The 72,089-nt window shown below is 38.0% G+C and overlaps 6 pseudogenes; all 6 read right to left on the minus strand.

The window, feature by feature from the left end:
- Window positions 1-3,889: 3,889 nt before the first annotated feature.
- Window positions 3,890-4,783, minus strand: LOC148777532 (olfactory receptor 5W2-like; annotated as a pseudogene).
- An 8,714-nt stretch (window positions 4,784-13,497) lies between these two features.
- Window positions 13,498-16,186, minus strand: LOC148777533 (olfactory receptor 5W2-like; annotated as a pseudogene).
- Window positions 16,187-20,407: 4,221 nt separating this feature from the next.
- Window positions 20,408-21,337, minus strand: LOC129544156 (olfactory receptor 5I1-like; annotated as a pseudogene).
- A 5,426-nt stretch (window positions 21,338-26,763) lies between these two features.
- Window positions 26,764-33,347, minus strand: LOC129557236 (olfactory receptor 10AG1-like; annotated as a pseudogene).
- Window positions 33,348-38,177: 4,830 nt separating this feature from the next.
- Window positions 38,178-46,094, minus strand: LOC148777534 (olfactory receptor 10AG1-like; annotated as a pseudogene).
- A 5,659-nt stretch (window positions 46,095-51,753) lies between these two features.
- Window positions 51,754-58,820, minus strand: LOC129538939 (olfactory receptor 10AG1-like; annotated as a pseudogene).
- Between the last annotated feature and the right edge of the window lie 13,269 nt (window positions 58,821-72,089).

A 72,089-nucleotide genomic window follows, 5' to 3' on the forward strand; every position in this document is an offset into this window, starting at 1 on the left:
ACTCTCAAGAGTCTTCTCCAGCAAAGTTCAACCAAAACTAATTGCTAATGTTTTCCCAGGAAAATCAAGAAATTGATTCATTTATGTTTCAGAAGAATTCTACTATCATCCACTTCTCTGTTACATATATAGTGTATGTGAACTGTTCTTGGTCACCTAATTATGGTGGTGAGTCACTCAGTTGTGTCTGACTCTTTGCTACCCTGTAGACTCTATTTGCCAGGCTCATCTGTCCATGGGATTCTCCAGGCAAGAATAATGGAGTGGGTTGTCATTCCCTTCTCCAGGGGATCTTCCTGACTCAGGGATCAAACCTGGGTCTCCTGTATTACAGGAAAATTCTTTACTGTCTGAGCCACCAAGGAAGCTCTAACTATTTTTCCCTCAGGAATCCCTGTCTTCTGGGATGCAACTATTTGCTGCAACAACTATTTTGTTCAGCCAGAACCCAGCTTAGCTTTTTAACAGGGCGGCTCCTCAAACACATGTAGATTAACATCCTTTCAATATTCCCCCACCTAAAAATTTAACTGAGTGTGAGTAACTACATTGTTTTTACAAGCTGGGTAACCTAAGGGGGAAAAAAATCTTCCAATGGGATTTGTGTTTCATTAAAAATGGAGATCTTAAATAACTGTAAAACATCTCTTAAAGAGAAATTGTATTCCGCACATTAAGCAAGTGAGAGAAAGGATATACATTTAGAGTTTTCTTGGTGCTTCGCAGACACTAAAACAATTTTAGGCAGACACATACTACCCAGACACTCTTCTTCAAAATACTGTTGTCTGTTCTTCAAGCCTATTATGACATGGATTTCATTGTGTGGTATGGTACTGAAGCATTTTATAGCCCCAGGTGCTGTGAAAATGAAGGGAGAGCCAGTGGGTGGATAAAGACAGTGTTGTTCTACAAGCAAGGAGGCACTTTTAGTTAAATAGATTAATAATGTACTGAGATACTCTAGAACGTATGCACTATATCCATTACATAAACATAGAATAAATCCTTTACAAGAAACTTTTAGAATTAAAAATAAAAATTAATAGTTTCTACAATCTCATAGTGAAGGTATTGTGTTTATGGAATGCCATTTTAGATTATAATATACACATAGAAAATTTTAATCTAAATCAGTGCTATTTTTGGAATTCCATTTAATGGGCTTAAAATTCCCTTCTCTTTATATCATTTCCACTAGATCTGATAAAATGAGCCAATATTTACAATGCAATCTTTAGTTGCTGAAATAAATATATATCATAAGCATGAAGAATGATTAATTAATGTGTTCATTAACTCTTAATTAATGGCAATCCATCAACTCCCTATTTTGTTTGATTTTAATATATTCCAGTCAATGTTTTATGCCATGTTTCTCCCCATAAGCAACAATTCAAAAGACATTTGGCTGAACTGATAAAATATACCAGGAGTAGAAAATGTCAACCTTTTATATTATACAGTTATTCTAAGGTGTTTCCACCATGAGAACTCTTTTAAACATGCTATAGTGTTTCACAAATACCACTCTGAATAACAAAGGAATTTTGTAGGCTTTATATTTCCATTCTGAAATATTTTCACATATGGATATTTTACAATGACATCTAAAAAATTTAAGACTATCAGAGGTCTTTTAACCTTACACCTTTAATGGATAACTAAGTGTTCTTCAGTACTTTATGGTATTTCAAATATATGTTTGTATCCTCACTTTCTGTGCTTTAGTCTTCAGGAAACCAGATTCAAGGTATATGAAGCAACAAATATCAAGAATTTATAATTTCTTATATCTAGTGCAATTAATAAATATGTATGTCTTCATAAAAGTCTGTTAACTTTTTGTCCACAACCATTTCTGCACCTTCCCCAAACTGTTGTTATATGCATACAATAGTTATACTATATTGTGAAATATAGGGCTTCCCTGGGGGCTCAGCTGGTAAAGAATCCACCTGCATATTGTGATATATATCTTTATTTTTTAAGACACTTAGCAAGCTCTCAGTTAATTTTGTGTTTCTGAGATATAAGTAATAGCCAAAAAAGGTTGTCTAGTGTTTTTAGGTTAATATATATTTGCTTATTTTATGCTTCAGGCAACTTTCAGTGCTTTGGTTAACAAGGATGGAATGCTTTGTTCTTTACCAAAGAATGAGCACAAACAGTGTGATATAAAACAATGCTTTAGGTAAGTGGATGTTTGTGAACCACAAAGAGACAAAAAAGGGGCACTTATGGCTGAAAGTGAGAGAGAAGGAAGGAAAGTCAACTTGGAGGAAGTGCAGAAGAATTGATAGTTGATAACAAAAACACAATATTGCATCTTAACAAGTCTCTTTCTATACCTTCCATAGGGCTTTATAATCTAATCTTTAGACTTCTTTCCTTCTCATTTTTAAATGTAGCTACCTCAAATATAATTGATAGATACCACATATAGTTACAAGGTATACAATGTGATGAAGTGGTATATGTATACTTTGTGAAATGATTATCACAATAAGGTTAATTAATACATGCATAACCTCACATAGTTACCATTTTGAGTGTGTATATGGTGAGGACAGTTAAAATCTACTCTTTTAGCAAATTTCAGGTTTATAATCCATTATTGTTAACTGGAGTCATCATGTAGATTAAATCCCCTAAACTTGTTCAATAAATAATAGAAAATTTGTGCACTGTGACCAACATCACCCTTTTCTCCTATCTTTCAGTCCTTAGCAACAACCAATCTACTCTCCACTTCTGTGAAATTTATTTATTTACTTTGGCTGCACCACAATGCTTACAAGGATCTTAGTTCGCTGACCAGGGATCAAACCCAGGCCTGGGCATTGAAAGCACCAAGTCCTATTCACTGGACTGCCAGGGAGATGTTCTGTTTTACCTTTTAGACTCTTATCTATATGTAAGATCAGGCAGTACTTATCTTCCTCTCTATGGATTATTTCACTTAGTATGTTGCCTTCACGGTTCTTCTATGTTATAGCAAATATGACTTTTTCTAATAAACATGGGCTTGTATATTTCACAACCTGAATAACTGCCAAATCCTCTATGTACTATCCTTTCACTTCTCAAATTGAGTCTTATTTAGATTTGACTGAATATCTCTATTCAAAGATTATTTTATTTTGGACTATATTTAGATATTTTTGCTTTGGAATTATAGCTCTGTATGTATTATTTCATGATGAATTTGAGGTTATAATGAGATACTTGACCACTTAGTTAATATGTTATTTGTTTTAGCTTATTTTTAGTAGTATTTAAACTGCAGAATGCACTATAGTATATAAAGAATCTACATGCTCAAAGATCACTGAGTAAATGCACAATAAGTCTCAGCATAATTGAAACAATGTTTGAATAAAAACTAAACAAAAATTAGCATAATGGAAAAATCAGAAATGTTTTTCTTTTAAACTAAATGCCATGTACAAATTCTGGAAAGATAATTAAACATGACATGTGAGAGGAACAGTAATAGATTTAAGATTGAGATTAAGTGTAATACTACTTTAAGAAATTGAAAAATTATGTTTGTCATGTATTCTACCATATAATTTTAATAAACCATCTGTCACTTTATCTGTGTGGATGCATGTTTATTCACATACACCTAACATAAATATTTTGGAGAAGGCAATGGCACCCCACTCCAGTACTCTTGCCTGGAAACTCCCATGGATGGGGGAGCTCGGTAGCCTGCAGTCCATGGGGTCGCTAAAGAGTCAAGACACGACTGAGCGACTTCACTTTGACTTTTCACCTTCCTGCATTGGAGAAGGAAATGGCAATCCACTTCAGTGTTCTTGCCTGGAGAATCCCATGGATGGGGGAGCGCCTGGTGGGCTGCTGTCTATGGGGTCGCACAGAGTCAGACACGACTGAAGCGACTTAGCAGCAGCAGCAGCAGCAGCAACATGAGAATCACAAGGGTGTAAAACAGCGAGGTTATTTTGTCTTGATCTGGAGAACAGGAAGAACTTGGTCTGAAATACATGAAGAGCATAGTTCCCTGGAAAACTGACACAGCAGTTAGGTGGCAGGTGCAGGTAGAGAAAGCTTTGAACCTCCCCTCAGCTGAGTGTATCTTCAAGACTGATAGGATAATATAACAATAAGAGACAAGGACTCCTGAAATAGTATTCAGTTCAATGAAGCCAAAATTCGTGAATATCACTAACTCATTGACCTGTGTGTCTGAGCAAGATAGCAATAGGAGAGGAGGAACATCACAAAAAGTGGTTAATCTCATTTGACCCACAGAAGCATAAGTGGAATGCCAATGTTGTGTGTATCAGAGCATCTGCCATTCCCACCAGGTAAACCCTGGCCACAAGCAGGGGGAACACCCTGCTGGACATGCTGACCGCATAGAGCAAGGGGCTGCTGACAGCCTTGTACCGATCATAGTCCATCAAGGCCAGCAGGAGACACTCACAGTCTATGAATGTATACAGCACCAAGACTTGCAGAGCACAGCCACAGAAAGAGACTGACTTGTTCTTGGCAAATGGCCCACCAGCATCTTAGGGCCGATGGCTGTGGAATAGCAGAGGTCACGAAAGGAGAGGCGGCTGAGGAAAAGGTACATGGGTGTGTGCAGCTGGGGGTCCATCCTAAACAGGGTTATCATTCCAAGGTTTGCCAGAAGATTGATGAGATAAACAAGGAGAACCATGGTAAATAGGGTCACTTTTTTCACAATGTAATTAGTAATTCCCAAGAAAATGAATTCAGTCCCAGAGGAGCAATTCTCTCCTTCCATTCTTTTTAGATCTTGTATAAACTCTTGAGAAATTGATCAAAAAAATAAATGGCACATTCATGTGTAACGCTTCTGCTGCTGCTGTTAAGTCACTTCAGTCATGTCTGACTCTGTGCAACCCCATAGATGGCAGCCCACTAGGCTCCCCCATCCCTGGGATTCTCCAGGCAAGAACACTGGAGTGGGTTGCCATTTCCTTCTCCAATGCATGAAAGTGAAAAGTGAAAGTGAAGTCGCTCAGTCGTGTCCAACCCTCAGCGACCCCATGGACTGCAGCCCTCCAGGCTCCTCCGTCCAGGCCAGAGTACTGAAGTGGACTGCCATGCACTTCTATACATCTGTAAAAAATCATAAGGCAGAACATATTTTTTTCTTCTGCAATTGTGTTTTTATATTCAGAAAAAATGCAGTCATGCACACAAATTAAAGAGGCATAGCCCTCTATTCTTCAAGAATAAAATGAATTTGAGAAAAACACTTTTGAAAGATTGATGTAAATCTAGATGCCATCCACAAGGTTTGTCATTTTCTACCAGCTCTTTCCTGAGTCTTACTTTTTTTTTTTTAACCTCAGGGAGTAGATCTGTAGTAACATAACTTTTTTCACCTCTTGAAAACCATATGGAAGAGACTCCAATGATAGAGAGGCTAGTCTCTAACACTTAGAATTAAGTATTTTCGATGCTTGAAAACATTCACTTGGGTAAATTTCTATTTCTAGCCATTAGATGAAGATTTTAGTGAGTAACCAAGCATAAAATGCTTCAATTACACAGTTTTTTTCCCTGTTTTAATCAAAAAGTTAAGTCTTTTCTCTTACATTTCTTAAGATAGGATCTAGGAACTTACCTGAAATAAGCAGATTTTGGTTTGCTGAACAATAGGCAGATGGCTTTTCATTTAACCAGATTCATTGGGATTTAAATCCCTGTGCTACTGTCCTTTGGCTTTGATGTTATTCAAACATTTCCTTAACTACATTTCTGCTTCTGTATATCCCCACATGAGTTCAGGAACAAATTAACAAAGGCTAAGTTTTTTTTGCTTCACTATTTTCGGCAAAATGATTCATGGTAGAATGAAAACTGCAAATTTTCTTTGTGTTGTGCTTCACAGTTAGCCTGAAACTATCTCCTTCTCTAGTCAAAGAGGAAACCTAATCAAAAATAAAAAAGTTCTCCCTCCATCATTTCCAGCTCCTTTTGATTGGTCGTTTTGCTTCTGAAACACTATCCTTTACTGTCTCATTTTGGAGTATTATTATACTTTGCATTACCTTTTTTATTAAATTATAAGGCATATAAAATAAAGTTCACTTCTTTAATGTATACTGTTCTTTAGCTTTTAGTATATTTTCAAGACTGTTCAGTTATCACCTACTTCAGAATATTTTCATCACTCCAATAAGAAACAACAAGCTTATTAGCTGTCATTCCACTTTCTTCCCTCCCTGAGCCCTGGAAACCACTCCTTTCTGATATGGCATGGTTTCCTATTCTTGGCCTTGCATATAAACAGAATCATGTAGTATGTGTTTTTATTCTGTCAGGCTTCTTGAGTATACTGTTTTCAATGTTCATCTATATTCTTGAACATATAAGTTTGTTTCATTAAGTGACACAATAGTAATTCATTTTCAGGCTATAACACATTTTATTGGTCCATTGTTCATTTAGATGATCGTTGGGTTATTTCTATTTAGCTATAAACATTCCTGCCAGTGCTATCTTTTAAGGCAGCCCTCATCACCAAATATCATCTTATTCCCATCCTCGAACCACATATCATCCAGGGATATTTCATTGATTTTTGTGACTCTCTCACATTCTCTAAATTGTGCACTTTTTTTGAATTATGTTTATTTTGTTCATTTGAGAATGTCTCTACTACAATTAAGGCCTCAGAAATATGATCAATGCTTATTTTGCATTTCCTAAGCTCCCTGGTACAAGAAGATGAAAAGTAGGGCTTTCTAAACAATTATTATTAAGTATTTCTTGTTATCAGTGATATAAAATAAATAAAACATAACTGTTAGGGGAATTTTAATATAGATATGGCTCATATGTCCAAAGAAGACCTATTTAGAAAATTGCACAGGTATGATTACTTTTCTAAATCATCAGAGTTCCATTTTATTCCTAAACTACTGTGTTTCCTGGGAGCTCAGATGGTAAAGAATCTAAAATTTGGTCTCACAACTTGGTATCTCTGATGTGACTGGACTATTTCCCAGCATCCCAGAACTAGTTTTCCTTTCACAATGACCTGAATGACCAAAGGGTCAGTCACTCTCCTTCTATATGTGTGCTGCTTAAGAAGTGCTTCATAAAGGCACTTTGTTTGCATATATGAACAACAAAACTAAGAAGTGACTGCACACTTGCTCACAGATTTAATAACAATAACATAAAAAAAACTATTAATAAGCAAATCAGTACTTAGAAATTCCACAGGACTGGAAAAGGTCAGTCTTCATTCCAATCCCAAAGAAACGCAATGCCAAAGAATGCTCAAACTACTGCACAGTTGCACTCATTTCACATGCTAGTACAGTCATGCTCACAATTCTCCAAGCAAGGCTTCAGCAATATGTGAACCGTGAACTTCCAGATGTTCAAGCAGGTTTTAGAAAAGGCAGAGGAACCAGAGATCAAATTGCCAACATCTGCTGGATAATGGAGAAAGCAAGAGACTTCCAGAAAAACATCTGTTTCTGCATCATTGACTATGTCAAAGCCTTTGACTGTGTGGATCACAATAAACTGTGGAAAATTCTGAAAGAGATGGGAATACCAGACCACCTGACCTGCCTCTTGAGAAACCCGTATGCAGGTCAGCAGGAAGCAACCGTTAGAACTGGACATGGAAGAGCAGACTGGTTCCAAATAGGAAAAGGAGTATGTTAAGGCTGTATATTGTCACCCTGCTTATTTAGCTTATATGCAGAGTACATCATGAGGAACGCTGGGCTGGAAGAAACACAAGCTGGAATCAAAATTGCTGGGAAAAATATCAATCACTTCAGATATGCAGATGACACCACCCTTATGGCAGAAAGTGAAGAGGAACTAAAGAGACTCTTGATGAAAGTGAAAGAGGAGAATGAAAAGGTTGGCTTGAAGTTCTGCATTCAGAAAACAAAGATCATGGCATCTGGTGCCATTACTTCATGGGAAATAGATGGGGAAACAATAGAAACAGTGACAGACTTTATTTTTTTGGGCTCCAAAATCACTGCGGATGATGACTGCAGGCAGTAAATTAAAAGACGCTTACTCCTTGGAAAGAAAATTATGACCAACCTAGATAGCATATTAAAAAGCAGAGACATTACTTTGCCAACAAAGGTCTGTCTAGTCAAGGCTATAGTTTTTCCAGTGGTTATGTATGTATGTTAGAGTTCGACTGTGAAGAAAGCTGATCGCCAAAGAATTGATGCTTTTGAACTGTGGTGCTGGAGAAGACTTTTGAGAGTCCCTTGGACTGCAAGGAAATCCAACCAGTCCATTCTAAAGGAGATCAATCCTGGGGGTTCATTGGAAGGACTGATGCTAAAGCTGAAATTCCAATACTTTGGCCACCTCATGCGACTAGTTGACTCACTGGAAAAGTGTCTGATGCTGGGAGGGATTGGGGGTGGGAGGAGAAGGGGAGGACAGAAAATGAGATGCCTGGATGGCATCACCGACTCGATGGACATGAGTTTGTGTGAACTCCGGGAGCTGGTGATGGACAGGGAGGCCTGGCATGCTGTGATTCATGGTGTTGCAAAGAGTCGGATATGACTGAGCGACTGAACTGAACTGAACTTAGAAGTTAACAAAGTTCTACAATGAGCTCATTGATAGATTGGGAAGAATAAAGCAAATTGTACACTTTTCACATATTTTCCTTAGATATACAGTACCTCTTTATCTTTCTTTTGAATTTTTGCCATACTTTACCTGCTCTAATGAACAAAAATGGTCAGAAATATTGTAAGTCACTTCTGAGTCTAGCCTTTAAGAAGACAATATCTAAAAGTCATGACCTACAGTAAAGAAAGTCTGACAAATCTTCTGAATAACAGATTTGACAAATTCTGAGATAACATGGACTGGGAAGAGGAGAATTTGTGTCTATCTTGCTAGTCATTTACATCCTGTGCAGTAATGAAAGACCTTGCAGTCTAACTATCTTTCCATGAATATTTCATGTATCCTCAGTTAACATGAGGAAAAAAAAAAAAAACAAGATAATGAGTCAGTGGTCATTCTTTTAAGTTATTTAGGTTTGAAATACAGTTTTATGTAGTAAGAGATAACAGGAACCGTGTGGGGAAATAAATCAGAGAAACAAATTTTAAGTGTGCTGTGCTTAGTCACTCAGTCATGTCTGACTCTCTGTGACCTCATGGACTGTAGCCCACCAGGCTCCTCTGTCCATGGAATTCTCCAGGTAAGAATATGGGAGTGGTTAGTCAATCCCTTCTCCAGGGGATCTTCTCACCCAGGAATTGAATCAGGGTCTCCTGCAGTGCAGGCAGATTCTTTACCATCTGAGCTACCAGGGAAATTGCATATATATATATAAAGATTGAAGAAAGTCTTTGAAAACCATCTATTTATCTGACAGAGAGAGAATGCCTTTTGCAGCATAGGTCCACAAATGGATCCAGAGATTTTCATATTGAGAGAAGTAAGTCAGACAGAGAAAGATACATATCATAAGATAGCACTTATATGTGAAATCTAGAATATGGTACAAGCAACATTTTTACAAAACAGAAACAGAGTCACAGATGTTTGTGTTCCTTTTCTGATTGCTTCTTTTATTTGTTTCTTGCTCTCATCTACATTATTTTCTCTAAAACTACGAAATTCAGCAGGTTAAAGTTCATTTAATAGTCCATTTTTAATTTTGGGGAAAAGATACCTAGTGAAAAATTATGTTGCTTATTTAATTGTTATTCCCATTCTTGGTATAATAATCCCAAATGTTGTTTATTATTTTAGTCATTATGTCATGTCTGAGTCTTTCATGACCCCATGGACTGTAGCTCACCAGGCTCCTCTGTCCTTGGGATTTCTCAAGCTAGAATACTGAAGTGGATTGCCTTTTTCTTCTCCAGGGAATCTTCTCCCAGGGATCAAACCTGTGTCTCATGTATTAGCAGGCAGATTCATTACCACTGAGCCACTAGGGAAGTCAAATCACATCAATACTAAGGTATCAAGTACAGTACTCTATGGAGATATTTTGAAGGCAAAGATCAAACCACATAACTGTTAATAATTTCTCACTAAAATCAAGAAACTGATGCATTTGTCTTACAAAAGAGTTTTATTATCATTATTTACTTCACTGTCACACATATGGTATATACAGAATTGTTTTAGTCATCTCATTCTACTATGCATTTTAGTTTTCCCCTCAACTACATTCTTATCTTCTGGGAAAAATCCCTTTTGTTGCATTTCATTCATCCAGAACCCAGCTTTAGCTTTTTAACAGTGCTGTTATCAAGACCATGTTGACTACAACTTTTCAATCTACTCTCACCCAACAAATTAAACCCGAGTTTGGGTAGATAAATTATTATTTTAAATTGGGTAACATAAAGTATCTCCCAATGGGATTTGTGTTTCATTAAAAATGGAGATCTTAAATAATTGAAAAACATGTCTTTAGAAGAAAATGTCTTCCTCATATATAAGCAAGTGGGAAAAAAATCTCTAGGATTTTCCTGGTACCCCTGGTAACATTAAGACAAGTTCTCTATTGGCAAATGTGTACTGAGGAGAAAATTACTTTTTTCAGAATGTAGTTTCTGTTCCTCAAACCTGGAGTACTATGACACAGTTCATTGGATGATGCAGTACTAAATACATTATGTCTCACTGCAGCTAAGAGAATGACTGGGAGAGCCAGTGTGTGAATAAAGACAGTGTTTTTCTGTAAGCAAGGCAGCATTTATAATAACATAAAAATGAATACTGCACTGAGATACTCAGTGGAATTATACATTACACTAAAATCACATATGTACACTGAACATTCATTTTGTACAATAGGCCTTTCGATTAAAAAATACAAATAAGATTTCTTACCATTTCTCATTGCATCTACTTTGCTTAATGAAAATCAGTCTAATATACATATAGAAATTTTCACCTAAAAAAGTACACTGCAAGTACATTTTCAGAAATGAAACTATAATCAGACCCCCCAAAAAATTAATTTGTTGCTTCTTGGCAATTTTATCCACACCCATCACAAATTAATGTTCAATACAATATACCACTTAGCTTGTTTATTTTTGAGGTATATACCAGGGAAATCATATTGCCTTTACACTGCTATGTCTGGCTTCTTTCGCTCAGTATTATGTTTGTGAAATTTCTCCACATGTTGTTGTATGCAGAGGCAGTTCATTCATCTACATTGCAGTCTACTGTTTCAAGATACAAAACTACCATAAAGTTATTTACCTAATCCAGAGCAGGAGTCAGTACATTTTACCTAAGCTGAGACATACCATTTATAAGTGAATACAGATGGTTGCTTTCGGGATATAGCAAAAATACTGTTTAGGTGTGGCTAAGATTTTATGGCCTACAAACCCTAAAATATACTTTAAAGAAAAGCTTGTCAAGTCCTATACTAATGTACTGGGGAAAAATTTAGTTATTTTCAGTGTTATAGTATTTCAAATACTACTATGGTGAATATTTCTGTACATGTCTTTTAGTGAAGATACTCATTCTTCCCTCCTGGGCATAATTCCAGGCATGGTATTTTTGGTCCTAGGACATTTGTACAGCCAGCATTAGAAGACTCAGCTATGGAGTTTTACCAAGTGCAGCAGCAATTTTCCATCTACTATCAATGTGTGAAGTCCATGGTGCTTCACAACTTCAGGAGTAGTTGATATTTCAATTGCTTATATTCTGCCATTCTGTAGATGATACAGTATAACTTTACTTTTTGTTTCAGTTTTATTTACCTGAACACTAGTAAGTTTGAATATCTACTTTTATGAGGAATCTATGAGATTCTGAATTTGAATAACAGGCCACACAATTCTTTGTGTGAACATGAAGTGCTGAAGTGACTCATTTTTCTTCCATTTTTCAAGTCTGTTCCAATAATAGGGATGGCTTTACATAGAAATAGAGTCATGTTTTATAGAGGCAGATTGTATCATCTGGAAAGGACCTTACAGGTAATCTGGCTGAAGTCCCCATTTTACACAGGGGGATCCGAAGGATAGAAAGGAAGAGTGATGAGTTCCATTTAGAGTGGCATCGCTACCTGGTCCAGAGCATGTTTCTAACTAGGGAGAGAGATTTCCAGTGAGGTTAAACATCACTCCCTCCAGCTTAAACAGAAACCCTCTTATGTATTGGTTTATTGAATATTACTACTGCTCTCTTCCTATCAAGTGTGGTTCTACAGCCTATGACCACTATGCATCTCCCTCTTCTCTGTGTTGTATAGGTAACCTAGTCTATCATCATGCCACATTTACCATTAAGAATTTAAATTCAAGGATGAAGAAAGGGACTATAGAATGGAAACTTGACTATAATATTGTCACATTATCCACTGTCACTGATAATACTGCACTTGAACAAACATATTTTCCATCAAGATCGGTGATACATCAGAAGTAGAAAAGGAAAGATAGTGATGAAGACTGAAGTAGACTGGCTAGAATACATCAGAGCCTTTTAATATGTTGCTCCCTTTTTCTGTAAAATTTCATTATAGGAGAGTCTTTACACACCATGTCCAAACTTCTACTTGAGTTATGAATTCCTTAAAAAAATATTCCCATAATTTCTTCTTTAACCTCTGTAATTCCAGACATGAAAGCCAGATATTATGTAGATGTTGTTTGCTGCAATTCTATTTTTGGCTATCAATTGATGGGCTCAAATTTTCTTTCGTTTTCATATCACTTACATTAGATCCAATAAAATGGACCAATGTGCAAGTCATATCAGTCTTTAGATAATGTAACAAATATCTGTCATATGAATGAAGATGGATTAATTAGATAATGTTACATCACAATCCATTGATGCCCTATTTTTTTTAGACTTTAATTTTCAGACAGTGCTTTGATCAAGCTGCTTTTTATAGGCAACAGTTCCAAAAGAGTTTGATAAAATGATAAAATATGCTAGGATTAGAAACCTATAAGTCTTTTATCTAAAATAAGAATTCTTTGCAGTATTTTTCCACCATGAGAATTTTTCCTAATATGCCATACATGTATGTGAGCTCAGTCATGTTTGACTCTTTGCAACGCTATAGACTATAGCCTGCCAGACTCCTCTTTTCATGGGATTCTCCAAGAAAAAAATATTGGAGAGGGTTATGATTTCTTCCTCCGGGGTGGAATTCCTGACCCAAGGATCAAACCCATGTCTCCTGCATCTCCTACATCGGCAGGCAGATTCTTTACAACTGAGACATCTGGGAAGCCCAATATGCCATAAAGTCTCACAAACAACATTTTGAATAACAGAGTAAGTTCTTTGACTTTACTTCCATTCTGAAATACATTCCCATAAGGATATTTTAGAATGGCAACTAGAAAATTTAAGACAATCATTGGCTTTTAGCTTTTAAAATTTTAAAGGATAATCAACAGTCTTTCCGTAGCTTATGGTCCTTCAAATATATGGCCATATCTTCACTTTCTCAACAAACTGATTCAGTGTTTAACCTTCAGGAAACAAGAACAAAGGTAAATGTCAATAACTTATAGCTGTTTATTTCTAATGTAATTATTATGCATGTCTTTATGGATCCATTATTATTGTCCACAACTAATTCACATACATTCCCCCCTGCAAATACTGTTGTATACATGTGTAAACAATATGTATATTCAATTATGCTTTAAATATATATGTGTATGCATGAACGTACATGTATTAACATAGGCTTCCTAGGTGGCACTAGTGGTAAAGAACCCACCTGCCAATGCAGGAAACATGAGACATGGAGTTTGATTACTGGATTGAGAAGATGCCATAGAGGAGGGCATGGCAACCCACTTCAGTATTCTTGCTTGGAGAATCCCATGGACAGAAGAGCCTGGATGTCTACAGTCCACTGTGTTGCAAAGAATCAGACATAAGTGAAACAGAAGTAACAACATACAAACATGCACACAAATATTAACATACATATATATATATGATTTATGAGCATTCTTTACTAAAGGATTGAGAATCCCATCTCTGTTATCCAAACACTGATTATTGTCTGGTGACATAAAATTGTAAAATAAGCAAATATGTAATAAATCAAAACTAGCAAACAACATTTTAAGTGTTTGTTAGTGCTAATTATATCACAGTTACACAAAATTAACTGAGGGTTTAGTATATACCATATATATTTGTGTATATATATATGCACAACTATATGCATATGGGCTTCCCTGGTATCTCAGCTGGTAAAGAATCTGCCTGCAACGCGGGAGACCCTGGTTTGATTCCTGCGTCAGGAAGTTCCCCTGGAGTGGCGATAGGCTACCCCTCCCCCCCCCACCTGAGTATTCTTGTGCTTCCCTGGAGGCTCAGATGGTAAAGAATCTGCCTGCAATGTGGGAAACCTGGGTTTGATCCTAGGTTGGGAAGATTCCCTAGAGGAGGGCATGGCAATCCACTCCAGTATTCTTGACTGGAGAATCCCCATGGGCAGAGGAGCCTGGTGAGCTACAGTCCATGGGGTAGCAAAGAATCAGGCACAACACAGCGCACATGTGTATACACATACATATAGATGTGTGTGTGTATATATATATATATCTTTTGCAATAGTTCTAGACATTTTGCTTTTGGATTTACAGCCCTCAATTTTTATTTCATGATGATTTTAAGTCTTATTATGATTTACTTGACTTTGTTTCCTTAATGTTTAATATTAACACTAACAACTTTTAGTACAGAATCTACAAGATGTACTATAACATATAAAGGAAATAAGTGTTGAAAATGCTCAGTAAATGCACAATAAGTCTTAGGGAAATTGAAATAACATTTGAATGAAAAAGTGAAACAAAAATTAACTTAATTAGTAAAGTTCAAAGTTTTTTAAAAACAGTGGCACATTTAAATTCTGGACACACACTAAGCAGACTTATGAGGGGAACTGTAATATATTTTAGGATTGAGGTTTAATCTAAATACTTCTTTATTTAGGAATCTGAGAAATTTATGTTTCTCATGTGTTATGTCATATACTTTTTAAATTAAACAAGTACTATATATGTGTGTGGGTGTGTGCACATGCATGTGATATAGATATTTAAAAATGCAAAAAGGACAAAAGGACATTTTGTCTTGATCTAGAGAGTAGGAAGAACTTGGCCTGAAACACATGAAGAGCTGAAATACATTCCAGAGTTCCCTGGAAGATTGCCACAGCAGTTAGGTGAACGGTGCAGGTGGAAAAAGCTTTGAATTTCCTCTCAGCAGAGTGGATCTTCAAGAATGAAAGGATGATATAACAATAAGAGACAAGGACTCCCGAAATGGTACTCAGTTCAGTGAAGCCAAAAACGGTGAATATCACTAATTCATTGATATCTGAACAAGATAGAAATAGGAGAGGAGGAACATCACACAAAAAATGTTTAATCACAATTGACCCACAGAAACATAAGCGGAATGATAATGTCGTGTGTATCAGAGCATCTGCCATTCCCACCAGCTAAACCCCAGCCTTGGGGCACACCCCGCTGGACATGCTGACAGCATACAGCGAGGGGCTGCTGATGGCCTTGTACCGGTCATAGGCCATCACGGCCAGCAGGAGACACTCAGAATCTGCAAAGGTACAGAATACCAAGAACTGCAGATCACAGCCATAGGAGGGAATTACTTTGTTCTTGGAAAATAGGTCCACGATCATCTTGGGGTAAATTGCAGTGGAATAGTAGAGGACACAGAAGGAGAGGTGACCGAGGCAAAAGTACACGGGTGTGTGCAGCTGAGGATCCATCTTAATCAGGAATGTCATCCCAAGATTTGCCAAGTGGCCACTGAGATAAACAATTAGAACCATGGTAAATATGGTCACTTTGTCCTTGGTGTTATCAGTAATTCCCAAGAAAATGAATCCAGTCATGGAGGAGCAACTCCATCCATTTTTCTTTGTTCTTGTCTAAGCTTTCAGAAAATGATCAAGAAAAGGACAAAGGGATGTGTAACACTTCTGCACATCTGCAATATATCGTAAGATAGAACACAATTCTACCTGCAATTGTCTTCATATTCAGAAAATTATACATTCATGCACCCACTCTTGAAAAAGGCATAACTGTTATTGCTCAATAAAAACAAATACCTGGTGTAGAACGTTGAGAAACTGAACATCTAAATGTAATTTGTGAGGCATGTTACTTTCTACAATCTTGTCTCTGAACCTTCCTTTCTTTACTTCAGAGAATACATTTGATTAATTTACCTGTCTTCTCCTCTTCAAAGTAATATGGATGAGACTCTAATGTTAGAGATGCCTGGCTGTAAGCATCAGGACTAAGCGTTTTCTATGAATATTCATGTGGATACATACGGGGAGCCGGACTGAACAAGGCCCCAAATATTGGCCCTGGGAATGCCTTGTAAGTGCTGTTCCCTGTCCCACCACCCCTTAAGAGAGTCATAAAACGTTTACCAGGCCTTATTTGTTATTCCTTGAGAAAAATAGAGCAAATAATCCTTTGCTAGGTTTCTTGTTTATTCCCCCAGATTTATGTAGGTTTGTTTTCCTTATCTCTTAAAATAGATGAAGAACGTACCCCCTAATCTTTATGGCATGCTGACTAGTTTTTCTTATCTCGTGAGCATTAGTCTAAATGCCAAGCTTGTCTTAGAAAGCAAACAAGCCTTTGTAATCTTCTATAGATGCAATAACTAACCTGGTAAATGACTTGGTATTTTTATGTACCCTGTTCCCTGTCTCACTTTGTATAAAAACCCTGGCGCTTTTCAATAAAGTCGCTGATTTGCCTCACGAGCATTCAGTCCTCTCGACCCCATTCTTTACTCCTTAATTATTTTCTCAGGCTTCTATGTCATTGCGGTCCGGACCTGTTCTCTTTGCCGGCTGGCACCAGCAGATACAAACCAAGATAACAATTTTAATATTTCTCAAAACCATGATTGTTTTAAGAGTATCTGTATCAGTTCCAGAAATAATGAGCATATCATGGATTGATCATAATAAAATAATTATGTTTCTGGTTTTGGTTTATGTTATGTTCAGTATTTGGTGAGACATTAAACAAGTATTAATGAACAGTTCTCTAGATGTGTTTTGTCATAATATTAATTACCCTTCTGTGGGAATTGTCTGGTGCCAAAGAAAGAATCTCTTTACTCATGGAAGGGAAACATTTCTATGAACTTATTTAACACATATATTTTTATCTCTTGAGCTACCCTTAGCTCAGCTGGTAAAGAATCAGCCTGCAATACAGGAGACCCTGGTTCGATTCCTATACCAGGAAGATCCCTGAAGAATGGGTAGGCTACCCACTCCAATATTCTTGCACTTCCCTGGTGGCTCATATGGTAAAGAATCTACCTGTAATGTGGGAGATCTGAGTTCAGTCCCTGAGTTGGGAAGACCCCATGAAGAAAAGAACAGCTACCCACTCCTGTGAAATATAAAAAAGACTTTTTCTTTATAAAATGGAAGTGAGATGAGTGATAATAAATGCTGTGGCCTTCCCTCGTAGCTCAGATGGTAAAGAATCTGCCTGCAATGAGGGAGACCTGGGTTTGATCCCTGGGTTGGGAATGATCTCTTGGAGAAGGAACTAGCTATCCACTCCAGTATTCTAGCCTGGAGAATTCCATGGACTGTATAGTTCATGGGATCACAAAGAGTCAGACATGACTGAGTGACTTTCACTTTCAATTGTTTCTGAAATATATAGACTTATCTCCATTATGTTTGCATGCATTTATAATGTGTGTCATGGGGCAGATTCATGTCAATGTATGGCAAAACCAATACAATAATGTGCCTCCAATTAAAAATATATATATATGTGTGTCACATGTTTCCATGTGTGTGTGTCTTGGGTAATATGTGAAAATTGGAATATGAGTGATATGTATATTTTTTAGACCTAAAAAATATGGCATATTGTTTATATGAAGTTCAGTTTTTCATAGGTTGTTACTTGTAAGATGGAACCTCAACTACTTTTGAAATAAAGCAACCTTCAAACTAATGTTTATACTTGGTTGTTGTTGTTGTTTTGAGACCCCCCCTGGACTGTAGCCCACCAGGCTCCTCTCTCCATAGGATGCTGTATGGTACAATACTGTCTGACCATGGTCAGTATGAAGAATAACAGAATACAGCCCAGTTATTTAACCTGTGCCATTCTGAGACAGTGGTTATAGAGCAAATGAAAGCTTTAGCAGTGTGAATAGAATATAAGCGGAGGAGAAAATGTGTTGTTGATTATTAATTATTCCCGTTATAATTTTATGAAATCATTTTTAATGTTTTATATTTTTATGTAATGCTATGTATTATTATGTAATATAGATCAATGTTAGATTTATAGATGAAGTGAAGAAAATATTTGCAAAACATTTTTGCAACAAAGAATTTGTAGCTAAACTATACAAAAATGTTTATAAATAATAAAAACACAACCTAATTAAAAATAGGGACAGGATTTGAACAGATACCTCACCAACAGATATATAAATGGCAATTAAATAATGATATAATAAATAATAATGATGAAAATGATAATAAACAGAAAAAACATAAGTTATAGAAATATATTTTGCAATTATACATGTCCTTTTATGTCCAGGCTTCAAGTGCATGTTCTCTGTAGTGCTTCCCAAAGTCACGTCAGTTGACTGGCCATTGAAGACACAGGTTATACGCTTAGTAGCTCATTGTGTTTCTGATACCAGAGAAGGATGCTCCATACTTTCAGTAGTACTTTCACACATAAAAATAAAAGATAGGGAGGAAAACAAATACTTTGCTTGCAATTAACCTTTAGTCTACAAGATGTCACTTGGAAAATGTTTTCAAATTAATTTGGATTAGCTTGGGTATAGAAGGTTCTTGACTTGCTATTGGACAGCACTTAAGAAAAGGTATTTGATTTGGTATTATTGCTTTCCTGGCTCCCCTGTCTCATACTATCTGGTTGTACTTTATGTATTTTAATTTATTAAAGAAATAGATGTATTTAAGATCTATCAAGTGTTTAAAATGATTCAGGCATGATTCTCAGTATTTAGTCAAACATGTAGCAGTCATTGATGTAGGTATTATACTCTCCTCATTATACTCTCCTCTCAGACAATTGAGACGAAAAAATAACTTGATCAAACTGCAGTTGGCTAGTTGGGTATAAGAGATAGCACAGAAACCAAAGGAATCTGGCTTCCTCCCTAATCCAGTAATTTCATAAATGCAATCTTGTTAATGAGATATTCTACACATGAGAACACACACAGACACAATCTCTGAAGTTCTTACTATATCTTTTAAGACAACTTAATACAATCTGTTCTAGAATTAACTCCCAGCTCCTAATGATTGGAAGTGACAGACTTTATTTTCTTGGGCTCCAAAATGACTGCAGAAGGTGACTGCAGCCATGAAATTAAAAGAAGCTTCCTCCATGGAAGAAAAGGTATGACAAACCTAGACAGCATATTAAAAAGCAGAGACATTACTTTAGCAACAAAGGTCTATCGAGTCAAAGCTATAGTTTTTCCAGTGGTCATGTGTGGATATGAAATATAAACCATAAATAAAGCTGAGTGCCAAAGAACTGATGCTTTTGAACTGTCATGTTGGAGAAGACTCTTGAGAATCCCTTGGCATGTAAGAAGATCAAACCAGTAAATAATAAAAGAATATTCATTGGAAAGACTGATGCTGAAGCTGAAGCTCCAATACTTTGGTCACCTGATACGAAGAACTGACTCATTGGAAGAGACCCCATAGCTGGGAAAGATTGAAGGCAGGAGAAAGAGACGACAGAGGATGAGATGGTTGAATGGCACCATCAACTCGATGGACATGAGTTTGAACAAGCTCCAGGAGTTGGTGATGGACAGGGAAGCCTGGCATGCTGTAGTCCATGGGGTTGCAAAGAGTCAGGCACAACTGAGTGACTAAACTGAACTGAATAGTTGGAAAGTTTTCCAACTATTAGTTTGCAGCAATTTTGAAACTTTTAAATGTTTCTTTTATCTGGGGGCTATGAAATGTATTTGGCTCTGTGAAAACAAGTGTTTGATAAAATGCTTGTGTGAAAAATGTGTATGCGCTGGCAAGGTTGTTGCACGTTCTTAGCTACAGTTTGTCCCAGGCATTGCAGGGGGAAAGAATCCGTCTGTCAATGCAGGATGAGCAAGAGATACAGGTTCCATCTCTGGGTGGGGAAGATTCACTGGAGGAGGAAATGGCAACCCATTCCAGTATTCTTGTCTGGATAATTCCAAGGACAAAAGCACCTGGTGGGCTATAATCCACGGGGTCGCAAAGAGTTGGACACGACTGAGCATACACACAGCTGGACTTTGTAATCAGGGATTTAGATGAATCCTGTAACCTTATATCTCAGGAGGAATTTATCTTTGGTTTTAAGAGTTTTTTAGCAGCGTCTTTTACATCTTTGTTTCTCAAACTATAAATCAAGGGATTCAGCACTGGGATGATGATGGTGTAGAACACTCAGATGATTTTATCAGTGTTGGGAGAATACAGGTAGCTGGGTCGTGAGTAAATGAAGAGCAGATTTTTCTGGTAGATGGCCACGGATGTCAGGAGAGAAGCAGATGTAGAGAAGGTCTTCTTCCTCCCACTGGAAGAATGGATCTTTAAGACTGAGAGGAGAATGTAAAAGTAGGAGATGATGATGATGATGATGAACCTGATCATTTCCACTGAGCTGCCGTATGTGGAGAGAAGCCACTCATTAAGTGACGTGTCTTTGCACGATAACTTAAGCAGGGGAGGGAGGTCACAGAAAAAATGATTAATGACATTTTTATCACAGTATTTCAGAATAAACACAAAGGATGTGTGCACCAGGGAACTCATATTTCCTCCAAAGTATGACAAGACGATCAACCATATACAGATGCCCCGAGACATTACACCCATGTACAGTAAAGGGTTACAGATGGCAACATAGTGGTCATATGCCATGGCAGCCAAGATCTGTGAAAGTATAGAAGAAATAAAACTGCAAGGCTCAGCCATGATAGGAAATTGACTTGTTCTGAGAGAGGAAGTTGACAAGCATTTTGGGAACGATGACTGAATAGCAAAGGTCTACAAAGGATATGTTACTAAGGAAAAAATACATGGGTGTTTGAAGGTGCATATCAACCTTGATTAGCATCATCAATCCAATGTTCCCCATTAAAATCATAGAGTACAAAGTCAGAAACAGGGGAACAGGACAATCTGCAGTTCAGGGCGAGCTGGAAACCCTAACAGAATAAACTCAGTCACCAAGGAATAGCTTCCATCTAAGAAGTCCATATTCTGTGCTGTTTTCTTCTTAGGAGAATTCTAACATCCTAAGATGCTATGTTGATACAGCAAAAAATTAGATATAATTATAAGGTTATTTTATTATTTCAACAAACAAACAAGCTATCAAGTCAAGAGTCCCAGACCAAATCTTCCAAATATAAATTCTGAGAAACATATTTCAAAATTTAGTAGCTTTATCTCATGGTTGATAGTTTTATTTTATTTGTTTGATTAATAGCTAGTTCTTCCACTGGACAGATATGTGCAGATAACATCTCATATTTCTTACTTTTTTAATTTTCAAGTACAGTACTATAGCTAATACAGAGGATAAATGAATAATGAAGCAATAAATGAAATGATGATAAGAGGAAAAATATATCTGTTATTAAAAGTGTGATAACTTGAGTACATCTTGCAATTATAACTCTAGAACAATGTACTCCTTCTGTCCAGTATTTAATAGATAGTAGTGTGTTGTACTCTTGACTGTGATCAGTGATGCAATGAAATGTACTTCAGCTATATAAAAATTAAAAACAAAAATGATACTAGTGAAATGAAAGCAAATGTTAATAAACATCAGCTGAGAGCATGTTTTAGACAGGGACAAGTTTAAGTCAAGTCCTTAAATCCTGTCAAGATACTAAATCAAGGAGATTAAAGTAATTAACTGCTTTTCTCTTTGGCATTCTTTATCATTCTTGGCTTCTTTAAGCACAGCATAAATATTAGATGACTGAGTAAAGTGGGCAAAAAATGAGTATTAACTTCTCATCTTTAAAAATCACTCTATATAGCCTCCTCACTAATTATATATGTGAGCAAACACAAATAGCTGCGTTTAATTTTTATCCTAGTATAATTTAGGCTGTTGAGGCTAAGAATTTTGTCAATTTTTGTTTCTGTAATTTCAGAAATTTTCTGGAAGCAAGGAGAATTTGAACATGATTTTGAAATATAATTCTTCTTATTGTAACCTTGAAGGATTACTTCAGTTCAGTTCAGTTCAGTTCAGTCGCTCAGTCGTGTATGACTTTTTGCGACCCTATGAATCACAGCAGGCTAGGCCTCCCTGTCAATAACCAACTACCAGAGTTCACTCAAACACATGTCCATCGAGTTGATGATGCCATCCAGCCATCTCATTCTCTGTCATCCTCGTCTCCTCCCGTCCCTAATCCCTCCCAGCATCAGAGTCTTTTCCAGTAAGTCAATTCATCGCATGAGGTGGCCAAAGTATTGGAGTTTCAGCTTTAGCATCAGTCCTTCCAATGAACACCCAGGACTGATCTCCTTTAGAATGGACTGGTTGGATCTCCTTGCAGTCCAAGGGACTCTCAAGACCCTTCTCCAACACCACAGTTCAAAAGCATCAATTCTTCGGCGCTCAGCTTTCTTCACAGTCCAACTCTCACATCCATACATGACCACTGGAAAAACCATAGCCTTGACTAGACGGACCTTTGTTGGCAAAGTAATGTCTCTGCTTTTTAATATACTATCTAGGCTGGTCATAACTTTCCTTCCAAGGAGTAAGTGTCTTTTAATTTCATGGCTGCAGTCAGCATCCTCAGTGATTTTGGATCCCAAAAAAATAAAGTCTGTCACTGTTTCCACTGTTTCCCCATCTATTTCCCATGAAGTGATGGGACCAGATGCCATGATTTTTGTTTTCCGAATGTTGAGCTTCAAACCAACATTTTCATTCTCCTCTTTCAGTTTCATCAAGAGGCTTTTGTGTTCCTCTTCACTTTCTGCCATAAGGGTGGTGTCATCTGTATATCTGAGGTGACTGATATTTCTCCCAGCAATCTTGATTCCAGCTTGTGCTTCTTCCAGCCCAGCATTCCTCATGATGTACTCTCATATAAGTTAAATAAACAGGTTGACAGTATACAACCTTAACGTTCTCCTTTTCCTATTTGGAACCAGTCTGTTTTTCCATGTCCAGTTCTAACTGTTGCTTCCTGACCTGCATACAGGTTTCTCAAGAGGCAGGTCAGGTGGTCTGGTATTCACATCTCTTTCAGAATTTTCCACAGTTCGGTGTGATCCACACAGTTAAAGGCTTTATCATAGTCAATGAAGCAGAAATAGATGTTTTTCTGGAACTGTCTTGCTTTCTCCATGATCCAGTGGATGTTGGCAATTTGATCTCTGGTGCCTCTGCCTTTTCTAAAACCTGCTTGAACATCTGGGAGTTCACGGTTCACATATTGCTGAAGCCTGGCTTGGAGAATTTTGAGCATGACTTTACTAGCGTGTGAGATGAGTGCAATTGTGTGGTAGTTTGAGCATTCTTTGGCATTGCCTTTCTTTGGGATTGGAATGAAGACTGACCTTTTCCAGTTACAGTACATGTTGCCAAAACCTAAAGAATCAGTTTTCTATTGAATGAAGTTTATCGCTCTTAATAGCATCAGAAAAATAATTGAAGCTTCATTGATTGATTTGAGAAATCCTGTAGAACATATTTGTAGTCTGTATGGCATGTAATAAACAAATTACTAAGCATGATAACAGGAAAGATTTCATGCCCATACAAGAGGGAAAGTGCCAAAAGCAAACACACATTGAACCAAAATTGGAGTTGGCCAGCAAGAATTTTAAAATAATTCTAAAAACATCCTAAAGAAAATTGTCCAAAAACAATGAAAATGACAAAAGTTGGGAGACATTCAGCAAATGATTGGAAACCTTAGAAAATAAGTTAGAATTGAAAAATGCATATAAATTAGCAACTTATTGAATGGATTTATTGATGCATTGAATTTTTAAAAGCAAAGAATTGGATGAAAAGTGACAAGGTCAAAAGGGTTTGAATTAAGGATCTTTGGTTTGGAACTTGCAACTAATATGGTAAAGGAGGTCATTAGGAAAATATATGCTCAGTTCAGTTCAGTTCAGTCAGTCAGTCGTGTCCGACTTTTTGTGACCCCATGAATCACAGCACACCAGGCCTCCCTGTCCATCACCAACACCCGGAGTTCACTCAAACTCATGTTCATCGAGTCGATGACACCATCCAGCCATCTCATCCTCTGCCGTCCCCTTCTCCTTCTGCCCCCAATGCCTGCCAGCATCAGAGTCTTTTCCAGTGAGTCAACTTGAAATATATGCGGCTGCTGCTAATTCACTTCAGTCGTGTCCGACTCTGTGCGACCCCATAGACGGAAGCCCACCAGGCTCCCCCGTCCCTGGGATTCTCCAGGCAAGAACACTGGAGTTGGTTGCCATTTCCTTCTCCAATGTGTGAAAGTGAAAAGTGGAAGTGAAGTCGCTCAGTCGTGTCCGACCCTTAGCGACCCCACGGACTACAGCCTACCAAGCTCCTCCATCCATTGGATTTTCTAGGCAAGAGTACTGGAGTGGCTTGCCAGTGCCTTCTCTGGAAATATATGCTACTTTCACTCAAATATTTAAATGCTCTCCATGAACCAGCCTTAAGAAAACAGACTTTCCTAGCTAATACTCTTTCACATTGGCACTGCTTGAGAGGAATGAGCTTAAAAAAGTGTTTTCCATGTAGCATAGAACCTAGAATTCTTCCATCTTTCAGACAATAGATGGCACCAGAGACAACTATCTAAACTAGTTAGTATGCCTCTAAGTCAGTCCTGAAAAATAAACTCTCAGTGTTCATAGAGATTTTTGTGTAGTTGAGATTTCCAAGTATGTTAGTACTCTGTTTCTCACTGTGTATATACATTTTCTTTCAGAAATTTAAATTTTCTTTTAAGAAATTCTCCCACTACTTGGTAAATTGATAACACTCCTCTCTGTGCAGGAAACTGTGACTCTCAGGTTCTAGTAAGCCATCATCAAACAAAAAGTCCTGATTCTTCTCATCCTTGGTGTCAATACCCAAATATTCTTGTTGTTTAGTCTCTAAGTCATGTCTGACTCTTTGCAACCCCATGGACTCTAACCCACCAGGCTCCTCTTTCCATAGAATTCTCTAGGCAAGAATACTGGAATGGGTTGCCATTTCCTCCTCCAGGGGATCTTCCTGGCCCAGTGATCAAATCTGGCTCTCCTGTACTGTAGGTAAATTCTTTATCACTGAACCACTGGGGAAGCTCTTGTACTCCAATAGGTTGAATTAATTTTGCAGCAGGTCAGTAAAATACAATTGAATTAAAGTTGAACTCTTTCTAGAATCAGCATCAAACTATGGCTTATAGTCTCACATATAGGGCTTTTCATGGGAAACTGTGAGACAAGTGGATCTCAATACCCACCAGTCAGAAATTCAAATATTTATATAGAGGTCTTAACAAACTTCAAGCATGTACACTGTCCAGGTGGTCTCAACAGCAAGTTGCTCTCTCAAGACCTCTTGTGACTTTGACAATATCTCTCACTGTAGGAATGCTGGACAGAATGTACATTCTAAAGACAAAGGAGAGGTTGAGGAGCACCCAGGTCCAGTTTGCCAGTCAACCAGATGTCACCTTCCCCAGATGACCTCCTCCCATGGTCCTAAATGAATCTGTCAAATTAATCCCTTTATGTGCATGAGTCCTAAGTTGCTTCAGTCCTGTCTGACTCTTTGTGACCTTCTGGACTGCAGCTCACCAGATTCCTCTGTCTATGGGACTCTGTAGGAAAGAACATTGGAGTGGATTGCTATACTCTCTCCCAGGAGATCTTCCTGACCCAGGGACTGAACCGACATCTCCTGCAGCTCAGCAGGCAGACTCTTTACTGCCGAGTCACTAGAGAAGCCTGAATCCATTTATACACAATGTCATATCCATGTTTCCAGAAAGAGTTGAATGCAGTTAATATCTTGAAAAAATTGTATGAGATGGCCGAGCTACTGAGATACCCTATGAGTAGTCAAGTAGAGTATCTTGTGTCCCTTTAGAGGTGAAAGCAAACTTCCTCTGAGAGGCAGTCAAAATAGGCACCGAACAGAGTATATTAGCTAAATCTATGGCTGCAAAACATTTGATACTTGCTAATGGAATGAAGTTGGTAATTTCATTGTTATTGCCTATGGAGCCTTCATAACTGGGGCTATGGCATTAAGGTTGTGATCATATGGTGTCATTCATTATTTTCATTTTATGGACCGGCCTAACTGGGTTGTAAAATGGAGAAATGTTTGGAGGTAATCCCCGCCCCCCCATTCCTGAATCAACTTGATCTGGAGAAAGGGGATGGATGAAGGTGGAAGACAAAGCAGGGACACAAACCAAGGGCCCCAGGGCATCGTGCGGCTCCTCGCTGCCGGGTGGGTGGATGGGTGGGTGGGGGGATGAGTCCTTTGTCCCTATTCCCTGCAGATTGTTCCCTGGGACTGGGAAGACGGCCTCTGGACCAGCCTATACTCTCTGAGCCCAGACTGCCTGAGCAGAGGCAAAGCAATGGTCCTTCTGCCTTCCTGGGGAGGCCAGGACTGCTAGGGCCCCCATCATCTCCGACTATAGGAGGATCCAGCTTATGGCCATTCTCTCCCAGATGATCCCCAGCTTGAAGCTGGGGCTGTGCAAGGCCAGCCCCCAGGAGGGGGTGTGCAGGGAGCCTGAGGGCGGACAGGTCTGCGCAGGCTCGCCGAGGCCTTGACACCACAAGTTGCCAGGAGAGTCTGCTCCCCAGGGTCGGGCTGCGGAGGCTGGTGCAGATACAGAAGGAAGGGGAAGGAGAGAAGAGGAAGGAGCTTTCTGGCCCCAATTACTTAAAAAAAAAAAAAAACAATTCCCCTTCTCTTTCAAATGGTTCTTGTATAATGAGTTTAAGTCTTAGAGGATCCCATTTTATTTTACACTGGGCCATTTCAACTGTTTTAACTGTGTGCTTTAAAAGCTGTCCGCAGTCAAACATCAAATATGGAGTCAGACTCCATGTTACAAGTCTCTTTTCATGAAACATAGCATACATGTGCAGCTGAGCAGTTCTATCAGCTTAATTCCTGCCAGTAAAATATTTGGATAATGGCTTTCTTTCATTTTGTAATCTGTTAATGAATATTGTTGTTGTTGTTTAGTCCCTAAGTCATGTCTGACTCTTTTGCAACCTCATTTGCAACCTCATGGACTATAGCCCACCAGGCTCCTCTGTCCATGGGATTTCCCAGGCAAGAATACTGGAGTGGATGGCCATTTCTTTCTCCAGGGGATCGTTCCCACCCAAGGATTGAACCCTTATATCCTGCTTAGCAGGTGGATTCTTTACCACTGAGCTTTCAAGGAAACTTTTCAGTGAATATAAACATATATGAATACATATACACTGCATATATACTTTTTATATTTACATATAAATATATAAAAATCTTAAAACTCCATAATAAAGAAATCAACAGCACAAGTAAAATGTTAGAAAACAATTTGAACAGATAATTCATCAAAGAAGATATAGAGATGACAAATTACACCATGAAAAACTCAGTGTGAAATTACTGAGTTTGATTAGGAAAATCAAAATTAAAAAATGAAGTATCACTAGACACATTATAGTTGAAAAAAATCTAATAAAAACAAAACAACAACAAAAAACAATGCACAAATAATATTTAATGCTGGTGATGATTTAGAACAAGTGAACTTCTGTGCATTTCTCGTAGGAATGGAAAATTGAGACAGCTTCTCTGAAGGCTGGTGGTTTAGTATAAAGTTAATTGCACACTTACAAAATACATTTATCCAGAAGTCCCACTTTATAGAGAAATGGAAACTTGTATTTACACAAAAATCTATTACCAAACATTCAGGGCAGCTATAACAGTGAAGTTCTGGAAACGGCCACGTGTTCTTCACCCAAGGAATGAGTAAACAAACTCTGGTATATTACATAGTGTGAGACACTACAGAGAAATATAAATAAACAAACTATATTGATGCAGGCAGCAATATGCTAAATGCTCTATGCAAAGTGAAAATTCAGACTTAAAAGGCTTTATGATTCCATTTATATGACATTTTCAAAAAGGCATATGGAGAGAGGACTGGTCAGTTCAGTTCAGTTCAGTTCAGTCGCTCAGTCATGTCCGACTCTCTGTGACCCCATGCTGGTAGTAAATTGGTGGAGTATTAACTAGAGAAATAAAAAATGAGAATTTTGGAGATTTATCAAGCTGTTATGTATTTTGACCATGTTTTTGGTAACATAACTCTGGATTTGTCAGACTTCTCAAAAAGTTTACAACAGAAAAGTGCATTTTAATTTGCATGCAAATTTAAAATATTATAGAATATATTTTTAAATGCTATCAATTAATGAAAACATCTCTGTGGTATTATACATGGCCATTCCCCTGAACCTTTTATCCTCATTTAACAATCAATTACCTTTGACAACTAGACTGCCATGGTCAGCCTATGGGTTGAGAAATAATCTCAGTTAGATGCTGGCAGGAGGTCTTTGTCGTTCCTGAGTCACTGTTTTGTCACAGACACTCTCATACACCTAATTGATACAGTTTGCAGACAGGGACACACAGAGGATGACAGTAAATTTTAATGTTAAAACAAAACATGTCTGTATGTCACTGTTGTTTAAATGATACATGCACAATATTGTTTAAATCGTTGTATATTTCAAATACCAGAAAGTGATTCTTTCCAGACTAGAGAACAACCCATTCTTCCTGAAAGGCTATTTATAAATATTTAACTATTTAATCTTAATGATAAAATTTTAGTCATAGGAACTTATTATCATATTTGGTTGAACATTCAAAGGAAAGATAGATTGAAACATAACCATAGGTCAGTAACAATATAGGTATTGTTAATTAGAAGCATAGCATATCAAGTAAAGGTGGCGAGAATACACAGAAGAACTAAACAAAGAGATTTTCATGACCCAGATAACCACGATGGTGTGATCACTCACCTAGAACCAGACATCCTGGAATGCGAAGTCAAATGGGCCTTAGGAAGCATCACTATGAACAAAGCTAGTGGAGGTGATGGAATTCCAATTGAGCTATTTCAAATGCTAAAAGATGATGCTGTGAAAGTGCTGCACTCAATACGCCAGCAAATTTGGAAAACTCATCAGTGGCCACAGGACTGAAAAAGGTCAGTTTTCATTCCGATCCCAAAGAAAGGCAATGCCAAAGATTGTTCAAATTACCGTACAATTGCACTCATCTAACATGCTAGCAAAGTAATCATCAACATTCTCCAAGCCAGGCTTCAGGAGTACATGAGCCATAAGCTTCCAGATGTTCAAAACTGGATTTAGAAAAGGCAGAGGAACCAGAGATAAAATTGGTAAAAGTTGGATTATTGAAAAAGTAAGAGAGTTCCAGAAAAAATCAACTTCTGCTTTATTGACTACACCAAAGCCTTTGACTGTGTAGATCAAAACACACTGTGGAACATTCTTAAAGAGATGGGAATACCAGACAACCTGACCTGCCTCCCGAGAAATTTATCCAGGACAAAAAGCAACAGTTAGACCTGGGCATGGAACAACAGACTGGTTCCAAATTGGGAAAGGGGCATGTCAAGCCTATATATTGTTACCATGCTTATTTAATTTATATGCGGAGTACATCATGAGAAATGCTGGGCTGGATGAAGCACAAGCTGGAATCAAGATTGCTGAGAGAAATATCAATAACTTCAGATACTCAGGTGACACCACTCTTATGGCAGAAAGCAAAGAAAAACTGAAGGGCCTCTTGATGAAAATGAAAGAGGAGAGTGAAAAAGTTGGCTTAAAGCTTAAAATTCAGAAAACTAAGATCATGGCATCCAATCCCATCACTTCATGGCAAATAGATGGGGAAACAATAGAAACAGTGACAGACTTTATTTTGAGGGTCTCCAAAATCACTGCAGATGGTGACTGCAGCCATGAAATTAAAAGATGCTTGCTCCTTGGATGAAAAGCTATGACCAACCTAGACACCATATTAAAAAGCAGAGACATTACTTTGCCAACAAAGTTCCTTCTAGTCAAGGCTATGGTTTTTCCAGTGGTCATGTATGGATGTGAGAGTTGGACTATAAAGAAAGTTGAACCTCAAAGAATTGATGCTTTTGACCTGTGGTGTTGGAGAAGACTCTTGAGAGTCCCTTGGACTGCAAGGAGATCCAACCAGTGAATCCTAAAGGAAATCAGTCCTGAATATTCATTGGAAGAACTGATGCTGAAGGTGAAACTCCAATACTTTGGCCACCTGATGGTAAGAGCTGATTCATTTGAAAAGACCCTGATGCTGGGAAAGATTTAAGGCAGGAGGAGACGAGGATGATAGAGGATGAGATGGTTGGATGGCATCACTGACTTGATGGACCTGAGTTTGAATAAGCTCTGGAGGTTGGTGATGGACAGAGGAGTCTGGCGTGCTGCAGTCCATGGGGTCACAAAGAGTTGGACACAACTGAGCGACTGAACTGAATTGAACTGAATCATAAGCTGTGTAAATAGTTCTCCCGGCTTTGGTTTTATCATGATTTCAAATAATGATGATGCGGTCATATTCTTTGTAAGCCAAATTGTGAATAAAATCTGCAAAGCCTGCATGTTCAACAACGTTTTTTAATGTTAAAATCATATAGGAGTAGCAACAAACTGGATGACAAAATGAAACTTTTTTTTTTTAAAATAGTAGATATTTGTGCAAAAATGCTGTCAAATATCTAGCTATAGGATTTTTAATTATGAAATCCACACCTACAGAAGCATGCAATTTTTTTTCTTTACAATAAAACCTCTTTAACTGCTCTCACATTGATACCATGAGTATATTAAATTCTTGCAAAGTACTAATGAGATATGTCTGTAGTTACAGTTGATTCTATTCACAGAAGTTCATATAGCAGATGAAGTTGTGTTGAATACATACACAGCAGAGGAAAGCACTGTTTAAACACTGAAGTGCTCAGTCATAACACATACATTAAAATGCCGAAACCTGCACTTCTGAGAAACATTTCCTACCACAAAAGAGCTTCTGCAACAGCTGAAAAGCTACTAAAAAGGTACTATCTACCACCACCAAACACTGTGAAACATGAATGTGTATTTTCTTCTTTAAAATCATATTCAGGCCTGTGTGAAAAAACACGTTTATTCATTTCACACAGCAACACTTCTGGTGGGATGGTATGGCTAGCCACGTGCTTTTAAATAAGCTTCATACTCATTTTAATTTTGTTCTTTAGAAGAATGAAAGGAAAAAATAGTAGCTAAATGACTTGCTCTACATCTGGTAAAGAGAAGATTAAAAACCAGTAATCGAACTCCTGGGACAGCAGTGATGCACAATTTTGTAAAAATTTCTTTACTAAGTAATACATATATATGGAATCTAAAAAAATGATACTGATGAACCTATTTGTAGGAAAGGAATGGACACACAGATGAAGGGAGTGGACTTACATGGGGGGAGAGAGAGTATGAGATGAATGGAGGAAGCAGCATCAGCATACATACACAATAAGGCGTGAGATGGCTGGCTGGTGGGAAGCTGCTGTGCAGCACAGGGAGCCCAGCCTCAGGTGATGACCCGGAGGGATGGGCAGGGCGGGGAGGGAGGAGACTGAAGGCTGGAGGAGAAGGGGATGACAGAGGAGATGGCTGGATGGCATCATGGACTCAGTGGACATGAGTTTGAGCAAACTCCAGGAATTGGTGATGGACAGGGAGTCCTGGCGTGCTGAGGTCCATGGGGTTGCAAAGAATCAGACATGACTGAGCAACTGAACTGAACTGAAAAATATAGTATAAAAAGAAGTGGTTAACTTCTAAACTGGGAAATGTAGACATCTTTAAAAATTTCTCTGATAACCCTGTGGCCAGCATTTAAAGCATTTTAAAATAAACTCATCACATTACTCTTTTTCAGTAATAATTTTCTCAATGCTGCAATCACATCCTTGATTGAACATTGGAGTCACCATGGTGTAGAACAGAGAGAGGAGTCTGTCAGTTCCTGCAGAATGTCTGGATTTGGGCCTTAAGTAGGTAATAGCAGCAGATCCAAAGAATAAAAGCACAACCAACAGGTGAGAAGAGCATGTGGAGAAGGCTTTGGCTCTTCCTCTGGCTGTTAGAAACCTCAGAATGGTGGAAATGATTTTGCTGCAAGAGGCAAGGATCAGCATAAAACGTACAGTAACAAACAACAGAGCTCCTGCATAGACTGAGAGCTCGTGTGCAAAAGTGTCCCCGCAGGCCAGCGTCAGAATGGGGGAAATGTCACAGAAGAAGAGGTGAATCTTCTTCGAATGACAGAGATGCAGAGAGAAGATCCGGCACATTTGCCCTGTCTACACTGGGATTCCACTGACCCGGGAGCCCACAGCCAGCTGGAGGCACACCTTTGGGGTCATGACCAGGGGATAGTGCAGAGGGTGACAGATGGCCACGCAGAGGTCACAAGCCATCACCGCCAGGAGGAGGCATTCAGTGTCTCTAAGGAGTAGAAAGAAATACATTTGGGCAGCACAGTCCAGCACAGAAATGCTTCTGCCCTTAGTCCAAAGATTCCAGAGTCCTAGGGAGAGTGACAAACACATAACAGATTTCCAAGCAGGAAAAGTTTGCCAAGAAAAAATACATGGGTTTGTGCAGTGCTAGGTCAAGCCTGCTGCTGCTGCTGCTAAGTCACTTCAGTCGTGTCCGACTCTGCGACCCCATAGATAGAAGCCCACCAGGCTCCCCCGTCCCTGGGATTCTTCAGGCAAGAACACTGGAGTGGGTTGCCATTTCCTTCTCCAATGCATGAAAGTGAAAAGTGAAAGTGAAGTCGCTCAGTAGTGTCCGACTCTCGGCGACCTCATGGCCTGCAGCCTACCAGGCTCCTCCGTCCATGGGGTTTTCCAGGCAAGAGTACTGGAGTGGGTTGCCATTGCCTTCTCCATGGATCAAGCCTAGTTAGCCTAGTTGGTATTAATATGAGACTATTTCCAGTTAAGATAATGGTGTAAATGATGGAGAACACCCCAAAGAATAACCCTTAAAGGTTTGGAAGGTCAGAAAACATCAGGAGTACAAATTCCATCACTTTGGATATGTTGTCTCTTGCTTCCATATCTTAATATTTCATCTGTGGGAATGATCCAATCAGAGGTAGTGTTATTTCATTTTTATTAGCTCTTGTTTTCTTATTTATAAAACAGGATGTTACAACTTTCTATTTTTCAATTTCCTATAAAAACCAAACCTATAACACCAGGTGCTTTAAATGTGTGATAAAGTGTGTTTTTCATCATTATTAAATCTATCTGTAAATTAAAAAAATAACTTTAATCTTTTTATTTCTGGTGTATACAATATTTATTTAGTTCTGAAGACACGTGATTGTAATTTTGCTATTCGTCTGAACACTCAAAAATACAAATTCTGAATTTAAGTTCCTTTGTGAAATAACTTGATATTTGCATTTGATGTGTTATTCTTTTCACCTCTCCATTCTGTTTTTCATTATCAATTCAAAATTAATTTTTTTGCTCTTTTAAATGTCTTCAGTTCAGCTCAGTCGCTCAGTCGTGTCCGACTCTTTGCGATCCTACAAATCACATCACACCAGGCCTTCCTGTCCATCACCAACTCCCGGAGTTCACTCAAACTCATGTCCATCGAGTCGGTGATGCCATCCAGCCATCTCATTCTCTGTCATCCCCGTCTCCTCCTGCCTCCAAACCCTCCCAGCAACAGAGTCTTTTCCAGTGAGTCAACTCGTCGCATGAGGTGGCCAAAGTATTGGAGTTTCGGCTTTAGCATCAGTCCTTCCAATGAACACCCAGGACTGATCTCCTTTAGAATGGACTGGTTGGATCTCCTTGCAGGCCAAGGGACTCTCCAGAGTCTTCTCCAGCACCACAGTTCAAAAGCATCAATTCTTCGGCGATCAGCTTTCTTCACAGTCCAACTCTCACATCCATACATAACCATGCAATATAAAATAGTCTTAGGGATACATATAGTTAATTTTTTAAAATGAGATATTTTTCTGTTGTATTTTCAATGTCTTTTTACCTTTGACATTCTGCATATTTAGCTGTTTTATTGTAAAACAAAATTCATCAGCTAACCACTCAATATTTTTGAATGGTATTTAATTTTTAAAAACTGTATATATCAATATAGTGTCTAAAAATCCAGCATTCATAATTTTTATTCAGATTTTTCTGCGCAAAGAATTCTAAGCTGGTCTTCCTGTCCAGGAACTCTCATAAGGGTAAGAGGCAGGTTCATCTAGCATTTATATTCATTAAAGCATTCAAACTAGAAAACTAGAATGTTCACCTGTTACACACTTATTGTAAGAAATACATCCACCACAATAGCTATCTCAGAGACTCCTAAATTGCAAAGGACTTCAATAATTGCAACAATTCTGCTGAATACCTTTAATTAATTGTTTTTTGGTGTTTTTTTTTTTTTTTTTTTTTTGCCCCTATGTGAGTGTTAGTTCATGTGTGTGAAAACTTTAGGTTGAGATTGTCCATCTTTAAGTCATCTTTTTTCTTTGCTATATCTAGATTTTAAGCATTTGATCATCAGTGTATCTTTGTATGAAATGTGTATTATGTTTCTTCTGCAAAAAGTGATTTACTAACTTCTTGAATTAATGATTAAAATGAACCAAGTTGCTTACTTTGTCAAAATAGTCCTCAACGTGTAAGCAAGGGTACTTACTCAAAATTCAAACTGGCCACCCTTCCCTCCTGGTCTAGCTCAGCCATGCCTTCTCTGCATATATGTCTGTATGTGAGTGTGTGTCTATTTAGAAACTGCACTCTTTTCACTTTTGTAAAATATCAAGTTATTTCATTATTTTCAGTTTCTCACACATAGCTCTCATGGTATGTGTTAATTAATTTGGATGTCCACGGAAACAGTCACTGCAAAGCAGAGGCACACCTATATCCATATCTAAGTGTTTTAAGTCATAATGAATGATCAACATTTCAGCTACAGAAACGTAGACACACATGGGGCAGAAGCAACAGTCCATCAAAGATGTGGGCTTGCCGAGGAATTCTGTGACTTAGAAAAAGAAAGCTAATAACATTTCTCTATTTAATTCAGTGTAGAGTATATTACTGGAACACTGATTAAATTTTTTTTTAAATTAATTCCCAATCTTTTTAGGCTGACTCCCATCATGCACCTACGTTCAGAAAATCCCACCTGCTTGATTCTCTCTATTGTCTCTGCTCTTTATGTAAGGTCTTCTCTTCTTTGGTCCTGTCTCTCAATTCTTCCTACTATTCAAGTAGGGTAGTACATTTGAAAATAATACTGAATCTAAGGTGCCAAAAAAAAAAAAAGCCAGAAAAATCAAGAATAACAGAATTTGATATTGAGAATGGTGTTCCACATTTACTGAAATCCTTTTTAGCTTTGACTTTTTTTTTTTTTTTGTCAAATGGAACATTTTGTTAATAATCAATGGAATTATCAATGCAAAATCATTTATAATGTAAGACATATTGCAATTATTCAAGTCCCATCCAAATTATACTTAATCTGAACTCAACCTCATCAAATATGCTTTTCTCAAATCTCATAGCATAGCTGCTGGTTTCTGACTTCTGGAAACCTTTAGATGCTTTTATTTCTACAACTCAGGAAGAAAAATACTAAATGATCCAGCATACATAGCCACTTTTGTACTTGCTCAAATAATTTATGTTTCTTTTTCTGCCTTTCCACTGAAATGTTTATCTTTGGTGTGAGATTTATTATTAATATATACACCATCTTCAAAATGTATTCAGTTCAGTTCAGTTCAGTTGCTCAGTCGTGTCTTACTCTTTGCGACCCCATGAATTGCAGCACGCCAGGCGTCCCTGTCCATCACCAACTCCCGGAGTTCACTCAAACTCATGTCCATTGAGTCGGAGATGCCATCCAGCCATCTCATCCTCTGTTATCCCCTTCTCCTCCTGCCCCCAATCCCTCCCAGCATTAGAGTATAGGCAAGTTTTAAAAAATCAAATTGGAGACAGGAAATAAAAATCTAGAATTTGTGACTATAATTCAGCAGCCTGTATCATTAGGATAAGCATGTAAATATAAAAATGAAAGCATTTCAATGTCTCATTATTATTTTCCATTTCATTTACTATAAAATTTAAATTTAACAAATATAGAGTCTCTTTAATAATACGATGCAAACCCATTTTAGGAAAGTTCATTTATTATTTTTCTCTTTGCTGCTGCTGCTGCTGCTGCTGCTAAGTCACTTCAGTCGTGTCCGACTCTGTGTGACCCCATAGACGGAAGCCCATCAGGCTCCCCCGTCCCTGGGGTTCTCCAGGCAAGAACACTGGAGTGGGTTGCCATTTCCTTCTCCAATGAATGAAAGTGAAAAGTGAAAGTGAAGTCGCTCAGTCGTGTCTGACTCTTAGCTACCCTGTGGACTGCAGCCCACTAGGCTCCTCCATCCGTGGGATTTTCCAGGCAAGAGTAATGGAGTGGGATGCCATTGCCTTCTCTGAAACTAAAACTGGAGAATGGAATAATTTTCAAAAGAACTGTAGCAGAAGTTCTCAGGGACGGCTACACCAAATCATCTCTTAATGTTGCTGAATTTGAGGATGGAATTGGGAAGATGGGCATTAATAATCCTAGTAAAATATGTTCACTTTCCTTGATTATATCAGTCAATGATTTAAAATTTTCAACACTAAAGGAGGGGATAAAGACATGGAAAGTGAGTCCAGACACACTAATGTAATGCAATTGTATGGACTGTGGGTAATTCTGAAAACAACTTCTAAAACTTTTCTTCACCTTTATGTCCATATATATTTTCTTTTAAAAATTCAAATTGACATAGATTTAGCAGTTAGAATGCAGTTATGTAATGGATGAAATAATGCAAAGCAAATTATTTTGGATCAAATTTGCTAAGTAGAATATGCAAATATGTCCAAAGTAAACCAGTTAAGATGAGTAGGAAGGTACTGTTTTAACATGCACTTAGGAAGAGAACAAAGTCTATGAATGCTATTTTTTTGGTTTTATGATTGGAGTAATTTCATGTGAGTTTATAGTAGATAAGCAAATATGCTCCCAATACTATTAGCTCTCTGAAAAATCTAGATATTTTTTGCTAGCAGTAGGATGTTGGCACTAGCAATATTCATTTACCCATTCACTCATTCAATCCCTCCTTCAAACATCCAGTTTTCAACTGCTAGTGGTCATTTTCTGTGCTATAGAATCAAAGAATGCCAACAAATACAAGTGTGGAGATACAGATAATTATTTAGATAAGTAAACATATATTTTCCAGTATATTTAAGCCAAAAAATGTAACTGATTCAATTCTGTTTTAATTTTTTTCATAGTAATTTGTAAATTACTATGTAATTCATGAGGAAGGATTATTCTTATGCATGGAGGATTGATGACTCATTTGTCTGGTATATATCCAAGCCCAGTAAATTGTGGATTTGTCTTTTAAAGTATTCATAAGTACACCTGAGAAAAGAAGTGGTGAGTCCTTTGGACTGCAAGGAGATCCAACCAGTCCATTCTAAAGGAGATGAGTCTTGGGTGTTCATTGGAAGGACTAATGCTAAAGCTGAAACTCCAATACTTTGGCCACTTCATGCGAAGAGTTGACTCACTGGAAAAGAGTCTGATGCTGGGGGGGATTGGGGGCAGGAGGAGAAGGGGATTACAGAGAATAAGATGGCTGGATGGCATCACAGACTCGATGGACGTGAATTTGAGTGAACTCCGGGAGTTGGTGATGGACAGGGAGGCCTGGCATGCTGTGATTCTTGGGGTCTCAAAGAGTCGGACACGACTAAGTGACTGAACTGAACTGAACTCCTTAAAAAGGGAAGATAGAAGCTGAAAATCTTTCTCTGTTAACTGTTTAGCAAGCAAAACATTTATAATTAAAATCACCAAATTATTTTTTGAGCAATAATTTTCTCAGAGCTGTAATCACATCCTTGCTCTGAAGGCTGTGTATCATGTGTTGAACATCGGAGTCACCATAGTGTAGAAAAGAGAGAACAGTTCGTCAGTTCCTGCAGAATGACTGGATTTTGGTCTTGAGTAGGTAATGTCAGCAGATCCGAAGAATAAAAGCACAACCATCAGGTGAGAAGAGCATGTGGAGAAGGCTTTAGCCTGTCCTCTGGCTGTTGGTGACCTCAGAATAGTGGAAATGATTTGGCTATAGGAGGCAAGGATCAACATAAAAGGTACAGCAACAAACAACAGAGCTGCTGCATAGACTGAGAGCTCATGTGCAAAAGTGTCTTCGCAAGCCAGCTTTAGAATGGGCGAAATGTCACAGGAGAAGTGGTTAATCTCGTTCGAATGACAGAAACACAGAAAGAAGATCTGGCACATTTGCCCTATCTTCACTGGGATTCCACTGACCCAGGAGCCCACAGCCAGCTGGAGGCATACCTTTGGGGTGATGGCCAGGGGTAGTGCAGAGGGTCACAGATGGCCACACAGTGGTTGTAGGCCATCACCACCAGGAGGAAACGCTCAGTGGCTCCAAGGATAAGGAAGAAGCACATTTGGGCAGCACAGTCCAGCACAGAAATGCTTCTGTCCTGAGTCCAAAGGTTCACCAGAATCCTAGGAGAGTAATGGACATGTAACAGATTTCCAAGGAGGGTAAATTTGCCAGGAAAAATACATGGGTTTGTGCAGTGCAGGGTCAAGCCTAGTTAGTATTATTATAAGACTGTTTCCAATAAAGATTATTATGTAAATAATGGAGAACACCCCAAAGAATAGCCCTTGAAGGTTTGGAAGTTCAGAAAACCCCAGGAGTACAAATTGTATCACTGTGGACATGTTGTCTTCTGCTTCTTCTCTTCATATTTCATCTGTGGTAATGATCCAATCAAAGATACTGTTATTCTGTTATTTCACTTTCTTTGGCTTTTGTTTCCTTATCTATATAAAAGATGGTACAACATTCATTTTTTCCAATTCCATTAGAAAACAAGCCTATAATTTCTAAGTGTCTAACAGTTTGTGAATTACATTTTTCATCATTATTAAATTAATTTGTAAGAAAAGTTATCCATTTAAACTTTATTTTCTGCCATGAATTATCACTTTTTCTGAAGATATGTGATTATAATTTTGCTCTTCATCTGAAAGCTCAAAAATGCAAAAATTTGAGTTAAATTCATTTACATAGTTATTTTGCTCTTTCAGCCTGTGTTTTTCTCTTCACCTCTCAATTCTGTGTTTAATTATTATCAATTGAAAGTTAATTTGATTGCATGGTGAAATACATTGTAAGTGACCTAAAATAGTTTTAGGGATGAATATAGTTCATCTTTAAAGTGTTGGTTTTCCTGTGGTATTTCCAAAGTCTTGTTTGGCACTGGCATTCTACATATTTCATTTTTTTCTTATAAATAAAATTGATGAGCTGACTATATAATATTATGGGATATTGCTAGTTTTCAAACATGTGTATTTCAGTGTAAAGTCCATAAATCAGTAGTGATAAGTTCTATTCAGATTTCTCCATTGAGAAAAAAGGAATTTTAAGCTATTCTTTTGGCCCAGGAACACTCCAGACGTAAGAGGCAAATATATCCAGGTTTATGTCCATGAAAGCAGTGCTAGCTAGAATGTTCACCTGTCACTTACTGACTGCATGAGACACCTTGCACAACTCATCTGTGAGATCTTCCTAAATTACCCACATCCTCAGCAATTCTTGTTTTATTGATGATCCCATTCAACTTATTCATTCTTTCTTTTTTGCATGTGTTTTTGTTAGTCATGTATGTGACTGAGATAGGTTGAGATTTCCCATCTTTTTTGCATTTTTCTTTGTATTTTAACTATATTGCTAGCTTTTTTTGGTGTTTCTGTAGATCTTTTTTGGCAATGCATAATATAATTTTTCCACTAAATGTGATTCATTAACTTCTAGAATACATTAAAGATGAATCAATTTGATTGCTTCTTTGGAATTTCCCCCAAGGTATAAGAACCCAGATACTCAGTCAGTAGAGCATCAGACTTTTAATCTGAGGGTCCAGGGTTCAAGTCCCTGTTCAGGCGGAGGTTATTTTGGGCTTCCCGATAGCTCAGCTGGTAAAGAATCTCTCTGCAATGCAGGAGACCCCGATTTGATCCTGGTTGGGAAGATGCCCTGGAGAAGGGAAAGGCTACCCACTCCAGTATTCTAGCCTGGAGAATTCCATGGACTGTATAGTCTGTGGGGTCACAAAGAGCCAGACACAACTAGAGACTTTCACTTCACTTCACTTCACTTACAAAGTATAAACATGGATTCCCACTGAAAAGGTAAATCTCTCCTTCCTCTCTTTCCTGTTAGAGATCAAGCATACTTTTCGTGGGGCGTGCATGTGTGTATATTTAGAAATTATACTCTTTTTACTCATTCTTGCAGAAGTAGTAAATTGCTTCATTGTTTTCAGCATGTTATACATGTATTTTTCATATTATGTGCTAACTTATTTAGCCATTCCCCGGTGGCTCAGATGTTAAAGAATCTGCCTACAGTGCAGGAGACCCCAGTTCGATCCCTGGGTTGGGAAGATCCTCTGGAGAAGGAAATGGCTACCCACTCCAGTATTCTGGCCTGGAGAATCCCACAGACAGAGGAGCCTGGTGGACTACAGTCCATGGGGTCACAAAGAGTCAGACACGACTGAGCGATTAACACTTTTGGTTAACTTATGAAAGCCAATAGAAAATAAGTCACTGAAAATAAGATGCACAACTAAATACATATTCTAAGGATATTAAGTGAGGACAAAAGTCAAGATTTCTGCTGCAAGGGGAACACATGTACACCCGGGGCAGATTCATGTCAATGTATGACAAAACCAACAAATATAATATTGTAAAATAACTAGCCTCCAATTAAATAAATACATAAATAAATAAAAATGTAGACAGACATGGTGTAGAACCAATAGTCCATACAAAAGCAAGAATACTGGGGTGGGTTGCCATTCCCTTCTCAGGGGATTTTCCCTACCCAGATGTCAAACCCAGATCTTCTGCATGGCAGGCAGATTCTTAATCATCTGAGCCATCTGGGAAGCCATACACTATTTATATATGTACTATCTACAATATCTTAAACTACACATTACAGTACTAAAGATATTCAAACTTTTTCCATTATCATACAATTTTGTCAATAAAAATGTCATTGGCAGAAATGCAAAAATGCTATGAATGAGTCTTTTAAATTGTCAGAAGCTAGTGGCTGACAGATGCATCATATATGAGTCTATGAAATCATGCCTCCTTTTTTCAATACCTTGTCCCAACACGGTTACCAAATTTTATTCACATACTTAAATCAATGTAGAGTGTAGTATTTGGATACTGATTAAAATTGCTTGCTGAATGAATCATCAGTCTTTTAGCAAGCAGCATGCACCTACATTTGATCGGTGCATCCATTTCCTGCAGAAAGTGCCATTTGTTTTATTCTTTTTATTGTATCTGCTGTTTATGTATGTAAGGTTTTCTCTCATTTTTTAATCCCCTTTGTAAATTATTCCTTGATGTTCAGGTAGGATAGTGCATTTGAAAAGCATACTGAAACTAAGATGCCAAAGAAAAGCCAGAAAAAGTAAGAAAGCAAAACTTAATATCAAGAATGGAGTGTTCCACATTTATTAAAATATTTTTGTCTCAACTTTTTATCTGTCAAATGGAAACTTTTTATGAATAGTAAATAGAATTGTCAGTATAAAACCATTTCTAAAGTAAGAAATATTATAATTATTCAAATTCTATACAAACTGTACTTATATTCTAAACTCAATCTCACGTTCAAAGATTTCCTCAAATCTTGTGACATATTTTTTGGTTTCTCTGACTTCTGAAAACTGTCAATGCTTCTCTTTATACAATTCAAAGAGAAAATCACTATATAATTCATCAAAATAGAGCCACTTTCGTTTTTGTTAAAATAATTCATGTTTATTTTTCTGGTATTTCCACTGAAATGACAATTTTCTTTGATGTAGGGATTATGATATCATGTAAATCAGGTATATCACAATGCATTTAGTACTGTTTAGAGCAAGTTTATGAAATCAATTTGAAATAGGAAATGAAAACCTAAAATTGGTGAATGCAGTCTGAAGCTTGCTTCCTTTAGGATAAAAAAGAAAACAGGCCAATATTACTTTAATATTTTCTCATTCATTTGCATAGAATTTAATTTTAACAAACAAATGATTCCCTTGGTATTGGATGAGAACACATTTTAATAACTCCTTTTACTGTCGTACAACTTAGTTAAATAATTTAAAAAATGTTTGTGATATATCCTGATTTAATACTACATGCAAACTACTTAAACATATGCTTACTATGTAGTAATCACTTAATAAATCTTAATACTTAAGATGACTGATGATAATGATAATAAGGTTGCAATCTTTGATATTTTGACCAAATATATTACAAGACATTTCCTGGTGGCTCAGTGGTAAAGAATCTGCCTGGAATGTAAGAGATGAGAGACGTGGGTTCAGTCCCTGGGGCAGAAAGATCTCCTACAGAAGGGCATGGCAATCCACTCCAGTACTCTTGCCTGGAGAATCCCAAGGACAGAGGAGACTGGTGGACCACAGTCCATAGGTTCCCAAAGAGTCAGACGACTGAAGCGACTGAGTGCACACATGCATATTACAAAGTACTCTGTGATTTCTCACTCGATAATATAATGATGAGAATCAGAAAAGTAAAAAGATCATTTGAATCAGGGTTTTCTAAATTAATTAGCAGTAAGAAGAAATAACTGAACTGAAGAAGAAAGGATCTATTTTTAATTCTTCTGAAATGAATGCATTTTTTGCTGATTCTAAATCTACATAGATATTTGTAAAGCTAAATTTGCTATTGGAAAAAATGATTCATGCTTACCTGTTTGAACTGAAGCTAAATGCAATGCTTACCTTTATAGATAGAGTTAAAAGAGAAAAAAGTGAGACTTTTTTGTTTTGGCAATTAGGCAATTTACATTTATTTGGAACAGAGGCTAACCACAGTCTATAATATATTCCTTGTCATAAAAATTAGTGCTCTTTAAATAGAAAATATTCTTTACCCTTCAGTTCAGTTCAGTTCAGACGTTCAGTCGTGTCCGACTCTGTGACCTGATGAATCACAGCACGCCAGGCCTCCCTGTCCACTACCAAATCCCATAGTTCACTCAAACTCATGTCCATCGAGTCGGTGATGCCATCCAGCCATCTCATTCTCTATCGTCCCCTTCTCCTCCTGCCCCCAATCCCTCCCAGCATCAGACTCTTTTCCAGTGAGTCAACTCTTCATATGAGGTGGCCAAAGTATTTCAGTTTCAGCTTTAGCATCAGTCCTTCCAATGAACACCCAGGACGAATCTCCTTTAGAATGGACTGGTTGGATCTCCTTGCAGTCCAAGAGACTCTCAAGAGTCTTCTCCAACACCACATTTCAAAAGCATCAATTCTTCGGCGATCAGCTTTCTTCACAGTCTAACTCTCACATCCACACATGACCACGGGAAAAACCATAGCCTTGACTAGACGGACCTTTGTTGGCAAGTAATTTCTCTGCTTTTTAATATGCTTTCTAAAGGAAATGGCAACCCACTCCAGTATTCTTGCCTGGAGAATACCAAGGACAGAGGAGCCTGTTGGGCTGCTGTCTATGGGGTCGCACAGAGTTGGACACGACTGATGCAACTTAGCAGCAGCAGCAGGTTGGTCATAACTTGGGATCAGCTTATTCCCCATGTCACTTCTTAATTAAACTAAACCTTTCTGTCTGACACTGGAGGAGTTTGGTACGACAACCAAAATCATATCTGTCCATATGATTCCTTAAAATTTTCGACCTCTTTTCCTGTATTTTGTGATTATTAAGAAATGGAAGTGTTGTAAAATCAGAAAATTATTATTACATATTACTGACTCTATAAAATAAAAATAAAGATGTTCTAAAAAAGATTTAAGTGAATAATGTCTTGAAGAGAATTGTCTTTGTCATTAAAAATTCAAAAGTAAGAAATCTATAAGACTTGGGACAATTAGATCATGTTCAACAAGAATTTTCCATCTCCACATTCACACTAAGCAGGTAAACCTCACCGTCTCCTAGACTACAGAAAGGGGAGTAAGGGGAAGGGGACACACACTCATTCCTTTTCAGTGTACATGCTGAAAGCAGGAGCCCAGTGGGCTACAGTCCAGAGTGTCGCACAGACAACTAAGCATGTACACATATAAGCAGGAATAAATAGACTTGTATAAAGAATAATGAAAAGAGAGTTAGAGCAACAAATTTTAGAAATATTTTGTCCAGGATTTGAGAGATATCACTATTGAAGGTTTATATGTTATGTAACTTTTCAAGTATTTGGTGGTCTTCCTCTTATTGATCTACATTTTTACTTAATATAAATGCAACATATCACAATCTATGAGATGGATCCAAAGCAGTAGTTAAATACAATATTATAGTACTGAACACTTAGAATATTAAAATAGCATCTTAAGTCAATAAATTAAATTTTCACCACAATAAATTCTAAAAGTCATAGTAAAATAAATCCAAATCAAACAGAAGGAACAAAAAACAAAAATAATAGAAATCACTCAGTTCAGTGCATTTCAGTCGCTCAGTTGTGTCCAACTCTTTGCGCCTCCATGAATAACAGCACACCAGGCCTCCCTGTTTATCACCGACTCCTAGAGTTCACTCAAACTCATGTCCATCGAGTCGGTGATGCTATCCAGCCATCTCATTCTCTGTCGTCCTCTTCTCTTCCTGCCCCCAATCCCTCCCAGCATCAGAGTCTTTTCCAGTGAGTCAACTCGTCGCATGAGGTGGCCAAAGGATTGGAATTTTAGCTTTAGCATCAATCCAATGAACACCCAGGAATGATCTCCCTTAGAATGGACAAGTTAGATATCCTTACAGTCAAGGGACTATCAAGAGTCCTCTCCAGCACCACAGTTCAAAAGCATCAATTCTTCGGCCATCAGCTTTCTTCACAGTCCAACTCTCACATCCAAACATGACCACTGGAAAAACCATAGCCTTGACTAGACTGACCTTGGTTGGCAAAGTAATGTCTCTGCTTTTTAATATGCTATCTAGGCTGGTCATAACTTTCCTTCCAAGGAATAAGCGTCTTTCAATTTCATGGCTGCAATCAGCATCCGCAGTGATTTTGGAGCCCCCCCCCCCCCAAATAAAGTCTGACACTGTTTCCACTGTTTCCCCATCTATTTCCTATGAAGTGATGGGACCAGATACCATGATCTTAGTTTTCTGAATGTTGAGCTTTAAGCCAACTTTTTCACTCTCCTCTTTCTCTTTCATCAAGAGGCTTTTTTAAGTTCCTCTTCACTTTCTGCCATAAGGGTGGTGTCATCTGCTTATCTGAGGTTATTGATATTTCTCCCTGCAATCTTGATTTCAGCTTGTGCTTCTTCCAGCCCAGTGTTCCTCATGATGTACTCTGCATATAAGATAAATAGGCAGGGTGACAGTATTCATTGTTGACATACTCCTTTTCCAATTTGGAACCAGTCTGTTGATCCATGACCAGTTCTAAGTGTTCCTTCCTGACCTGCATAGAGATATCTCATGAGGCAGGTAAGGTGGTCTGGTATTCCCATCTGTTTCAGAATGTTCCACAGTTTATTGTGATCCACAGAGTCAAAGGATTTGGCATAGTCGATGAAGCAGAAATAGATGTTTTTCTGTAACTCTCTTGCTTTCTCCATGATCCAGCAGATATTGGCAATTTGATTTCTGGTTCCTCTGCCTTTCTAAAACCAGCTTGAACATCTGGAAGTTCACGGTTCATGTATTGCTAAAGCCTGTCTTGGAGAATTTTGAGCATGACTTTACTAGCGTGTGAGATGAGTGCAATTGTGCGGTAGTTTGAGCATTCTTTGGCATTGCCTTCCTTTGGGATGGGGATGAAGACTGACCTTTTCCAGTCCTGTGGCCACTGCTGAGTTTTCCAAATTTGCTTGCATATTGAGTGCAGCACTTTCACAGCATCATCTTTCAGGACTTGAAATAGTTCAACTGGAATTCCATCACCTCCACTAGCTTTGTTCGTCATGACGCTCTCTAAGGCCCACTTGACTTCACATTCCAAGATGTCTGGTTCCAGGTGAGTGATTACACCATCGTGATTCTCTTCGTCATGAAGATCTTTTTTGTACAGTACTTCTGTGTATTCCTGCCACCTCTTCTTAATATCTTCTGCTTCTGTTAGGTCCATACCATTTCTGTCCTTTATCGAGCCCATCTTTGCATGAAATGTTCCCTTGATATCTCTAATTTTCTTGAAATGATCTCTTGTTTTTCCTATTCTGTTGTTTTCCTCTATTTTTTTGCATTGATCGCTGAGGAAGGCTTTCTTATCTCTCTTTGCTATTCTTTGGAACTCTGCATTCAAATGCTTATATCTTTCCTTTTCTCCTTTGCTTTTCACTTCTCTTCTCTTCACAGCTATTTGTAAGGCCTCCTCAGACAGCCATTTTGCTTTTTTGCATTTCTTTTCCATGGGGATGGTCTTGGTCCCTGTCTCCTGTACAATGTCACGAACCTCCGTCCAGAGTTCATCAGGCACTCTATCTATCAGATCTAGACCCTTAAATCTATTTCTTACTTCCACTGTATAATCATAAGGGATTTGATTTAGGTCATATCTGAATGATCTAGTGGTTTTCCCTACTTTCTTCAATTTATGTCTGAATTTGGCAATAAGGAGTTCATGATCTGAGCCACAGTCAGCTCCTGGCCTTGTTTTTGCTAACTGTAAAGAGCTTCTCCATCTTTGGCTGCAAAGAATACAATCAATCTGATTTCGGTGTTGACCATCTGGTGATGTCCATGTGTAGAGTCTTCCCTTGTGTTGTTGGAAGAGGGTGTTTGCTATGACCAGGGCATTCTCTTGGCAAAACTCTATTAGCCTTTGCCCTTCATTCTGTGCTCCAAGACCAAGTTTGCCTGTTGCTCCAGGTGTTTCTTGGCTTCCCGCTTTTGCATTCCAGTCCCCTATAACGAAAAGGACATCTTTTTTGGGTGTTAGTTCTAAAAGGTCTTCTACGTCTTCATAGAACCATTCAACTCGGCTTCTTCAGCATTACTGGTTGGGGCACAGGCTTGGATTACTCTAATATTAAATTGTTTGCCTTGGAAACGAGCAGAGATCATTCTGCCATTTTTTAGATTGCATCCAAATACTACATTTGGACTCTTTTGTTGACCATGATGGCTACTCCATTTCTTCTAAGGGATTCCTGCTCACAGGAGTAGATATAATGGTCATCTGAATTAAATTCACCCATTCCAGTCCATTTTAGTTCACTGATTCCTAGAATGTCTGCTTTCACTCTTGTCCTAATTCCCCTAGGATATTTATGTGCTTGTGTACTAAGTAGCTTTCAGTCGTGTGTGATTCTTTGTGACCCAGTGGACTGTAGGCCACCAGGTTCCTCTGTCCATGGGTTTCTCCAGGCAAAAATCCTGGAGTCAGTTACCTTGTTATTTAAAGCACTACAGAATAAAGTAATACATCACTGAAAAGAAAAGGTATGGCTAGGGACATTTTTGGTTGCTTTCCAAAATATTTGAATGGCTAGTGTAATGAGCTGGTTCAATTGTACATTGACACGTGAGAGAACTAATTTCCAAGGCCGAAAGAAATCTATTTCTACTTAAAGAGCACTATTTGCTTTGGAGAGAGCAAATGATTTAGAAAGACATTTGCAACACCTAACCTTCAAATTGTTTAAAGTTGAATATCAATAGAACAACATTTAAAATACTCCATATCAAAGAAAGAAATAACTTCACTCCAGTCCAGGAAGATAAGCGTGAACTCTTACATCAAAAGTGTTGTTTACATTTTAGATTGATTTTCTTAGCTAATCATGCCATAAATATCAAAGTTTATTAAGCCAGATTTTTACAGGCTATTAAGATATTATATTAAATTTGATAAGTTAGACTATATTTCAGGCAATGTCTTCATTATTCTGTTAGAAAATTAGTGAGATAAATGACTAAAAGAATTTTGAAATGTATTGTTAGTTTTAATGTAAAAAGTTATTAAAATAGTTGAGGCAGTTTTGAAGAAAATTCTAAACGTAGGAAAACTTACTGAAGAAAGCAGTACTTGGCTTCTTTTTAAATGTTTTAAAAGTGTTTGCATACTACCATCAATGAAATGTAGTATTATTTCTGAAGAAACACTATTTTGAAAAGTATTAGTTGCTCAGTTGTGTCCAACTCTTTCTCCTCATGGACTGTAGCCCACCAGGCTCCTCTGTCCATGGAATTTTCCCACCAGAATATTGGAGTTTCTTCAGTAGCTATTCCCTTCTCAAGTGGTTCTACCTAACCCAATGGTCAAACCCAGGTCTCCTGCACTGCAGGCAGACTCTTTACCATCTGAGGCAACAGGAAAGTCCTCTTGAATGGAATCTAACATTTTAAGGCATTAAAAGAAAAATCACTGATGTTATACTTTTCTGATTAAACAAATACTACAAAATCAGACTACAGATATAACTGTCTTTGTCCTCATCCAGAGGGAGTTAGAGCCCTGAGGTCATTAGCTAATTAAAAGAGAAATTGGCCTGTGTCCCTAAGAAAAGAAGCCAACCTAAAGGAAAAACAAACAAACACAAAGCCTCAGTTAAAAGAATCAAGCCTGTTTACTGTTCACTTGGAAGGACTTCTGCAAAAGAAAAGTTTGAGTAGAATTAATTTTAGAGTAATGACGTGACACTGCCTTTCTCCATCTACAGTGAAGGGCTATAAGTATACAATCAAATCACAATACTACTTTCATGTCCAGTATTAGGTGTAGATTGAAAACACTGGTGCTGGTTTAGTCACTATCCTGTCTGACTCTTGCGATCCCCATGGACTGCAGCCCAACAGACTCCTCCATCCAAGAGATTTCCCCAGGGGATCTTCCTGACCCAGAGATTGGACCCATGTCTCCTCCATTACAGGTGGATTCTTTATTGCTGAGCCACCAGGGATTCACTAAGGTGAATATTTTGTTATGAAAATACTGAGAATAATTCATAGGTTGTGACATTTCCATATCTTTCTCTCCCTTCTTTCTTTTCCTCCCTCTCTCCTTCCCACCCTTCTTCCTTCTTTCTTTCCTCCTTCCCCATCTCTCCCCCTCTCTTTCTCTCGTCCTCTTCTTTCTTTTCTCTATGTTGCTTGAATTTCATCCAGCTCATAATCATTTTATTGCTTAAGTATCATTTGAGAAAATAAAATGTGGAGAGGCTTATAATAGATGTGGTGGATAATAGCACCATCTCTGTATTGCATGTGTGAATGCGTGCTCAATTGTGTCTGACTCTTTGCAATCTCCTAGACTTTAGCCCATCAAGCTCCTCTGTCCATGGAATTTTCCAGGCAAGAATGCTGGAGAGGGCTGCTATCTCCTCCTCCAGGCAATCTTCCAGACCCAGGGATCGAACCTGCAACTCTTGCATCTCCTGCACTGGCAGGTGGATTGTTTACCACTAGTGCCATGTGGGAAACATCTCTGTATTGCAGAACACTGTAATTTCAATTAAACTGTTTTGGAAAGTAAACATAAAATCATTTAACAAAAATAGAAACTGTTAATCAAAGTCTGAAATAAATAGTGGACTTGGAATTTGTAGTCACCAACTGTTCGGTTTGTACACTTTTTCTTCGTAACTCCGTTCTTAGTGTTTTAGGTTATTAAAACAGAAATAATGAGTCCAACACAACGTGTGATCAATATATACATCGTTTGCTGTCATAGATGAACACATAATATTTTTCAGTATTATAATAAAACCATGCATGAATGGTATCCCTGACACCACCTGGAAAACATTCCAAATTCATGGAGAAAATCCTCGGTATTTTTATATGAAGGAAAGATTTTATGCTACTATAATATTTAAGGAGGGAATTAGAAATTGGATAGAAATTTCTTAAGAACTTCTCTACATTTCAAAAGGTTTTATGATGCAATTTCTATTTAATATTCATAATACATGTGGAAATTTCAAAAATTACTTATCATTGCATCTTATTAAGAACTTGTCTCAAATCTTAGTTAAGCAAATTAGTACTCAGTTGTAGACTGCTAATTTCCAACTTGTTTTTCAATTGCTATTTTTACTTTTCTCTGATTTGATTTTCCCAAAATACTTAAGAAAAATATGGAAGAAGGTTATTTTTACAGTATTGGAGAAGAATTAAGACAAGACTTCAATGTGCAGAGAGAGAGGTGAACACAAAACACAATAATGAGAATAGTGCATCCCATTGGTAAATCATTAGTGGAGGATATAGTAATCGAATTAACATTGGATACTGTTATCCATTCATAAATCAAATACTTATTGGGTTATTTATATATGTAAGTTCCCAGGAAGGAGAAGTATATATAAATGATACATTCTATGTTCCCCTGAAATTACCTGTTGCAGTAAAAGTAACTTGGATTTTGAGTTGTACATGCCTAAAATTGTCTTAATAATGCCTTCTGTTTGCTTTGATCTTAGACTATTTATATAGCATTTTTAAGTTGAAATTTATTGAAAGCATGGCTGTCAATTGCAGGAATTACCACTCAAATGCAAAATCAGTATTTGAGATGTGATTAATACCTCTTTGGCTGAGTTCTTTATGACTCTTTCAATTGAAATAAACTGACTATACCAACTATTACAACAGACAAAAAAATCACAAAGGTCATTCCCCAAATCACTTTTTCTGGCTTATTTTTAAATTATAGTTGCATGATGACTCAAAAATATTTGATAGCTTAAATCAAAATATAAATAAATGCAATTCAAAAGAAATAACATGAGAAAGGAGAATTGATGGAAAGGTCTTCTAAATAAAATTGTCAGATTTCTGGCTATAAATTCATCTCACAAAGCTGAATTACAGAATGCAGCATCGATTATTTTATTATCAGTAACGGGAAAATACAGCCATCTATCAGCAGACCTAATTCCTGATACTACTCTTTTCTGATGGATTGTTTTTTGTAAAAGAATGAATTTCTTTAAACAACGGCTTAATATCAAGTTTAGATGCTTTTTTAGAACTCAAATTAGTGAGTTTTGAAAGTGCAGTGTACACATTTTATCACTTGGCAAACTGCAACTCAGAGAGATAGAGGACTTTACATTGATTATATATATATATATTGCAGGTGCCTTCAGGAGACCAAACAGCAGAAGGCAATTTCTCTCTAGTCATGGCATTTGTTCTCCTGGGATTTTTGGATCTTCCGAACCTCCAGGGACGTCTATTTGGAATTTTCTTTCTCATCTACATATTCATCTTAACAGAATAATCACGACGGTAGACGCTGTGCTCCAGACGCCCCTGTAGTTTTTCCTTGCAAATTTCTCGTCACTCGAAATCGGTTACGTATCTGTCACTCTCCCTAGGATTCTAGTGACCCTTTGGACTCAGGACAGAAGTGTTTCTTCGCTGAGCTGTGCCATCTGACGCGCTTCTTCCTTGCTCCGGGAGCCCCGGGGACGCTCCTCCTGGGAGCGAGGTCTGTGCCCTGTGCGTCCATGTGCAGCCTCTGTGCCATCAGAGGCTCCTCTTCCTTGCTCCGGGAGCCCCGGGGGCGCTCCTCCTGGGGGCGAGGCCTGGGCCCTGAGCATCCACGTGCAGCCTCTGCACGCCCTTCCCTCACAACCCACAGGACCGGCCTGCAGTCGGCTGCTGGCGCCTGGGTGCGGGAATTCCAGTCCCGACAGCACAGACATGCCGGGTGTACTTACTGCTGTTCTGTGCTTCACACCAGATCGACCGCTTCTTCTGTGACATTCCCCATTGATCACCGTGGCCTGTGCGGACACTGCACTTAATGAAATGTGTGTCTCTCGGTTGCTGTGCTGTTTGCCACGATTCCTTTCCTCCCGATACTGGGCTTTGATGTCAAAATCATTTCTGCCATATGAAAGCTGCGCTCAGCCACAGGCTGGTCCAAAGCCTTCTCCACCTGCTCTTCCCATCTCACCATTGTGCTTTTATTCTCTGGTTCCTTGACTATTACCTATTTATGCCCCAAATCAAATCATTCCGCAGGAACCGACAAAATGCTCTCTGTTTCCTACACTGCTGTGACGCCAGTGTTTAACACCTTGATATACAGTCTTAGGAATAAGGATGTGATTGCAGTTTTGAAAAAACTATTGCTTAAGAAAACACTGCAAAGATGTGAAAGGTCACTTTTCAATATTTGTCTCAGAGGGCTCACAGAAATATAGTTTAATTTCACTCTTCCCATGTTCACTGATAGTGTTCAGTTCAGTTCAGTTCAGTTCAGTCGCTCAGTCGTGTCCGACTCTCCGCGACCCCATGAATCACAGCATGCCAGGCCTCCCTGTCCATCACCAACTCCAGGAGTTCACTCACACTCATGGCCATCGAGTTGCTGATGTCATCCAGCCATCTCATTCTCTGTCGTCCCCTTCTCCTCCCGCCCCCAACCTTTCCTAGCATCAGAGTCTTTTCCAGTGAGTCAACGCGTCGCATGAGGTGGCCAAAGTATTGGAGTTTCAGCTTTAGCATCAGTCCTTCCAATGAATACCCAGGACTGATCTCCTTTAGAATAGACTGGTTGGATCTCCTTGCAGTCCAAGGGACTCTCCAGAGTCTTCTCCCGCACCACAGTTCAAAAGCATCAATTCTTCGGCGATCAGCTTTCTTCACAGTCCAACTCTCACATCCATACATGACCACGAGAAAAACCATAGCCTTGACTAGACGGATCTTAGTGTTAAGTATTCCTAATTATTGTGTTGTCATTTACAATTATTACGTAGTTTGGATTTTCTGCCTGAAGTCATTTTGACTATATTTTAAATAAGAAAATTTATTAATTGTGTTTTATTCTTTAAGACAAATCCACTTTTTCATAGCCATTTTAAATTTACCCAACTATAACATTTCAGAAAACTAAGATCATGGCATCTGATCCGATCACTTCATGGGAAATAGATGGGGAAACAGTGGAAACAGTGTCAGACTTTATTTTTGGGGGCTCCAAAATCACTGTGGATGCTGATTGAAGCCATGGAATTAAAAGACGCTTTCTCCTTGGAAGGAAAGTTATGACCAACCTAGACAGCATATTAAAAAGCAGAGACATTACTTTGCCAACCAAGATCCGTCTAGTCAAGGCAATGGTTTTTCCCGTGGTCATGTATGGATGTGAGAGTTGGACTGTGAAGAAAGCTGACTGCCGAAAAATTGATGCCTTTGAACTGTGGTGTTGGAGAAGACTCTTGAGAGTCCCTTGGACTGCAAGGAGATCCAACCAGTCCATTCTAAAGATCAATCCTGGGTGTTCATTGGAAGGACTGATGCTAAAGCTGAAACTCCAATACTTTGGCCACGTCATGCGACGAGTTAACGCACTGGAAAAGACTCTGATGCTGGGAGGGATTGGGGGCAGGATGAGAAGGGGACAAGAGAGAATGAGATGGCTGGATGGCATCGTCGACTCGATGGAGGTGAGTTTGAGTGAACTCTGGGAGTTGGTGATGGACAGGGAGACCTGGCATGCTGTGATTAATGGGGTAGCAAAGAGTCGGACACAACTGAGCGACTGAACTGAACTCAACACTTTCAGATAAGTAAACCGCTAGAATTTTGCTTAAAATGTGTAGAAAAAATATCCTTTGCTTTGATAACTGGTAAATTATTTACAAATATGCTGGTACTGCCATTTGTATTTGTGACACATTCATTTTTCATGGGAGATTTTTTATTAGATATGTGATGAGGAATGAACACAAGACTAAATTAAAAGTCATATATTTATGAACAGTAATTTTAAAATAGAATGAAAACCTTTTATTGCATTCACTTTCTCAGTATAAATTAAGAAAATTGTTCCATGTGTAATCAGAGGGAGCTGTATATCTGGATCTTTTCTTTCCACTTCTTCCAAGAGTGATAAAAATTGAATATCAAACATCTGACAGGCTGTCATACTGCTTTCATTACTGTGCTTCATAACAATTTCCAAAATGCATTTCGTACTTAGAATCTTTGCTAGAGCTTACTTAATTAACAAAGTTGCAATGAGAAAGAAAATCTGTGTATGAATTCTTTTTTTACACTTAATATCAAGGAACAGATTAGTAATTTAGATGAAAATTCAGAGCTTCCCTGATAGCTCAGATGTTAAAGAATCCACCTGCAATTCAGGAGACCCCATTTCAATTACAGGGTCAGGAAGATACCCTGGAGAAGGGATAGACTACCCACTCCAGTATTCTTGGGCTTCCCTTATGGCTCAGCTGATAAAGAATCTGCCCACAATGTGGGAGACCTGGGTTCGATCCCTGCGTTGGGAACATCCCCTGATGAAGGGAAAGCCAACCCATTCCAGTATTCTGGCCTTAAGAATTCCATGGACTGTATAGTCTCTGGGGTTGCAAAGAATCCGACACGACTGAGCAACTTTCACTTTCCAAGCAAAGATTCACACACAATTACTTAATATCACAAATAGTAATATATACATAAAAAATGCCTAACACTCCCTCCCTATAAGCTGTATTTAAATTAGCATAAATATAACTAACATTTTTTTTATTTATTAAAAAAGGTTAGTTATCTTTATACCTTTACCAGTTGATCTTTCAGCAATGTATATGAAATTAACCAGAGGGTACAGATAAAATCAAGAATTATTCCATCATAAATATCCTAACAGGAAAGAAAAAAGAGAGAATTTATCACCACTTCACTATATAGCTGCTTCTGTCTTTCGAATGTGTAACTCAAGGGATACTCAGTCTCTATAACTAAAAATTATTACTAATACTTGTAGACAACATCACTTATTTATCTAATGATAATGTCACTTTATAGGTTTAATTTCTTTTGTAGATTTTCTTCATTCAGAGTAATTTCTCTTTAAAAGAGTTAACAGTTTAATTATAACATTTGATTTATAAATTTGGATTTTTATTTTTCTAGGGCTTGTGAGGATTCCTAGGTGTTTCATTGGTATAGAATTTGCCTGCCAATGAAGGAGATACAGGTTCGATTCCTGGGTCGGGAAGATCTCCTGGAGAAGTAAATGACAATTCACTGCAATATTCTTGCATGAAAAATTCCATGGACAGAGTAGCCTAGGGGGCTATGTAGTCCATGAGTTACCAGGGTTCAGACGTGACCGAGTGATTGAGTATGCACACATGAGTGTAAATATCTTAACCTACTTCATCTATTTTTTGCATGTGTCAAAAATTAAATACATTACTGATGGTGATAAAGAAAGTGAAGATATAATAGTTGCTGCTGCTGCTAAGTCGCTTCAGTCGTGTCCAACTCTGTGCGACCCCATAGACGGCAGCCCACCAGGCTACCCCGTCCCTGGGATTCTCCAGGCAAGAACACTGGAGTGGGTTGCCATTTCCTTCTCCAATGCATGCAAGTGAAAAGTGAAAGTGAAGTCGCTCAGTCGTATCCGACTCTTAGCGACCCCATGGACTGCAGCCTACCAGGCTCCTCCATCCATGGGATTTTCCAGGCAAGAGTATTGGAGTGGAGTGCCATTGCCTTCTCCGATATAATAGTTATGGGATTGCTATTCTTTCCCTTTTAAACTATGACACTAAAGAAGTCTCTTGGATGAAATTAGGTCAAACCAGTCAGTCCTAAAGGAAATCAACCCTGAATATTCATCGGAAGGGCTGATGCCAAATTTGAAGCTCCAATACTGGCCACCTGATGCAAGGAACCAACTCATTGGAAAAGACCCTGATGCTGGGAAAGATTGAAGGCTAAAGGAAAAGGAGGTGGCAGAGCATGAGATAATTAGATAGCATCATGGGCTCAATGGGCATGAACTTGAACAAACTCTGGGAGACAGTGGAGGACAGAGGAGCCTGCCACACTATAGTCCATAGGGTCACAAACAGCTGGACATGACTTTGAGACTGAACAACAATAGTAATTCTTTCCCTTAACTCTTAGATAAGCAAATTGTAATGAAATGAAACAGTATCAGTCCTATAATTAAGATAACTGATTTTTGTTTTGAATTTATTATAATCTGTGCATTCTAAAGTATCTCAACTGTTCTTTTTGTATCAATTTCTCTGTGTATAAAATAGCAATAACACCTACTACCATTAATTATGTCAAAGCAATGAACACAATATCTTGGATTCAAGGAGCCTTTTGCAAATTTTAAAAATCTTGGAGAAGGAAGCATTTGCCAACCTCTAGTTTTCCATAGAATAAAGGCTACTCATTTAAATATTGAAATTATTTTTAACAATATTATTAATACAAATTCTCTTACAACAATGTTCACACTTCCCTACCTTCTTAAACCTTCAGGCAGAGTTCATTCTGCATTAGTGTCTCATGATATGCATGCATGAAGAAATAGCTGCTCTTATCCTTCATTTACAGCACCTGCCACTATTTGCTGACATGGAATATTTAATTTTGCACTGAATTTCTATAGAACACATATTCTTCTATCTCCTTTCCTTTCTTGATTCTCATCACTTGATTTTCAAGATTCTAGAAACATTCTTTAATTCATTAACTATTTTTTCCTAATATGTTTTTCATTGTCATCTATCATTCTTTATCCCACTGAAAAAGAGTAGACAGCTTTTTGTTGGTCATTTTATTTTATTTACAATTCTAAATGAGACCTCACTTGAAAGAAAAGGACAGAGATTATCTCAAGGCTCTTTCTCTTTTTATTTGATCTAAGATAGGAAACTTATGACCAACCTAGATAGTATATTAAAAAGCTGAGACATTACTTTGCCAACCAAAGTCCGTCTAGTCAAGGCTATGGTTTTTCCCGTGGTCATGTATGGATGTGAGAGTTGGACTGTGAAGAAAGCTGATCGCCGAAGAATTGATGCTTTTGAACTGTGGTGCTGGAGAAGACTCTTGAGAGTCCCTTGGACTGCAAGGAGATCCAACCAGTCCATTCTAAAGGACATCAATCCTGGGTGTTCATTGGAAGGACTGATGCTAAAGTTGAAACTCCAATACTTTGGCCACCTCATGCGATGCGTTGACTCACTGGAAAAGACTCTGATGCTGGGAAAGGTTGGGGGCTGGAGGAGAAGGGGACGACAGAGAATAAGATGGCTGGATGGCATCACCGACTCTGTGGACATGAGTTTGAGTGAACTCCGGGAGTTGGTGATGGACAGGGAGGCCTGGCATGCTGTGATTCATGGGGTCACAAAGAGTCGGACATGACTGAGCGACTGAACTGAACTGAACTGAATACAACTGGGCCTATTATAGCAATTCTTGTCTAAAGTTCTTACTACAATAGAACATTTCACAATAAGGTTATAGAATTCCCAAGTGAATGATTTGTTATTTGTTGACCCATACAGAACCATACAACTGGAGAAAGAAAGGTCTCTTAGTGTTACAAGTAATTTTTATTCTGGTAATAACTAACACTTTATAGACAGATAAATTGAGCTTAAGATAAATATTGAATATTTATAACAAATATATAAGAAATCAAGTTCTGAAATACAACTTATTATTTCAATGAATGAACTAAGGTATTTGCATGGCCATTGTCTCAGTGCCATTATGACATCCTTGTTCCTTAGACTGTATATCATGGGTTTAAACACAGGCATCACAATCGTGTAGAAGTGAGAAAGCACTTTGTCAGTTACTGCTAAGCCTTGGGGTTTGGGTCTTAAATATGTGACAAGGCCTGATCTGAAGAACAACACCACAACCATAAGATGAGATGAGCAGGTGGAAAAGGCTTTGCCCCAACTTGTGGCTGATGGCAATTTAAGGATTGTGGAGATGATTTTGCCATAGGAGACAAGTATCAACAGAAATGGAACCAAAACAGTGCAGCAACTGTGAAGACTAACATTTCACTCAGAAAAGTGTGCCCACAGGCCAGCCTGAGTATGGGAGGGATGTCACAGAAGATATGGTTGACAGGGTTAGAACCACAAAAGGGCAGAGAGAAAACCTGGCCTGTCTGGCCTATTTGAATTGGGATTCCACTGATCCAGGAGCCAGCCACCAGCTGCACATGCCAGTCACACACCTTATAGCTCATGATTAGAGGATAGTGCAGAGGGCTACAAATGGCCACGTAGTAGTCATAGGTCATCACAGCCAGATGGAAGCATCGGTGGCTCCAAGTATAAGAATGAAGCACGTTTGTGTGGCACAAGCAACTAAACAATCTGTTCTTCTTTGTGTCCAAAGACTAACGAGCATTCTGAGGAGTGTAATAGACACACAGCAGATTTCCAAAAGGGAAAAGTTGCCAAGGAAAAAAATACATGGGGGTCTTCAGACCAGGGTCTAGTTTTGTTATCAGAAATATGATGCCATTGCCCATCAAGATAATTATATAGATGAGTAAGAACAGTCCAGATAAAAACGTCTGGAGATGAGGAACATCAGCAAAGTTCAAGAGAACAAACTCCATCAGTTTAGTGAGATTACCTTCTGGTGCTTTTTTTTGGTGTTCCATCTGTGAAAAAGTGGAAATATATAATCTGCTTTATATTTTTCCATCAGGGATCAGTGCCTGTTTTATAAATTGTATCATGATATCCAGACTGATTTCCAAGATCAATGCAATTGTTTCTAATTTAAGAATTTTATTATATATGCATTTCTCCTTTCTCAGTTTATAATCCATGTGTTATCACCATATCTCCCTTGAAATATCTTTTAGGGCATTCTTTTCAAATACAGTCCAAATTCAAAAAAGTTTAAGTGTTAGTCGTTCAGTTGTGTCTGACTCTCTGATCCCATGGACTGTAGCCCACCAGGCTTCACCGCCCATAGGATTTCCTAGGCAAGAATAGTGGTGTGGGTTGTCATTTCCCTCTCCAGGGGATCTTCCCCACCCAGGGATCAAACCCGGGTCTCCCACAGTGCAGGTGGATTATCAACTGAGCCACCAGGGAAACCCCAAATGCCCTGATCAGCATAGGCATTGGACAGACTGATAATCATTGAAGATAGACCCACAGTATTGCTACGTGATCCCAGTTTTAAATACTTACATTATTTTGTGGCCGTGTCTCATGGCTTATGGGATCTTAGTACCCCAACCAGAGACTGAAGTGAAAGTACAGAGTCCTAATCGTTGGACTTTTAGGGAATTCCCTTAAATATTTACATTTTTTTGGCAAATTTACTGTATATCTCTATAACTTTCCTGTACATTCTTCAGTAGAACTATTAATATAACAGAAATTACCTTCCTTATATATTTTCAGCTACATATTTCAATTCTTCATTTCCTTCCCATCACTTGATGATCTTGATCATACATGTTCTTATATACAATTCACATTATTAGGCAGTTTACAAAAAAATGAGAGAATATTTTATTTTATTGTACATAGGGGAATAAAATACATATATTTCTGTAAGATAGTATGTGGGGGCTATAAGAGGGGTTTATTCTGGAAAAGTTGTGTGGAATAGATACAGATAGAAGCAATTAAGAGGGTCACTCTGGGAAAACAGAAGTCACCTGGAATGTGTTCACTAGCTGTGTAAGATACTTCCTATTATGCTTTACCCTGTGTTTTGTGTGCTTCTCGGATGTCTTTGTTGTTCCTCAAAAAACAATAATAATAATTCAGATAACAGTTTCTAAACTCACTTTTCTTGAACAAGGATACTGAGATTTAGCAATGATGGATATATTGATCATTCGCACATTGGTTCTGTGATTGCAAATCAGTGCCTATTTTTTAAATCATACTTAAGTTTGAATCCTAACTCCGTTATTTATTATCTGTTATATTAAGTAATTGTTTAAGTTTTCTGTTTGCTTTCTTATTTGAGATAATTAAATATTATATAGTTGATAAACGGAGAAGGCAATGGCAAGCCACTCCAGTACTCTTGCCTAGAAAATCCCATGGATGGAGGAGCCTGGTAGGCTGCAGTCCGTGGGGTCGCTAAAGGTCGGACACGACTGAGCGACTTCACTTTCACTTTTCACTTTCACACATTGGAGAAGGAAATGGCAACCCACTCCAGTGTTCTTGCCTGGAGAATCCCAGGGACGGGGGAGCCTGGTGGGCTTCCGTCTATGGGTCACACAGAGTCGGACACGACTGAAGTGACTTAGCAGCAGCAGCAGCAGTTGATAAAATTACCTATCACTTTTAATATGTTTAAGTTATGGTCCTATAACTATAATTATTAATATGGCATAATGTTCTTAAATCTTTAGTTGCCAGGGTTGTAACACACTCCCTAGAAAAAAATTGTTTTTGGTGGAGTTATTGAGTTACTTGTTGATGATTATATTTTTGCATTTTTTTTTTCCTTTCATCAGAGCCAGGAGTAGAATACAGTCTGAGCTAAATAAGGAATGAGACTCCTCAGAGCATGCACTCAGTTTCAGGGCTGACTCTGCATTGCACCATTGTTAAAGGGACTGCCTCATTAAATATTACACTCCAGGCATCACTTGACTCAACATGATTCCCAACCCTGCTTCTCATTTCCCCATCATTTATGTTTTGAGTTTTTCCATGCAAGCACAGTCTAAATATAGTGTCATGGACAAAAAATACAATCCTGACAAGATGGCCTGCAATCGAATCATAGCTTCACTTGCGTGCTTTGTGACAATGTGAACTGCTTAATCTTCCTGTGCCGTAGATCAGTTCAGTTCAGTCGTGTCCGACTCTTTGCGACCCCATGAATCACAGCATGCCAGGCCTCCCTGTCTATCATCAACTCCTGGAGTTCACTCAAACTCATGTCCATTGAGTAGGTGATGCCATCCAGCCATCTCATTCTCTGTCTTCCCCATCTCCCCCCGCCCCCAATCCCTCCCAGCATCAGAGTCTTTTCCATTGAGTCAACTCGTCGCATGAGGTGGCCAAAGTACTGGAGTTTCAGCTTAAGCATCAGTCCTTCCAATGAACAGCCAGGATTGATCTCCTCTAGAATGGTCTGGTTGTATCTCCCTGTAGTCCAAGGGACTCTCAAGAGTCTTCTCCAGCACCACAGTTCAAAAGCATCAAATCTGCTTCTGTTTGGTCCATACCATTTCTGTCCTTTATCGAGCCCATCTTTGCATGAAATGTTCCCTTGATATCTGTAATTTTCTTGAAGAGATCTCTTGTTTTTCCTATTCTGTTGTTTTCCTCTATTTCTTTGCATTGATCGCTGAGGAAGGCTTTCCTATCTCTCCTTGCTATTCTTTGGAACTCTGAAGTCAGATGCTTATATCTTGCCTTTCCTCCTTTGCTTTTTCTTCTCTTCTTTTCACAGGTATTTGTAAGGCCTTCTCAGACAGTCATTTTGCTTTTTTGAATTTCCTTTCCATGGGGATGATCTTGGTCCCTGTCTCCTGTACAACGTCATGAACCTCCGACCATAGTTCATCAGGCAGTCTATCTATCAGATCTAATACCTTAAATCTATTTCTCACTTCCACTGTATAATCATAAGGGACTTGATTTAGGTCATATCTGAATGGTCTAGTGGTTTTCCCTACTTTCTTCAATTTATGTCGGAATTTGGCAATAAGGAGTTCATGATTTTAGACACAGTCAGCTCCTGGTCTTGTTTTTGCTAACTGTAAAGAGCTTCTCCATCTTTGGCAGCAAAGAATACAATCAATCTGATTTCGGTGTTGACCATCTGGTGATGTCCATGTGTAGAGTCTTCTCTTGTGTTGTTGGAAGAGGGTGTTTGACCAGGACGTTCTCTTGGCAAAACTATATAAGCCTTTGCCCTGCTTCCTTTCGTGCTCCAAGGCCAAATTTGCCTGTTACTCCAGGTGTTTCTTGACTTCCTACTTTTGCATTCCAGTCCCCTATAATGAAAAGGACATCTTTTTTGGGTGTTAGTTCTAAAAGGTCTTGTAGGTCTTCATAGAACCGTTCAACTTCGGCTTCTTCAGCATTACTGGTTGGTGCATAACCTTGGATTACTCTAATATTGAATGGTTTGCCTTGGAAACGAACAGAAATCATTCTGTCCTTTTTAAGATTGCATCCAAGTACTGAATTTCGGACTCTTTTGTTGACCATGATGGCTACTCCATTTCTTCTAAGGGATTCCTGCCCACCGTAGTAGATATAATGGTCATCTGAGTTAAATTCACCCATTCTAGTCCATTTTAGTTCACTGATTCCTAGAATGTCTACGTTCACTCTTGTCATCTCCTGTTTGACCACTTCCTAACATTCCAGATTCCTATGCAATATTGCTCTTTACAGCATCGGACCTTGCTTCTGTCACCAGTCACATCCACAACTGGGTATTGGTTTTGCTTTGGCTCCATCCCTTCATTCTTTCTGGAGTTATTTCTCCACTGATCTCCAGTAGCATACTGGGTACCTACCAACCTGGGGAATTCCTCATTCAGTATCCTATCATTTTTCCTTTTTATACTGTTCATGGTGTTCTCAAGGCAAGTATATTGAAGTGGTTTGCCATTCCCTTCGGCTGCAAAACTGACTAACAATTTATTAATAGTTAGAATTGTTTTATGAATTAATTCATTTGATACATGTAAAGCAAATTAAAGATGTTTTGGCATTCATAGAAAGTCTATTTAAAAGCTATCTATTATGTTTGTCATTATAAACTAAATTTTACCATACATTGACATGAATCCGCCCCGGGTGTACATGAGTTCCCCTTCCTGAACCCCCCTCCCACCTCCCTCCTCCCTTTATCCTCCCTCTGGGTCATCCCCGCACACCAGCCCCCAAGCATCCTATAACACGCATCGACCCTGAACTGGTGATTCTTTTCACATATGACAACATACATGTTTCAATGCCATTCTCATGTCAATGTATGGCAAAACCAACCAATATAATATTGTAAAACAATTAGCTTCCAATAAAAAAAAAAAAAGAGAGGAAAAAAATGAAAGAAAATGATAGGGAAAACTCTTAAGGCAACAGGAAGCATTTAGAAGTGAGATACTGTTGTAGCATTGTTACTATTTTGAGTCATTGTACTAATAATATTGAAGCTGTTCAGAATCAGAGAGAGGCATTTAACGCCAAAATTAGTGAAAAGCTTTTTGTTAAGGCTGTTAGTCAACGCTTTTCACCTGGACAATATCTATTGTATAAAACATATTACTAAAAATTGGTATCTCATTTTTGGTAGAATATTATTTTAAAATATCTGTTGCCATATATATTATTAAAGCAACTGACTCCTTAAAAATAAATAAATAAGAAAAAATAAAATCAAAAAAAAAAGAAAAAAAGAAACTAAATTTTATTCTTCTACATTTCACTCTCTGTTTTACCACTATGAAAAACTGATCTCTAATTTACCTTGTCTTTGTATAACATGGTTAATGAGGGAATGAAATAAGATATTAAAACAATCATCATAGTGATATAAAACTCCCAGACTCTTAGATGTGAATTCTTCAAGAATTTTCTGCCAATAATTTCAATAATATTATCACCTCTACTCTGTAGAACTAATAGGGAGAACACACACGAATTTGTAGCAAATAGTGTTGCAATTCCTTTCATTTACCTTTTATTTTCCCACTGATATTACATGATCTGGGACCGAAGGACTGAGACTATTTTCATACTTGAGAACAATATAGAAAGTAGAAAATGCTTTCTTACTTAATATAGTGTTCATTATTTGATTCTGAAATTTAGAAAAGGAAGAGACACTTTTAAAATTGTCAATCTGATGTACACCCGGGGCAGATTCATGTCAATGTATGGCAAAACCTATACAATAATGTAAAGTAATTAGCCTCCAATTAAAATAAATAAATTTAAAAAATTAAAATAAATAAAATAAATTAAAAGAATAAATTTACATCTAAACACAAAATAAAATAAAATTGTCAATCTGAAAAGGGAGAAAAAATTAATATGCAAAAGAATAGAATTTTAATCTTTATTATTTTATGAACAAAAACATTTAGTATGAGCAATTTCACCCACTACTTGAATAAAATTATTTCCAGTGCTATAAAAAATACAGTTTCTAATTGTATAGATACAACATTTTGGTGATCAAAACTTGTGTGACATGAAATAGGTAAGATTTGAGTTTGAATTTTTCAAGAGTACAACATGGTGTATTTCAAGTATATTTGTATATCTGATAAAAACTCGCAATGTCCTTGAAAATAATTTAAAAACAATGTTGACTTAAAGCTATCTTTATTATTTTATAAATCCTGAATTCTATAATTTTCTTTCTTCAAAATAATTGTTCTTTGAATTCCCCAATGGTTGTAACTTTATTTTATGTGTTATGTCATTTTAAATCTCTTATTATAATATCAAACTGAATAAACATATATAAATTTTGTTACAATGTGTTGACTCGAAGTTTTCTTTAATATCATCTATACCTAGTCTTTAATTATTACATTTTTTGACATTTCAAAGTGACTTAGTACCATTATTTATTATTATTTAATTGGAAATTTTATTTAATATATTAAGAAATATATATAAGTTGCTTTAATGAACCAAAACATTTGCTGCCATGTTAAAATTTATAATTTACACGTTTTAGTGTGTAGATTAGTAATTTAAAATAAGAAGTAAACCTTACTATAATTATCTTCACATTTACCTTTCTTTCTTGAGATGATGCTGATTTTTCTCACTAGAGAAGGTCAGAATATTTAAGTTCCTGTGAGGAAAAGTCTGATGCTGGGAGTGATTGGGGGTTGGAGGAGACGGGGACGACAGAGAATGAGATGGCTGGATGGCATCACCGACTCGATGGACATGAGTTTGAGTGAACTCCGGGAGTTGATGATGGACAGGGAGGCCTGGCATGCTGTGAGTCATGGGGTTGCACAGAGTCGGACATGATTTAGCGACTGAACTGAACTGAAGTGAAATTACTTTTTTCATCAAAGTTATTCAACTGGCCTTTAAATATTCTGTTATTTCTAAACATAAAGTGCTCTTTAAAAGTAGTTATCTCTACCCAAGAGATCTCAGCCACCTGGCACATTTAAATTTCCAATTAAAATCATCACTTCGTGAATTTTCTGACTTGTATTTTTTTTTTAATTTTCCCAGATAACTCTCACTCTACTCAGAAAACGTTTTTCTTCAGCCTCTTCAGGGAAAAGGACACAGTGCATTTTATTTCTTAGATGTGAGCAGGGTGCTAAGTAATATTGTTTGTGGGCTCCTCAGGTAGTACACTTGTTAAAAAATTGGCCTGCCAATGCAGGAGATGCAAGAGACACAGGTTTGATCCCTGGGTCAGGAAATTCACCTGGAGTAGGAAATGGCAACTCACTCCAGAATCCTTGCTGGAAGAATTCCATGGACAGAGGAGCCTGGTAGACTAGAGAGTCATACATGACTGAGCACACACACTCACACAGTATTATTGGGGTCAATCCAAAACAGACATGCATCCAATTCTTACCTTAACTATTATGAATGCATTATGCAGAGCCTTTCTATGATATGTTCCTTGATTCCTAGTTACAGGACAGATCTATGTAATAGTTATAATACATATTCTGATGGCAAATATTTTTATGTGCAAAATTAGTGTGTTAGGTTAATTAAGGTTTATGATTTCTTCAGCAACCTGAGATTTAGCTGATGAATGTATTCAGTTCAGTTCAGTTCAGTCGCTCAGTCGTGTCCAACTCTTTGTGACACCATGAACCACAGTACCAGGCCTCCCTGTCCATCACCAACTCCTGGAGTTCACTCAAACTCATGTTCATCAAGTTGGTGATGCTATCCAGCCATCTCATTCTCTGTCGTCCCCGTCTCCTCCCACCCCCAATCCCTCCTAGCATCAGACTCTTTTCCAGTGAGTCAACTCGTCGCATGAGGTGGATTTAAAAATTTAACCCAAGGTTAATTGTAGTAGGAGAAAATTTTTCCTCTCTTTTGCAACCCACCACCAATTTTTTCCAAATTTATTTTACATGTTCAAGGTGTGAATACTTTCAGACTCTAGTTGCAATAAAATGAGACTCTGGAATAAGTCCAGCTGAGATCATGAGAAAGATGCTAAGCAAAAAGTTTGTGAGTTATATGCTTCAAATGCGGAGAAATTTCTCCAACATAAAGATTGTTTAAAAATCTTGGTTTAGAGCCAGTTTCTCATGACCTAAAAGATTGGATATCGGTTCCAATTATTTAGTAAATAGTGATTTCTTAAGGTTTATGATTATGAAGAGAAAATATTTACAAGAGAGGGACACATATAGTAATGTGACAGTGGGAGTGATTTGGAAGATTAATTAAAAAGTATCAGGAGCCTCACGGCAAAGATCACAGAAGGCCCGTGAGTAGTGGGTGGTGGGTCAGGCTTATCACGGGGACAGTATGTGATAAAGGACAGAGGGGAGTGAGAGGCCAGCCAGGATGAGCTCCTGCAGGGGCTCATCCAAGAAATAGCTAGTGTTGGGAAGTAGTTACAAGACCTCGTGATTCGCAGAATGCAGTACTATGTATGGGCTTCTCATGTGGCTCAGTGGTAAAGATTCTGCCTACCAGGCAGGAGAGGCTAGGGACGCAGGATTGAGTCCTGGGTCAGGAAGATCCCTGGGAGTGGGAAATGGGAATCCACTCCAGTATTGTTGCTTGAGAAATCCCAGGGACAGAGGAGCCTGGTGGGCTATCGTCCATGGCATCTGACAAAGAATCCGACCCAGCTGAGCGACTAAACACAGCTCAGCGCAGTATCATGCATAAATAAAGAAGCCTTCTGCTGAAATAGAATAGAAATTCTAGAAAAGGCTCACATATACATGAAAATCTGTCATTGACTAAAATAGCCTACCAAATTGGTAAAGCATGGGCATTTAAAATAACTGTTATTCGGACAACTGGGCAGCCTTAGAGGGGAAAAAAAAAGAAAAAAACAGTATACGTATTTTTGACAACTATCCCACAAGAAGATAAACCCTAAATGATACACAATTTTGTATATTTTAGAGTGAAATGATTACAGTATTCTAAGAAATGGGTTTTGTAATTTTGGAGTAAGGAAAGTTTAACTCATTAAAATTTACAATGCAGGACACACACACAGTCAAACAAACAAAGAAACAAAACTGTGTAAAAATAAATGATTCTAGATGCTAAAAAGTAGCAAGCCCCATAAGTATCAAATATAATTAATATAATGGAAAAAAATGTTACAACTGATTTCAAATAAAATGATCTTGGCTCCTTCTTTAATACAGAGAAAAAGCCCAAAGTATAAATTTTAAAAATGGGCAAAACAGATGAATTAACAATTCACAGAAGAAAATTATTCCTTCAACATACAGACAACAGCTTCATTTGTAGAAAAAAATATAATAAATAAACTGTAATCTGAACAATGATACAGTGTTTAAAAATCTGAGACATTTTCCTATGCATTGTGTATGTGTGGAGAGGAATGTCCAATTGACCAATATCACAATGGTGCTCACTCTGAATTAATCAGTAAGTATGCACACATACTAAGTTATGCAGTAGCATGATATTGCAACAAATTTGTGCTTGAAAATTGTGACTATTTTATGACTTAATGAGCCTTGATTTCCAGTGAGTCAACTCGTCGCATGAGGTGGCCAAAGTATTGGAGTTTCAGCTTTAGCATCAGTCCACTGGAAAAGACTCTGATGCTGAGAAAGGTTGGGGACGGGAGGAGAAGGGGACGACAGAGAATGAGATGGCTGGATGGCATCACCGACTCTGTGGAGATGAGTCTGAGTGAACTCCGGGAGTTGGTGATGGACAGGGAGGCCTGGTGTGCTGTGATTCATGGGATCGTGGAGAGTCGGACACAACTGAGCTACTGAACTGAACTGAGCCTTGATTTCGATATTGTCATCTATTCTTTTTTCTCCCACAGTTATATGATATCTTTAAAATATGTTCTATAATTTATCAAAACCTTCTAGTGCTTGAAAGTAGACTGGGTTATTGCGACCCAGTGCCTCTTAACCACAAATGAGAGTTATTTGTTTTTAATTGTTTTAGAGGTTGGAAAATTAAACTTGGCTTTAAGTATGTCCTTTCATAAAGATATTGATTTATTTTTCAAAGCAATTCTCTAACATCACCAGTCTTGAATCATATTTTTGTTGCTTACTACTTTTTTATAATAAAAAGTAATTCATTTTTTCTAAATTAGTTTCATAAAAAAATGGAAGCATAGCCAAAAGTAAGAAAGAGTATTATGCTTTTTTACCATGATAGAATATGCTCATTAAATAAAACTTAAGAAATAGGGGGAATTATGTATATATGTATGATAGATGGTGTTCTGAATACTGCTTTTTACCTTAACAAAAAGGGTATGCACAGTATGATTATGATTTGGTTTGCTTAAAAATATGCTTAATCCTTGCTGTATGTAATTGCATTTTATTCATTTCTATAGCTCCTTGTTTTTCCTCTGTGTGAAATTATCACAATTACAGTCAATTCTAGTTTGATAAAGATTTGACATTAAGAATGATGCAAAATGAGCATTCTCAGATGCGTCCCTTGGAATACATGTGCACATATTTCTTCTGGTACATGGCTAAGGGTAAGCTTTTCTTGATGAAGGCAGGCTGTGTGCTAATATGCTGTACAATTCACACACCAGCATCAGGTGAGAGCTTTCATTACTCCACATCCTTTATGTATGTGATAGGGTGAGTCTTTTTATTTAATCCTTGTAATGAATGTGTCACAGATTTCATTTGGTTTTAATCTGGTTTTGATTTGCATTTCAATTCAGTTCAGTTCAGTTCAGTCGCTCAGTCGTGTCCTACTCTCTGCGACCCCATGAATCACAGCACGCCAGGCCTCCCTGTCCATCACCAACTCCCGGAGTTCACTCAGACTCAAGACCACAGAGTCGGTGATGCCATCCAGCCATCTCATCCTCAGTCGTCCCTTTCTCCTCCTGCCCCCAACCCTTCCCAGCATCAGAGTCTTTTCCAGTGAGTCAACTCATCGCATGAGGTGGCCAAAGAATTGCAGTCTCAGCTTTAGCATCAATCCTTCCAATGAACACCCAGGATCGATCTCCCTTAGAATGGACTGGTTGGATCTCCTTGCTGTACAAGGGACTCTCAAGGGTCTTCTTACTGGTTGCTAATGAGTTATTTTCTTATTTTTTCTGGGCATTTAGATTATTCTGTCTTTTGAAATGCATCTTTAAGTCTGTTGTCAATTTCTTCTCTGAATTTTTGATGCTTTTGATTTAGAGCATTCCTTTAATTATAGTGTATTTAAACATTTTATGTTGAAAAGTTTCACTCTGAATAGCAGTATTTCTTAGTCCAGGAAGGGCAACAGATTAATGTTTACATTATGACTAATAATTTTATCAAAAACTCTTTTCTCAAACCAACATCATGAAGTTAATAAACATTATCTTGGAAGATTCATTGTTATGCATTTTACTTAAATTTACAAATTATCTGAGATTACATTTTAAAATAAATTATGTGAAATGAGGGTCAAGCTCTCTTTTTTTGCACCATTATTAATAGTTAAATTAATATAATTTATTAAAAGGCCATCTTTTCTACATTTTCTGTTGTATTAACTTTTGCTTATTCAAGTGTGTGCATTTTCTATAGTCATTCAACAAGTATTCTCTAAAACTTTCCATATGCAGTAATCTTTGCTAGCTGAAATCTTTAGGTTTTAAGTAAGTTATAGCAATACAGAGGGAGACAAAATAGAATATACATTATGAATTTTGGATAAAAATATTGGGAGGCCAATTGATAGATAAAATATACTATATTGTTTTAGTACTTTGGCCACCTGATGTAGAGAGCCAACTCAATGTAAAAGACCCTGATGCTAGTAAAGATGAAGGCAAAAAGGAGGAGACAATGGAGGATGAAATGGTTGGATATTAATAGTGTCACTGACTCAATTTACATGAATCTGAGCAAATTCCAAGAGACAGTGGAAGACTGAGGAGAGCGGTGTGCTACGGTCCATGAAGACACAGAGTCGGACATGACTTACCAACTGAACAACAACAAATCAAATAAGCAGTGAGTTTTTGCTGACAGAGACTAGTTCATTAAATATGAGATAAGCAAAAAAAATAATTTCTTATAAATAGAAACACTAGGGAGATAATCCTGATATCAGGAAGTCAAGCATCAAATGGCAGGATCATGAGGATAATCAATTTATATTAATAAAGGAAGCAAAATTTCAAATAATGTCTGATTAAGATAACTGCAGAACTAAGTGGGGAAAAAGATCATTGGCTCAAAGCAGTGGATAAGATGTTAAACATTAAGGCAGTCATTTTCTCAAGGTTGTCGTGACATTCTTATTCCTCAGAGTATATATCATGGGATTCAATATCAGGGTAACATGGTATAGAAAGGAGAAAAAAATCTTTCCTATAAAAATATTGGAATCATGTCATAAATATGTAATGGTTCTGTGTCCACAACATAAAGGCACAACTATGGGGCTTCCTATGTGGCCCTAATGGTAAAGAACTTACCTATCAATGCAGGAGACATAAAGAGACGCAGGTTCATTCCCTGGGTAGGCAACATCCCCTGGAGAAAGGCACAGCAGCCCATTCCTGTGTTCTTACCTGGAGAATCCCGTGGACAGAGGAGCTGGCTGGGCTACAGTTCACGGGGTTGCAAAGAGTCAGACACTACCGAAGAGACTTAGTGCACATGCATGATGTGAACTGAGCCGGTGGAGAAATCTTTGGCTCATCCCGCTGCTGATGGCAACACAGGATGGAGAAGTGATTTTACTGTAGGAGCTAAGTGTCAACTGAAAAGGGGTCATGACAAACGATTCACTAATGGTACAACTGTAGAGAAGACTAGTGTCTCATTCAGAAAAACAGTCCCACAGCCCAGCTTGCAGTTAGATCCAAAAATGACAGAGGGAAAATCTGGCATGTTTGCCTTATCCTGGCTGTAACAACCCTGATCCAAGAGCCAAGTGTCATCAGCTGAACACAGAGCTCCTGGTTTATAAGTAGGGGAAGTTGCGGAAGTTACAGTTGGCCACATAGCAGTCACAGGCCACAACTGTCAAGACGAAGTATTCTGTGTCCCCAAGAATACAAATAAAACATACCTTTGTAGGGCAGGCCAAAAATATATTTTTTCTGACTGTGAAGGTTTATGAATGTTCTAGATTTCCAGGAAGGAAAAGTTACTGGGGAAAAAACACATGGGAATTTGAGAGCCTGGTCAACTCTGATTATAAGAGTATTGTTGTTGCTTCTCACCGGGATAATCACATAAAAAAGGGAAATACTACAAAGAGAAACACTCAGACATTGGGAATACAGAAAAATCGAAAAGAACCAGTGTTATCACTGAAGTGAGATGTGCTTCTTGTTTGTTTGTGTGTGTGTGTTTAATGTTCTTTCTGTGAAAAGAGTGAAATCAATAGTTTTTATTTTTACTTTCTATAGTAATTTTATTTTATATAGTAGAGTTAGTTAGTCAAGTCGCTTAGTCATGTCCGACTCTTTGGGACACCGTGGACTGTAGACTCCCAGACTCCTCCATCCATGGGATTCTCCAGGCAAGAATACTGGAGTGGGTTGCCATTTCCTTCTCCAGGGGATCTTCCTGACCCAGGGATCGAACCCAGATCTCCCGCATTGCAGGCATACGCTTTAACCTCTGAGCCACCAGGAAAGACCAATATAGTATAGCTATATATAAATGTATATTTGTTGTTGCTGTTCAGTTTTCCAGTCATGTCCCACTCTTCACAACCCCATGGACTGCAGCACTCCAGGCCACCCTGTCCCTCACCAT

This window comes from Moschus berezovskii, chromosome 6 (genome assembly GCF_049115385.1).
Source record: "Moschus berezovskii isolate FMDL1 chromosome 6, NW_MosBer_1.0, whole genome shotgun sequence".
Classification (NCBI taxonomy): Eukaryota; Metazoa; Chordata; class Mammalia; order Artiodactyla; family Moschidae; genus Moschus; species Moschus berezovskii.